At 43.2% G+C, this 72089-nt stretch overlaps 1 protein-coding gene across 1 annotated transcript; it reads left to right on the top strand.

The window, feature by feature from the left end:
• Nucleotides 1-18933: 18933 nt before the first annotated feature.
• LOC147884445 (uncharacterized) lies at nt 18934-48465 on the top strand. Its single transcript, XM_087398199.1, has 5 exons — nt 18934-19174; nt 19330-19548; nt 24684-24866; nt 25012-25280; nt 47662-48465. The coding sequence occupies exons 1-5, from the start codon at nt 18934-18936 to the stop codon at nt 48049-48051; spliced, it is 1302 nt and encodes a 433-aa protein (XP_087254325.1). The 3' UTR covers nt 48052-48465.
• Nucleotides 48466-72089: the final 23624 nt, after the last annotated feature.

Raw genomic sequence — 72089 nt, 5'->3', positions numbered from 1 at the left:
GCATCTTTAGTCACAACGAGTGGGTCATTGTTTGCTTGGGTGTAACCATTTTTGGTGAGGTTCAGGGAATTTTCCACAACAAGACAAAGCACCCATAGACGCGCACATAGACGCATTTCATGAACTAAATAAAAAACTTACGGGTGCGTCTATTTGCACGTCTATTTGCGCGTCTGGAGACCCGCATCTAATTGTGCGTCTATATATCAGACTTACGCGCGTATAGACGTGCACAAAGATGCATAAAGAGACACGCTTATAAATGCTTTTATAGACACACGTATAAATGCAAGTCGAACAGACAGACGTGAATATAAACGAGTTTTTAGACGCACTGATAGACACGCTTTTTTTTTTTTTTAAAAATACAGAATACTGTGTATGTTGTGTATGCTATATAGTTACAAGAATCCCACATCCACATTCTGTAATTCAATTCTTACAGCCAACCGCATTTTAATTACAATTCCAAATAAAATATTACAACCCCAAAATGCAATAAAATTGAAAGCTCAAAAAGTGCTTGTATATACATATAGCATGAAGCTAAGCCACGTCATGTGGCTTCAAGTACAAAAAATAAGGAAGCTAAGCCATGTCATGTGGCTTCAAGTACAAAAAATAAGAGGAGTCTATATACAAGAGGCACGAAGCCAAGCCAGTGGCTTTAAGTACAAAAAGGAATAGTAGCACTACTTCTATGACTAATCCTCGCTGCCTTCTGCGCCTCCTTCCTCGTCTTCCTCGTCGTCTTGTGCGTGGGCCTGTAAACAAGGGACAACATATATCAATGTATGAAAAATCAAATCTTTACTTATAATTTTGGCATTATTTAATTACTTTCAAATACCTCAGGGGCCTGTCCAGTAGCTCGGGTATACTGCTCCTCAGTAATCAACCCGTCATCATAGAAGTGCCTCCATGTATCTCCTCTGCGATGGTGGCGGTGGTAGGCTGTCTCCACTGGAGTAGGGTATCTGCCCACGATCTCAAGCTGCATGACCGCGATACACTTTGTGGAGGGATTAGTACAAAGAAACAACCAACCTCCTAATAAACTACATAAGCAATATAATTTGAGATCGATACTTACAAATTGGGCCTCCCATGATTCAACACCCCCTGCTCCAAAATGCGCGCTTCCATATTCCTCCATCTGGATCCTCCGTGCCTCCACGTGCTGCAGACTGGTGGGCTCCTCCCTCGCTAACTTCATTGCCTTCTTCCACTCACGCTTCTAAGCGGTGTGGGGCGGGCCCCTTGGAGGTTGACCTGCCTCAAGCCTAGCAAGCTCCGCTAGTTCCTGCCTCTTAAGCGAAGATCTTTTATTGCTAAGTATCGTAACAATCTTTGACTTCCCCCATTTATCTGTGAGCTGGCGATTGGGGGGGTTAGGATACCTAGAGCGAACAGTAGCGAGGGTCTCATCAGCCAACCTCTTTGGGTGGTCTTTATAGTGGATAAAGCAATCTCTGTAATTGTTAGCAATTACAGAGCGCATGAAGGCCATGATGTCCTTCCCCCGTGCATCCATCAAGATGCCTCCTGTCTGAGTGATGTCATAATAAATCGTACCATCACCCAGAGGCACGTCTAAATCATCTGAATCATCCTCCTCCTCACCGCCACATGGCCCAAAGCACTGTGCCATGCATCCGCCACCGCTCTCCCTGCTACTACGCCTCTACAGACGCATCTATGTGTGTTTGCAACAAGACAGACGCGCGGATAGACGCGCCTGTAGACGCGCTTTTAGACGCACCTTGAGACGCGCTTATAGACGCGCTCCGATAGGCGAGAATACTAAAAAGTCGAAAAGGACGTTGCGCCCGACAAAAGAACGTGACGCTCATACCCAGATCCTGCGTTTCCTGGATGCGAGAAAGTACAAAACTGGAAAGAGCAAGCAAAAACAACTTCAAAAGGACTTACTTGGATAAAGGTATGGAAGGATATTTCTTTTCCAAACTTGTTTCTTCTCCTTGTTCGTACTCCTTCTCTCCTTTAGGCTTGGAAGTAAGTGTAGGTACGGTCCCTTTCTCTTGAGTGAAAGCTTGGAACTGTGTATGGGAGGCTCTCTCTTAAGCTTCGAATCTATGGAACTGCTAATAAAGAAGGAAGGAAGCCGCTCGCGAAGTTTAAGTAATGAAAAGAAAAGCAAAGCGAGCGGCGCGCCGAAAAGCAGGTTTAAAAGCCGCGTCTATAGTCGCGTCTATTAGCGCATCTATAGGCGCGTCTAAATACACAGAGTAGACGCGCGTTTAGACACGCCGTTAGACGCGATATTAGACGTGACTATAGACACGGTGATAGATGCAACACAGAGTTTAAATTAAGCATTTGAAGAAGAGAAAATTTGGTGGGTTGTTTGTTTGTAGGATGTCTCCATCTTCAACAAGTAGCTCCAGTGAGGATGAATCCCTCCGTATCCACCATCGCGAAATGTGGTTGGAGCAAAAAATCAAATGTCTGTGTGATCAATGTCGAGGAAACATGTGTCGTGCACGCAGGATTACGCTCAATCATATCTCAAAGTATGGAGAATGGGATGTGACCGTAAACAGGGTAAGGGTTTGTAAGTTAAGGTTGATTGAGATACCTATGGGTGTTCATATGTTTGAGTTATGATCCCATTTTAATTTGATACAGGATGCAGTGCCACACCCGCACATGTTACCCTATGCCCGTCGTGAGGAGGCAAAGCGTCGGCGATATGAGGTGGGATCTTCAGGAGGGACCGTCACGAATGCATGGAGTGATGGTGATAGTAGCCCTCCGCCATTACCTCATGAAGCCGTGGAGGAGGAGGTGTTTGATGATATGGTGCGGGATTTATATGTCCATCAAGGGAGGGATAATAGCATGGAGCAGGATGATCTTTTTACCGCAGCATCATCGACTCCACTATTTGAGGGGTGCACATTCTCTGTTCTACGTGCCTCCCTTGAGTTACTAAACTTGCAAACCATCTATGGATGGAGCAATGCAAGTTTGAATGCATTACTCAAGTAAGCTTTAAAGTCGATTTTGCAAACATGGTGAATTATGTGCGTGGGTCAATTACTCGAATGCTTTTCCTCATTTATGGTCTTCACGTGTAGGCTATTGTGTAAAATGCTTCCAAGGGAGAATAAATTACCGACCTCAAGAGATATGGCAAGGCAACATGTGACCTCTCTTGGAGGATTAGATTACAAGCGCATCCATGCATGTGTCAACGATTGCGTTTTGTTTCGTGGACTACATAAGGATGCAAGAGAGTGTCCTACTTGTGGAGAGGCAAGATATAGAGCAGATCTCAAAACCTTGGACGTGCCTCGTAAGGTATTGCGACATTTTCCCATAATCCCTCGCATCCAACATATGTTCAAGTGCAAATCTATTGCAGAGCTCATGTCATGGCATTCCTCCCATCGATCAACCGCCGATGGCAAGTGGAGAACTCCCGCGGACTCTCCTGCGTGGAAGCATATTGAAGACACATGGCCAAGCTTCAAGGAAGAACCTAGGAGTTTGAGACTTGGATTGGGTATGGACGGTGTGAACCCATTTGGTCTCAAAAGCACGTCTTATAGTGTATGGCCAGTGGTATTGGTGAATTACAATCTTCCACCCGCTATGGCTATTAAGAAAGGACATGTCATGCTGTCCCTTCTAATTCCAGGGAAACATAAAGTCAAAAACCCTGATGTTTATTTGGAGCCTTTGATTGATGAGCTAGAGATACTTTGGAGAGGTATCGAGGTGCATGATGTGAGCAGGCCTCCCTCGTCACGAGACTTCAACTGCAAAGCAGTCTTGATGTGAACGATGCATGACTTCCCAGGCTATGGCAAGTGTTCAGGTAAGCATTGCATTTTTTAATTATGAATAGGCAAAGGACGTGGCACCCTAAACCCACCTTTCACTCTTAATTGCATCTATTGTTCAGGTCTCACTACATCGGGTTACCATGCATGTCCTGTTTGTGGTCCTTCGCTAGTTGCCTCACGGGCAGCAATAAGGTCATCTATGAGAATCACCATCGATTTCTCCCACCTGATCATCCTAGATATGTTGCCCCTTGGAATGAAGTCCTCCCACAATCACTCACCGTAGGAGATTGGATGAGAATTTGGGACGGTTCCACAACTCCTCCACCACTTGGCATGAGCCGGTAAGGGTTTATAACTATTGGCTGGAAGTAAAGATTGGCTATATTGGTTGAAAGTAAAGATTGCACGCTAACACTTTATTTTGTTTAGATACTCCATCTTTTATCGTTTACCATATTGGTCCCACCTCAAGATCAATCACCTGCTCGATCCCATGCATATCTTCAAGAATGTGGCATCTACCATTTGGGAGCATTTGAATGGGACACGAGATTCGGCAGGCATAAGGGAGGATCTACGTACCACAGGGAGGATGCATGAAGCTTGGCCTCAAGAGAGACCAAATGGGCGTGTTTTTTTACCTCGTGCACCGTGGATGTTATCAAAGCTAGAGATGGCGACGGTGAAGCGCGCTATTACTACAATTCGTACTCCCACTGGATGCATGAGGTGTTTGAAGGGAGCCTTTACAAAGAGCAAGAAAAGAGGTGTAGAGCAATTATATGGCTTGAAATCTCATGATTGGCACAAGATGCTCCAAGTAAGTATTTTATATGCATAATATCTTTTTCCTTTCAAATTTGTGAGTGAATAGCTATAAGCAACTAATCAACCACCTCCTCGCGGGTTCAGTTCATACTACCTACTAGCATTTCACGTAGTGCATCAAAGGACGTGAAAGATTGTATTTACAAGATGGGCGAGCTTGTGAGGTATGTGAGCTCAAAGGAAATAGATCCCACCACGCTTGAGAATGCTCGCAGTGGAGGCGGTTTGTTTAGTGGAGGAGACATTTCCACGTTCTATTCTCACAAGCCAACTACATCTCATAGTACATTTGGTGGATGAGATTGCTATATGCGGTACTATACATGCACGATGGTTGTTCTTCCTCGAGCGCTTCATGAAGACCTTGAAGGGCTTCGTGAGACAAAATGCAAGACCCGAAGGTAGCATGGCCGAGGGTTGGTTGGTACAAGAGTCACTTGTATATATTTTTGAGTTTCTTGTTGATGTGGATAGCTCTCTCCCACGACTATGGAGAGATGATGGAGACCTAAGGATGACCTCTATTGTGCCTCAAGGAAAAGGACGCAACAAAGTAATAGACACGGAGTTGCATAATAGTATCAACCTCTTTTGCGTGCTTAATAGTGATGTGACGAAAAGATGGGTGACAAGATACGAGGATGCAAAGGCAAGAAGACAAGAAGAAAGGGCCCTCTTTCGTACACACCACGGATCTCATGTGCCATACCCTCAGCATCTAAGAGCACTTCCAAAGGATATTCATGTGGATTGGCTACTTGATGAAATGGAGAAAGCAAAGAAAGATGAGGGGATGCATATCACAATGGAAGAATGGGAGTATGCTAGGGGATGCATGAGCAAGGTCGGTATATAGAATGTTATGCATAAGTTAGGAGCTTTTTATAATTTAGATTGCTTATTTAATTGATTTTTTCTTGGTGTAGTGCACTATGTTCAATGCTATATGGTGTGAGGGCAAGCATTTTCGAACACAACGGATTGATGATAAGAGAAACACACAAGATTGCGGCGTCATTGCTAGCTTTGAGGGAGCCAATGGAGCCATGGATGATTATTGTGGCATAATCCAAGATATCATTATGCTTGACTTTCGACGCTTCTTTGTGTATGTTTTGGATGTAAAGTGGTTTAAGGACGTGGTGGAAAGAGGCCCTAATGCAACAATCAAACGCCATGCAAGTGGCTTTGTAACTATTGACTCCACAAAGTTTTGGCAAAGTAGGAAGGACACACTAGTACTACCGCAACAATGTGAACAGGTACTGTGCACACACATAAAAATACTCGCTTTTAAATATTTGATGCAAGAAAAGTAACATGATTGTATTTGTGTTTGAATTAGGTTGTCTATCAACCAATGGTGGATAATAATAGATGGTGGCATGTCATACCTATTATGCCACGTTCCAAAGTGATGTATAGTACATTTACTAATATGGAGCGTATGGAGGATGATCATGGCCATGGACGTGATGATGACCGTGATACAAGAGAGGAGGATGATCATGAGATAGGAGATATAGATATTGAGGCCGGCATTACCCGTGAGGACGAGCCTACCATTGGAGATGCTGATTTCGATGAGCACATGAGTGGCACAAGTAGTAGTGGGTTGAATGTATTTGTAGATCTAAACACTTGTTTGGATTTTGAAGTAGATAGTTTGGCAAGGGTTGATCTCATTGAGGATGAGATTGAACCGTAGCCCCACAATTGATATTGGCAAAACTATTTTACATATTGTCTCATTCTCCTCATTTCACTTAATTCTTGTATATGTGGGCTTGCAAAAAATTATGTGCTTTGGTAATCATGGGCAATGTTTGGAAAGCAATGATGTACACCAAAATCTCACTTTCTGTATTCTCTGGAGCGCGTTTATTTATGCGTCTAAATGCGCGTCTGAGTCTCAGTGTAAACGCGCAAATACACGCGATGTTAGACGGGCCCGTATTTTCTCAGGTCAAACGCGCAAATAGACGCGGTGATTTACACGCAAAAAGAAGAGCGTTTAGCTGCGCATTTAGACGCGCCCGTAATTTCTCTACTAAAGCAACGCCTATAGACGCGCCCGCTATTTTGCGCGTCTACCAAGCGCGTCTATAGTTGCTTTGTGTTGTTGTGTTTGGTATATAGGTATCTTATATGACCCATAAGTTATGCATTGCTCAACGGAATTCAGCAAAATTTTTCTTCAAGTTGTAGTACACATTCCAAACTTAAACATGAGAGCAAAAAATTATGGAATAAGGATTTAGAATGAGACTATTAAATCATTACAAATGCTATGTTACAAAGTCAGAGTGAGATCATGTCAGGGTGAGGATGCCCAAATGGTCTACTGCTGATGCAACTAGAGTGAGCACCAGGTTATGGATCATGTGTGTTGCCACTAGAGGTGGGCAAATCATGAAGTTTCCCATGGACTACTACTAGGGTTGAGGTCATCAATTTGTGGGGGGGTGTGATGGATAAATTGATGTAATGGATCATACCAAGGCCTATGGTTGTGAGTGATCATGTGAGTGAGTGTGTGAATACGTGTGTGTGTAGGTGTGCCTGAGTTAGGTGTGACTGATGATGTGTCAGTCAGTAGGTGTGATTAAGTGAATATAGGAGTGTGGTGTGTGATTGAGAGATTTTAGGAGACATTGGTGGTCTTCCTGATTGAGATAATTGTGGATCTAGATTCCACCTACTCATGGGTGGTTGCTTATATGTACTCCATTCCATGAATGAATCAATTGCTCATTGCCTCCATACTTGTGCCATTGTCTCTACCTCTTGTCTACCTCCATCATGCTTCCATGCTTGCACCAACATGTGGTATCAGAGCCACCATGTCCCTACCAGCCTCCTTGAGCTCCCTAGAACCCTACTCTAGCCCTTAGAAGCCTAGATTCCAATAGATTTCTTCTTGTTCATCACCTCCAACTTCACCCATGTTTTTCCCAATTTGAGCCAAACCTTGGAGGGCAAAATTAGAAAGCTACAGTCAAGCATTACCTAAGTCCTTGCAGCTGGAGCTTCCCCATACTAGGAAAAAGTCTATGCCTCGACATTTTGCTCTAGGAAGCTGCATTGTCCAAAACTTCGCTGATTTTCTCCTCTATTCTTTCTTTTGCTATAGGGCCTCTTTCCAAAATTCCTCCTAGCTATGGCTAGGCAACAATGTGAGGAACCTTGAGTTCAAATCTAAGCTCAAATGCTTTAGTATTCAAGGTGCACGCATTTGATAAATTTTCGGCTAGATCTGTTGTTCTCTTTGTCGACTTGCGCATCTATTTTGCCTTTCTTTGCTACTAGATCTTGCCCACAAATAAGGCTTTCATTTGCCCTAGAAAGCCCTCTCAAAGCTGCCTCGAATGTTGTGCTAAAGTGATGCATAAACATTTGAGGACACACTTCATAACTTTTTTTTAATTTGTTGAAAACCAAAATGGATTGAAAATTTAGAATCCAAACTAGTGGGACTACTACATGGTGGTACTAAAACATTGATAGTTGTTGGTATTCATATCTAAATTCACCATAAAATGGAAGAAGTGCAATTTGTGCATGTGCAAAGATCTTTTCATAAATCCAACACTAATTACAATTTTGAATTGTTTCTTTTTCCATGCACTTGCTTGCTATATGGCTCATAAGCATGCCAAAGGTCATTGCATTTCATAATAGACAACATCAAACCCGATAGCGTGCCCTTTGGCCTATTTGTGTTTTGAATCATTTTAGGTCACATTGCACTTATTTGGGATATCCAATTCTACTGACATGTATCGCCCCAGGGAGAAAAACCAGTGGCTGAAAATTTCTTCACTCTCATAAATTTTGAATTTCACGCCTCTCACTCATCAAATCTTGGAATATTAAGTACCTGCGACCTATCCTTGCCCTGTAAATGCCCTGCAACCCGCACGCACCTTGACATGACCTTGTGCAAACTTTGGTTTGCCATTGTCTTCTTTAGGGTAAGTTGTCTTCTATTCTTTGCTTGCCTCACCAGCTAGGTTCTCTAGGTCTATCCTAGACTGATCATGGCCATGGCATCAATGGAAACATGCAGCTTGCCATGGCTTGTAAGAGAAGCAAACAAAGGCTGCAAGACAGAAAAGCCAGGTCAAGGCATAAGGAACAAAGTGCAGGTCAAGGAAAGCACTGGCATGGTATCGAAACGACAATGGAAGACACTTTTGCAACATCTATAAAGGGAGAAACTACGAGAAGAAAGAAGAATCCTTGTAAAGCAGTAGCAAGAAGCGGTTGCAAATGCACACATTCAATCATTGCCATCGCAGCGAAGAGCTGTGGTGTCACGATTGTGGGAGCATTCAAGGCAGCAACATTAGGCAATTCAAGTGATTACTAGTCTCGAGCATGTGCCCTAAAGTTTGTAGAGTAATAACCCTACCAACACCTTGGGAGATGCATGCCCGAGAGGCGATGCTCTCTAACATGAGAAATGGCCTACACAAAATGAAATGGATACACAACTTAGATCAACTAGCTGCAAAGAGAGTGGCATTAGCTATGTTGGTGTCTCCTAAAATAAAGGAGAAACAACTCGGGCGCACAATGTCAAAGATGTTATCAATCAGAAGGGCCAACGTGGCTCAAGTGATTGAACGTAGAGCAGAAGCAATGCATGATCATCTCGATCCGAGAAGTCTATGGGCTTCAACAAAATGCAAGAAAAGGAGAGACAGCATAAGTGCAGAAGTCATTGCTACAATGATGATGTTTTGGTATGAAATTACGAGAGTTTCTCCAAATAAAAGGGACATCTGTAAAAAGAGGACGAGAAACAAGGTGTTTGAGGAGCACATCATACACATGCTAGATACAATGCAAGTCAGTGGTGCCTAAACCAACCCGGTGGTTGTTTCTGATTGAGTCTTAGGATAGTTTACTTGTTTCATTTCTTAAACTAGGTTTGGACTAAATGTGATTGTCCTAAACCAGCCCGGTGGCTGGAACATCATGCAACCATAGGCTAGTTTAGCTCAATCACCAGTTATGTGATTGTCATGAACTAGCGTGGTTGAACAGACATTAGTTGTTGTCCAACCCGGTGGCATGGTTGAGCAAAAATTAATAGGAATATATTTCACAATAAAATAGAAATATATTGTTATTTTACTAAACCAACCCGATGGTTGGAACATCATGTAATCGCGGTGGCATGGTTGAACAGACATCAATTATTGACCAGCCCAGTGGTTGAAATTATTGTGTTTCTTAGTAATTAAATTCGTTAAATTTAATTTCCTGATATTCGGGTCATATACCATTATTTGTAGACCGGGATGGCTTGGACTTAATGTGACTGCCCTAAACTAGCTCGGTGCTAGTTCAAGACAAATGATTCACGACAAACAACAAGCAATTTACTGGCATAAATTGTGATTGAAATTGTGAAATTCAGAAATGAAAAAAAATTGTTATCTTTTAATTGTGAAATTCAGAAATGAAAAGCAATATACTTGTTATTGTCTAATATGTGAAGTTGAGACCATCAGGCTAAACTAGCTCAGTGGTTAAAATTGTGACAGTGTCCTAAACCATCCCAGTGGTTGAAATTGTGACTGTCCTAAATGTGTCCTAAACCAGCCCGGTGGTTGATTGTCCTAAACATGTCCTAAACTAGCCCGATGGTTGACTGTCCTAAATGTGTCCTAAACCAGCCCAGTAATTAGACTGTGTTTTGTCTTGTTTTAGTAGTGCAGAAAGGAGGCTTACTATTCTGTTGTTCCTGCATGTTGGGTCATCAATAGCAATAGCAAACGGAGTTGCATCTCAAGTTTATGGATCAAAATTGAGACATTTCAATTGGGCAAAGGAGCTTTGAGCATTGTAATCCTTGGTACGTTAAGAAACTCAAAGACAAAAATGTTTATTGTTACAAAACACACAATATAGACTTTGACCTAGCACAGCAAACTATGAATGATTTGAGATCTAGTCGTGTTGGAGCATAACTCTATGGGGATCAATGCCCATGCCTCCGCGATAGATGTGCACTCTGTAGGCCACCTGTGGATCCTCATCATGTGTTGCAAGGGAGGGCAAGTTTTGCAGCCTAAGGTCTATGTGGGAGCCAGTGGTTCAAAGGGAGAGTGTAAGTGGCACCACATTGAATGCATTTGGTGCTTAAATAGAGCTTGCTTAATAACAACACCGCATCCATCATGTTCACCCTTGCCATGGCTAGACCCAAAGAAATTCCACATCATGTCTAGACCCCAGTCAGGGATTTGAACCTTGAGACGAAGTAGATTCGACAGGTTGATTTAAATTGAGAGGCAGCACCATTTTAATTGGTACTGTTACTAAGCAAGCTCTGTTTAAGCACCAATTAGGATGTCCTCAAGAAAAACTCAATGATGTCCATGATGTTGTAACATGTCTTACAGCCAACCTCTCCACAGGCACGCATTCAACATACAGTAAACAAAGCCTTAAGAATATTATAATACGCAGAGTGTTCCATGAAGTGAAAGTGGATGAAGTGCAAAGGAGAAGCTGGCATGATTGCGAGAAAATTAAAGGAGTTCATGGTCTGCATAGCATATGGGGCTTTTCAAACAACCAACTGATTAAAACAAGAAAAGTTTTTTGTTTTCGCAGTGCATGCATCATAGGGGATCATGACGATTGTGAGAACATTGCAACTGTGAAGACATGGGAGCGAGTTCAAGTTTTCCCTCTACGTTCAGATGGAGCGACAACAATGGAGAGACAAACGACTCACCACACTTTGGGGAGAGTTTCGATGACCTCACGAACTGCCTAGAAAAGGGGAATGACTTTGCAATTGTCACTGCATCTGGAGAGAATGAGGAAGATGACCCATACTTTTTGTTGTAGTGCACAAAACCTAAGCACAATGTTGAGGAAGCATTTAAGGATAATTGGGGAAGAACCTATGAGAAGTGGGATATAGTAGTCAGAGCTTTTTGGTACAAAAAAACATCCAAGGGAGGCCTCAATTGCGAACTACTACGTAAGAGTCCACAAGCATTTGTGTACTCTCATCTAGTAAGAGCTATTAAGTTCCAAATGCAACCTGTGCCACAACGAAAGAAAGGAAAGAGTGTCTTCAAATTGGATTTAGACACGCATTAGCACATCTTGGGGTGGGACGAGGACGACTGAGATAGTAGAAAAAGTAGTCTCATTGCAAGGAAACAATATTCCACTTATCCTAGAAAATGAAAAATGTATTTAAGATTATACTTCTTTTAGTAAATCCCAAACTAACCACCGCACTTGTTTTTGTGAATCCCAAATGATAAATCCCATGCTTTTTAGTATATCCCAAGCAACCACCCTACTGGTTTTATTAAATTGTTTTTGTAAATCCCAAACGGTGAATCCCATGCTTGTTTTTAGTATATCCCAACAACCACCGCACTATCCCATAACAAATCCACACATCCACAAATCAATTCATCTTGTAATAATAGAAGCAAACCACCACGTGCTGGTGGTTGTTAGTATCCTAGTCCAACCAACCATTGCACTAGCGATCACTTATCTTGCACTACAAGGTCATTGTTTGCTTGGGTGTAGCCATTTTAGGTGGGGTTCAGGGACTTTTCTGTATAATATGGGTATCTTGCATGACCCATAACTTATGCATTGCTCAACAGAATTTGGAAAACTTTATCTTCAAGTTGTAGTACACATTCCAAATTGAACATGAGAGTAAAAAATTATGGAATAAGGATTTGGAATGAGACCATACACCTAAATGAGATCATTATGCATGGGTTAATGGGCCTCCAATGTTGTGTTAAAGTGATGCATACCCATTTGAGGGCACACTCCATAACTTTCTTTTGATTTGTTGAAAACCAAAATGGATTGAAAATTTGGAATCCAAACTATTGGGACTAGTGCATGGTGGTCTTAAAACATTGATAGTTGTTGGTATTGGTATCTAGATTCACCCTAAAATGGAAGAAGTTAGAAAAGTGCAATCTATGCATGTGCAAAGATATTTTAATAAATCCAACACTACTTACAATTTTGAATTGTTTCTTTTTCCATGCACTTGCTTGCTATATGGCTCATAAGCATGCCAAAGGTCATTGCATTTAATAATACACAGCATCAAACCCGATAGCATGCCTTTTGGCGCTGATTTGTGTTTTGAAGCATTTTAGTCCACATTGCACTTGTTTGGGATATCCAATTTTGCTGACATGTATCGTCAGAGAGGGAAAAACCAACGGCTAAAATTTTGCTACTCCCGCAAATTTTAAATTTTCACACCTCCTGCCCATCAAATCTTCAAATATTAAGTATCTGCAACTTACCCCCACCCTGCGAATGCCCTGCAAAATTGGCACGCACCTCGACGTGACCTTGCACAGACTTTGGTTTGCCATTGTCTTCTTTCGGGTAAGTTTTCTTCTATTCTTTGCTTGCCTCGACAACTAGCTTCTCTAGGTCTAATATTCTGGACTCATGGCATCAATGGCAATATGTAGTTCACCATGGCTTGCAAGAGAAGCAGACAGAGGCTACAAGATACGAAAGCCAAAAAGCCAGGTCAAGGCACAAGGAAAAGAGTGCGGGTCAAGGAAAGCACTGGCACGGTATCGAATCAACAATGCAAGACACTTTTGCAACATCTGTGAAGGGAGAAACAATGAGAACAAAGAAGACTGCTTGTAGAGCAGCATCAAGAAGTGGTTGCAGATGGACACATTCGATCATTGCCATTAGAGTGAAGAACACGAGCCATGGTGTCATGATTGGTGGGAGCATTCGCGGGGCAGCAACATCAAGCCATTCAGGTGATTACCAGTCTCGAGTCTTCACAAGCTTTAGCTTGCACCCTAAGGTTCATAGAGTAACAACCCTACCAACACCTTGGGAAATGCACGCCCAAGAGGCAATGCTCTCTAACCTAAGAAATGGCCTACATAAAGTGAAAGGGCTGCACAGCTTAGATCAACTAGCTGCAAAGAGGGAAACATTAGCTATGTTGGTGTGAAACGGCTTGTGCACAATGTCGAAGATGTCAATCAAAAGGACAAACGTGGGTCCAACGGTTGAACATAAAACAGAAGCAATGCACGATCATACCAATCTGAGAAGTCTGTGGGCTTCAATAGAAAGCAAGAAAAGGAGAGACAACCTAAGTGCAGAAGTCATTACTATAGTGACGATGTTTTGGCACGAAAATATGAGAGTTTCTCTAGATACAAAGGACATCTATAAGAAGCGAACAGGACATAAGGTGTTTGAGGAGCACATCATACACATGCTAGATACAACACAGGTCAGTGGTGCCTAAACCAACTCGGTGGTTGTTTGTGATTGAGATTTGGGATAGTTTAGTTGTTTCATTTATTAAACTAGGCTCAGACTAAATGTGATTGTCCTAAACCAGCCCAGTGGTTGGAACATCATGCAACCATAGGATGCAACCATAGGCTGGTTCAACTCAATCGCCAGTGACATGATTGTCTTGAACCAACATGGTTGAACAAACGTTAGTTGTTGTCCAACCCGGTGGCATGGTTGAGTAGAAATTAACAGCAATATATTTCGCAACATATTATTGTTAACCATGTGGCAACAAGGGCCAAAAGTGCAGTCGAGGACAACAACTATGAGAGCATTGTGTGTGTAGAGTAGCGGTAAAGCTCCGCTTGTAATATCAAGCGTGAAAGCTGGTATGATAAATTTTAAAGGATGAGGATAGCCAAAATCCTCTCTAGAAAAGATCCAATCAAGCTTTAAGTGCCTAAAGGCCCTTTAGTTAGACATGGCTTCTAAAGCCCTTAGTTAGTAGGGTAGGGAGAGGACTGCAAGCAAGGGGTGAGGGAGGGGAGGCAGGAAGAAAGAGAGAGAGAGAGAGAGTGAGGGGGGGCGGGGAGAAAGAGAGAGAGAGAGAGGGGGTGGGGTAGAAGAGAGAGAGAGAGAGAGAGAGAGAGAGAGAGAAGAGAATAGAGAGAGGGTAGAGAGAGAGAAGAGGAAGGGGGGGTGGAAAGAGAGAGAGAGAGAAGAGAAGAGAGAGGGGAGTAGAGAGAGAGAGAGAGAGAGAGAGAGAGAGAGAGAGAGAGAGAGAAGGGTGGAGAGGGGAGGGGGGGTGGAGATGGAAGGGGAAGGGGTTGGAGATGGGGGCGGTTGGCTGGAGAGGGGGGGGGTGGAGATGAGGTGGAGATGGAAGGGGGAGGTTGGTGGAGAGAGGGGGGGTGGGGGAAAGGGGGTTGGTGGAGATGGGGGGGCGGGGGGGGGTGAGGGGATGGTAGTGGAGGGGGGAAGGGTGGAGGCGGAGGGGGTGGTGGTGGAGGGGAGGGGGGAAAAAAACTTGACGAATGGAAAACTTTGATGGAAATCCAAAGGGAGGAAGAGATGGTTGCCTGAACGCTCTCCAAGTCTTTCTCGATGTAACGGGATTGTTGAGGATGAATGGATGGTGGGTGGATGGCAAGGTTATTGCTGTGAGATGGGCTCGAAGTAACTGATGTAAAAGAAGAAGAGTGAGGGGGTGGAGTGGGTTTTTATAGGAAATGGGTGTAAGTTTAGGGTTAAACTCTAAACTCTTCCCAAGCCGTAACTTTTTATGGTTAGCTCGGATCGCTCTTCTGTAAGAAGCTGAAATGATCGAAATTGCAAGCTCTACACATTCGTGTCCACTACCTAGCCTAATTGTTTACCAAGTGGCTTCTTTTTAAGAAATAAATAAAATTTCTTAAGGTAGTAACCGGGATTGATATGTTTGGCTAGAGTTGGAAAAAATTTCTCTCTCCTTTCCCTTGAGTGTTATGTTCATGAAAATTCATAGTAGTTTGTTTTTTACACATACCTGCATATGTTTACTCATTACTTGAGATGCTAGTCTCCCCGATAGTAGTGCCAAATGTTGGCTCTTTCCCATGGCTTCTGCAGGAAGAGCAGGGTATTCTCAGTATGCAGCGTTTCTCCAGGGTTTCGAGGCTTTTTATCACCTACAGATATATCAGGGTTGTCATTTGTAGTATACGTGTAACTTAGGACCTCGAGTCATATTCCGATGAGAGATGTAGGCTTAACTGTGGTAAGCAAACATAGTGCATCCATGTGTAAAAGGAACGTGCATCATCATGGTTGAGGTAATGAAGGCATTCGCCTTCATTGGGGGTTGCAGGGTTTAGGAGAAGTTTAAGGGTTAGAGGGAGGTTCCAGCTTTAGAAGGAGGTTCCAAGGTTGAGAAGGAGGTTTCAGAGTTTAGAAGAGGTTCCAGAGTTTAGAAGAGGTTCAAGGGTTAGAAGGAGGTTCCAAGGTTTAGAGAGAGGTTCCAAGGTTTAGAAAGAGGTTCCAAAGTTTAGAAGAGGTTCCAAGGTTAGAAGGAGGATCCAAGGTTTAGGGTAGAGTACATGGTGGAGAACTCGTCTCCCTCGTAGATCATGGAGGTTAAGGGTTGAGGAACTAAGGGTTTAGGGGGAGTATAGGAGTGGGAGTGGAAGAAGGTGTAAGAGCATGGGGGAAACGAGGAAGAGAAGGAGGGGGGAGGAGGAGGGAGGAGAAGGGAGGACGAGAAGGGAGGAGGAGGAAGGAGGAGAAGGAGGACAGGATGGGTTGCAAGGTTAGAGGAGAGGGGAGGAGGAGTTGCAAGGTTAGGACATGCTTTTGGACATAGAGTGCAAGGAAGCATGGACACTTAAGACAATTGCTTGGAATACCAAAGTAGAACTCAACACAATGCCTCAAGGAGTGTGGGCTTCATTCCATTATGGGGTATTATACAAGTTGAACTTGTATATAGAAGTTGTATGTCGGAGTTGCATGTAGAACTCGCATGTAGAACTTGTATGTAGGAGTTGCATGTAGGACTTGTATGTAGAACATGCATGTAGGAGTTGCAAGTAGGAGTTGCATGTAGAATATGCATGTAGGAATCGTATGTAGAACATGCAAGTTGGATTTCTAAGAAGGATTTTCCTAGCCTTATGCAAGTATAAGTGGAGCTTTGCCACTACTCTACACACACATTCTATACTACCTAAGTCCATGTGGGCACAGAGACAACAGGTATAGCAACAATAGCTTATAGCTTAGTAGAGTTCACGTACAACCCCTTCTTGCAAATCACATGCCCAAGTAATACTAGTTTCCCTACATTGTATGCATGCCATATTAGGTAGAGACTAGGAGAGCAGGTAAGGCTAGGCCTTAGTTGTGCGGAAAGATATTTCGATAAGGCCCTAGTTTTTTTGTAGATCTTGGGCATCTAGTTCTTTCTAGGGTGGATTAAATCAACTTTTGAAGGTAGAGGTGTGGATACAAAGTTGCCAATACTCCTAGTTGATGCACCAAATGCTATGGAAGAAGGTGGAGATCATGATTCATGAATCGTCATCTCTTGAGGAAACAAAAAATAGTTAAAATCATCATCATCGCCATCAGAGGATTATGCTACTATGTATCCCGATGATATAGGAGACATGGGTTATATAAAGCTAGAGATAGATTTATGGGACACTTAGATCAACGTTTACTTGGGTTTAGCCAATTTTTTGGGCCATTTTGGGGTTGCGACACGATGTGCTCTTGAGTGAATATTTGAATTTTGCATGGACCCACACTCTCGCCAAAAGTTTTCCCGATGTTATGATGCCACAATGGCGTAACAATGAGACGAAATCTATTTATTCTAAACACCACAGAGCTCGACACACAGAAGCTCTACACTACATCATGAATCTCTGTAGTGCTTCACACAACTTAGTCTCTGGCCTGAGCCACCTGACCACTTATCATCACGTAGCCTATTCTAGACTTATCGTGGCCATGGCATCAATGGCAACATGCAGCTCACCATGGCATGCAAGAGAAGCAAACAGAGGCCACAAGATAGGAAAGCTGAAAATCCACATCAAGGCACAAGGAACAGAGTGCGGCTTGAGGAAAGAGTTTGCACAGTATCAAAATAGCAACGGAAGACACTTTGTGACATCTGCAAAGGGAGAAACAACAAGAAGACAGAAGACTCCTTGTAGAGCAATAGAAAGAAGTGGTTGCAGATGCATGCATTCGATCATTGCCATCAGAGTGAAGAACACACACTGTGGTGTCACGAGTGGTGGGAGCATTCAAGGTAGCAACATCAAGCCATTCAAGTGATTACCAGTCTCGAGTCTTCACAAGCTGCCGCTGTAGCTTTGCCACCTATCACTGGGCACTGCACCCATGTAGATTCAAGGTTGTCTTGGATGGACCACCGCATTGGTTTTTAGCATAATAATGAGATGCAATCTATCATTTTGAACACCGCCATAGCGCAGTCTCTAGCTTGACCACCTATCATTGCGTAGCCTTTTGCCGCAGCTTTTCCCATGCAAATCATAGGTTGTCTTAGAGAGACCACCATGGTGGTTTTTGGCATAATAATAAGACACAATCTATCATTTTGAACATTGCCTCAGCATTGATGACCTATCATTGCCCAGAATTCAAGGTTGTTTTGGAGAGACCACCGCGCTGGCTCTTGGAGTTATAGCTCTATTACCTATTTTTACGTATTATAGGAGGAGGTCCATGATGAGGTCAGCGTGTTGGAAAATAGGAGATCTATGATAGTCTTCGCACTAGTTTTTGGAGTTATATATTTTTGTATCAAGGAAATTGTATTTTCTTGTGCAACCAAGCGAAATGCAATTGACGATATGGCACTTGAGGGGTCCCCTTTAGGAGCAAGGGCCATATCGACATGCCATAGGGCATGTACACAAACTGATCTGTTCTATCGTGTATTTGTAATCTCAATAAAAATATGGGTTTTCAAAGGATCTAATCAAAGACGAAAGAGAAACCTAAGGAAGAAGCTAAAAATGGAGTTGCAGCAGGTTCCTTGTCTGACTCGAAAACTGTGTAAAGGAGTCACAAGTAAAGGATTGGGTCGGAGATTTTGTGTGAGGGAGTCGCAACTAAAGGCTCTTATGCAGAAGGCTCCTACGTAGGATGGTCTCAACAGTGCAAAATTGCCTCCAATGGGTCCAAACCTGCAATCGATTCATAACAGCAAATGGTTGAATGCGAGAGGACCAACTCTTGTTATCACTGAGAACATTCAGCATGCATACCTTGTGGCAATGAATGATCGCAATAGGTTCTCTTTTCACACACAAATCTCATCTAGAGTCATTACCTCTACGATTTGGACGGATTTCTCGAGCGTCGATTTGGAGAAGATTCGGCATGCAAGGCGTTCGTGGGCTATAAAATGGTGTTTTGCTAGATCGGGACTGTGTTATGCATTGTGGTTTGTTGTGCTGCTTTTGGTGGAGGTATGGCTGAACGTGAACTTGGTCGAGGTATCACTGGGCATGAAGTGACGGACGAAAGCCATGTTGGTGCTGACTCGATGGGCAGAGGGGAGAACTCGCCACAGTCTCAATGGACACTCGAGAAAACACATTCCATAGGGGTTGATCATTTCATCTCCTCTATTTCAATTCGCTTCGATTCGTTTTACTTTTCTCGTTTACAATCGACTCACAAGTCTCTGCTTGCACCTTTTTGCAGAGATGGTGAAGCATGCTTTTGGGAAAACACTATGTTGCTTTAACTTATGAAGGGATATTAAAAGAGGCATGGCTATGTTCCCAAACAATACAGGAGAGCTTCTCATTATCTGGGTGAAACAACTGGCAGTGTGCACTATGTGATCATTGTGCATGTGTAGACGGAGCTGTACGACCTTGTTCAGTGCCTTGCCCTGACGACAAGGAGGAATGTCGAGTTTCCGCATCTGCTTTTAGTTCTCCACTGCTACTATCCTCCGGTGTTAAACCTCTGAAGCAGTCAAAGCTACTGAAGGGCTCACCAATCAATAAACTAGAAGACACGAAGTGTTCTCTCTGTAAGGCATTCCAAGCAGCAGCACGTGAAGCGTATGCAAAAGGTGGGATTGATTTGTTTCTTTCGACTTTATTTGTTGTTAACGTGAGAAGGTTCACTAAATATTTCGATGGCTTGACCCCGCACTCTGCTGTCAAACGATTAGTTCTCAGGTGTTACCGTGTTCTGATCGCCAAGGTCAGCTTCACTTTCTCTTGTTCCTTTGCATGCATGATGCTAGTCAGGTCCACTCCTTCATGTTCCTTTGCATACTCTTTCATTAGCTTGCATGCCATCTACCTTTTTTGCTTATGCTCCTTCTAGATTGCACTTACGTGTCTGCGGGCTCTTACGACTAGAGTGCTTCCAGGAAAATCGTCATCTTTGGGGCTTTTGTATGGGTGCTTGGTGAGCTGTTCTTGCGATTGTTTGTGCAAGAGATGGCGATTTTGGTTTTCAAGGTTTGCTCGAACTGTTTGGCAATCTGAATATAATATATATAATTATTATAACCACTCATATTGTGGGCAAGGAGGCGGTGCGCTTCCTTCCCCCAAAAGCTATAATCTGATGGAGTGGGCCCTTCCCTGGACGTCAAGATTGAAAAAGCTGAGAATATAAACGTCGATAATAAGTCTCACGACTAGATAAGATACTAGCATATTACCTAAACGTCAATAGTCGTAATCGTAGTCAAACGTCGGTAAAATCACCATGACTCATCTATTGATGATAGTAGATGGTGATTGCTAGCTGCATCTAGCTCGTTATCCAAGTACCGGTCCATGGTCTCTCCATATTGCTTGTAAATCCCACATCTCACTGACGATCCCCATCTTAACTTGCACCCATAAATAGAAAAGGAGCAAAGCACATGGATACTAAAATGTATATTTAACAGAGGGATTGCAATTGAATGGATACTAAGAATCTAACACACGACAAAAAGGAAAGACAAATACTTCTATATACCTACAAAGAGAATTATTTAAGAATATACATACAATTGAAGTCTATTATCTAACGTTACAACATCAAGGCTCCCAAATGATCAACCTCTCAGCTCGACTTAGATCCATAACATAAGCTTTTGGCAGACCACAACGGTATTGGAAAACATGGGTTATTTAATTCAGAAATCACCAAGTGCCACATAGGGGTGACCATCTCAATGCAAAGTGAACATAATTGTGACAAAGGATAGTCTCGGTTGGTCGTGAACCACGGAGTGACCATCTCAATGCAAAGTGAACATAATTGGGACGAAGGATAGTCTCGGTTGGTCATGAAGCACAAACATAATCGAGACGAAGGATAGTCTAGAGTCGAAGCAGCTGCTAATGTGTCAGCAAAACAAAGCACCATGCACTCTCATATGGCCCCGGAGAGTGTGTCCAGATGGGGATTGCTTGTGACCGGTATCACTACAAAATTTCTCTAGCGTCTCCTTGCTCTTCAATCATTAAACATTACTAATACTTCCTTGTGCCAAAGACACCTTGGACCTAGACCCCCGCATTCGGGAGTCCCCACATGCATCTAGATTCAGATTGCCTTGCTTTTGTAATTCCCTATTATGGTTTAAATCATCGGACCAAGTCACGATTGGCATCCAAAATTGGCAAATCTATTGGAATGGGATCACCAGATCACAACTCTTTGAATGGATTTCAGACTTTTGCAAGAGTGGAAATTCCAAAGGTGCCTTATTAGATCAAAACATGATACGTAGGACTTGTGAGATTGATGATTAATGCTCCACAGATGAATTCACCACCATCACAATCTGATAAAGTTGATAGTGATTGTTGGACTTCGGATCAGATTTCATGATATCATGTAGAACAAAATTCAGACCAAGATCAGATGTCACCTCCTACTGAATCGAATCGCAAGTGGGTTTATACTGAGCGCTACTGAAGATGCTATATTGCTTCTTGTAGATAGGCTACTCATATGTCGATCTCTCTCTTGGGCTATAATGGGACTGGTGGCCTCATCTATCAGGGCCGCTTGGGTTTCGTATCAAGCCAAGGTCTTCATGTTCTCATACTATGAATTCATTGAAACAATCTACAAACATGGCGCCTCAACATCTAGCAAGGGCTCCTTTGCCTACATTGTTTTCCTGCTTGATTTGTGTCTCTAAGTCATGCTGGACATTCACTAAGTAACAGTAATTGGATCTGCAAGACGTTCGTCAAGGCGCATCAAGTCGGCTCAAAACTCTTAATTCCAACATGAGTGTATTGTCGTTTTACAGTGCTAGATCTAGAAGTGGATGAGCTCGAGTTCTGTGACGACGATGAAATCCTTTTTGGTGATGTTTTTATGCTTCACAAAGCCCAAAGAGCCCTTGATATTCGTGATCTGCACCATGGACTGCACACTGCCAGCACTGAAGTCGAGCTTTTGGATACCCTTCTCCAACACCTAGAATTTCTTGGATCCTCCATCGTAGGAATTTCTTGAATTGTGGCTCGTCTTCAAACCTCTTATAGTAGAGCTCCTTGTCTTGGAAAATGACGTAGTGGTTATAGCACACTGGATGACGTTCTTTGTCATAGCAGTGCATGTAAGCGAAAAAATCAAACTCGGTGGCAACTTCTTCGTCCACAAGACTATCTGCAGGAACTTGAACAAAATCATGCATGTCCTCTCATCACCCTTAGAGTGAAGTACCAACCCAAAACTGTACACATTTGTCTTGTTCTATTATGGCTGCTTCCCATAGCCATTCCGATGTCAGATAGCCTGGGGCGCCCCTCATCATTGTCATCACAACACTATATAGTTTTATTGTGAAAAGCACGTATATGCTTTTAGTGCTTTAGTGAAAAACTCGGCAAACCAAATCAACACGTATATGCTTTTAGTAATTTAGTGAAAAACTTAGCAAACTAGATCAAGGGCCTAATATTAAACTAAATCAAGGGCCTATATTCACTACACGTGGCTTAAGGAGGTGTGAGGAAACCCAAACATAGGTTTTTTATGCTTTGCCCAATTCCAAAGGTTGCTAAGGCTACCCCTGGGGAGGCCCAAAAAGAAAAATAAAAAAGTTAATGATGGAATGCTAGTGTACTAGTTTGATTATAAAGATATCTCATCTGTTATATTCCTTAAGGTTACTAATCCCGTACATGAGAGAAGGGAGGTTCGTGGAGGTCTGGTGGAGGCTGCATTCTGGAGGTTTGGAGGGAGTGGAGGCATTCTGGAGGTTTGGAGGGAGTGGAGGCATTCTGGAGGTTTGGAGGCAATGGAGGCATTCTGGACGATAGGTTCGGGGAGAGGAGCAGCTAGGATGAGGGAAGGAGAGGTTTGGGGAGTGGAGGGAGAGGCAACCATGTGGCGGGAGGGATGCATTCTAGAGCTTCGGGGGTGGAGGAGGGAGGTTCAAGGAGCGAAGAGAGTTTGTGCTTTAGCATGGCTTTGGAGTGTTTCATGCGAACCCGAAACAAGGTCACTAGGATGATCCAATTTTTAGCTGCAATTTTGCTAGTGTCGATGTGATTGAAGTAATTAGCTCCTAGTGCATGACCCATTAGACCAATAGCCTTCTTATTCTTGTTCTCCCAAGCAGATATTTGATTCGATTCATGACCATTGCCTTTGGGTTTCTTCTCGGTACTTGCAACCACGCTCCATAATCCTTTCTGCATGAAGAGCAATTGGTAGCTAACTGCCAAGATGAAAATTTTTTGCCATTGAATTTCACAACGGTGCTCTCAAACATGTTCTCCTTCTTGATAGACTCCATTTCCACCGTGCCTGATTACTTGACAAGAACGTGCAACCCAACTAGGTTTGTGGCAGGATACAAAGACTCAAACGACTAACTAACTACCCTATCAAGCTAGACACATACATCCTTGAGGGCTTGGACAAAGAGACGGAGGCTAGCATCTTCCCAAGATTATGTAGAATGATCGACCTCCCCACAGTTCACCGCCTTTGAATCTCGAAGGATCTTCCATGAACACCAAGGGTCGCCATGCACCGAGAAGCACTTGATTCATGCCAAGTGTCTTCTACAACGTCCATGCATTGGCCGTTGCTCACCTCACGCATGGACCAATCACAGGCTGTCGTCCACCACATAGAGAAGCCACCTAAGATCAATCAAGCACCCCATGAGGGAGTGCATAAACCTTCGAAATGCCAACAATGGCGTCTCATGTTCATGATTCAAGTGATGGGTAGGTGTGGAGGAGAAGTTGGTGTGTTAAGGGAGCATGTTGCATGTGAGTAGAAATTTAATGGTGGATCTTGAACGCTTTGTTGTTTCTTCGTAAGGAAATGACCCTAGCTTGACACATGTTTTAGATCCCATGGGACCATGACATACTATGGGAATTGTATTTGGCTCAAGAAATGGTTCCATGGAAAAATCAACAACCTCTCTTGTCTCTAAATGTTCTACCAATGCACAATCAAATCAACATTGTAAAGGCTTGATCGCCTAATGCAAAATGGACGTTCTTAAAGCAAAGGAATGCATTGCATTGGTATGGATCTAAATGCTCTACCAATGCACAATCAAATCAACATTGTAAAGGCTTGATTGCCTTATCGTGACAACTCGAGGTAATAATCGGCTAGAGGTAATAATAAATAGGTGAGCAAAGGTGAGGGATTGAGGGGAGCAGTCGTCGTGCTACATGGACAGGGTAGGGTAGGGAAAGGTGGAGCAAAGGTGAGGGGGGCCAGCCTAGAAGGAGAGGGGATGGTAAGGTAGAGTGACAAAAGGGGACAAAGAGCAGCCACATGAGGAGGTGAGGGGTTGAGGGAGCTGGCATGAAGAGGGGGGTTGAGGGAGTAGCCAAATGAGGAGGTGAGGGGTTGAGGAAGCTAGCACGAAGAGAGGGGGTGAGGGAGTAGCCACGAGAAGAGAACAACGAGAGGGGATGAGGGAGTAGTCGCATGAGGAGGAGGAGAGAGAGAGATTTTATAAGATATTTATTTATATTTTAAGATTTAGTGTTTTGTGAAAGTATGTGGGAGGGTGTTGGTTCATATGTATATGCTTTTCACAAATTTTCATAAACTTCCTCAAAGTTCAAAATTTAAAAATGAAACCTTAAATTTTACTAGGTTCATATGTAAATGCTTTTCACAAATTTTGATAAACTTCCTCAAAATTTAAAATTTATAAATGAAACCTTAAATTTTGCGTTTAAATTTTACTAAACGCAATAGATGATTACCCGGTCAAGGTTACTCGTTTTGTGAAAACAAAAGGGATCGCTGCATGGCCTCATTCTCTAAGCTTTGCTTCCACAGGAATGCTTTGTAGGCTTGTTCATGGCGTGAGATTGCTGAAGCAAGCACGTCCAGGGCCGATCCGTGCTTATCTGACGCACAAGGACCCGGAGGAGCAAGGTATTCCCCTCCTTTCGCTATATCTGTCGACTCAAACGGGAAATTCGCCAGCTGGACAATACTTGGGTGGTTTTGTGCTCTACACATGCTACATGGTATTACACATATGCGGAGGTTGCTTGATACAAATTGTATGAAATGTCAGGGACTGAGACAAATAAGACTGCGCATCAGGCCCATGAAGCTCAACCGGATCAATCGAAATGGCATACTCTTCCTCGTGGGCCTCTTTGGAAAGGGAGGAGAGGTAGCAAAGAGGCTTTGCTAGTGGTGCGGGAGTTGAAACGAGCTAAGGGCAATTTCATGAAAATTGACGAACTTGTGGACACAAAGGTGGCTCGTTTACTGAAGATCGATCTTCTTGCAGCCCTGAATGAACTACAGCGACTGGACGAGGTGGACTTAGCTCTGACGGTCAGTTCGTGTAAATAATTTACATGGGTATACTGCTATTCGAAGCCTTATTTGAATTTCTTCTATTAGAACTCAGGTCATGCACACTACGCCATTCAAAGTTAACCTTACATTTTGGTTTGGATCTATTCCCTTCTCCTGTGAGTGCACATGGATGCACGTTGAATGCATGCTCCCTTGCGACAACACCAATTCTTATGCTTGTTGGAATAATAGTGTCACGTCCCCATTTATGAGCACCCATATGAGGAGCACATGGGGGAGTATGACTTACTGTATAAGGTGGGGCAGAGAGGGTAGCATTAGGGCTGCCATGTGGGCACCAGATTGGCTGCGACAGGAGCCTCAAGGGGCACCCTGGTCAGCATCAAAGGCTGGCAAAGACCCTGGACAGACGGATCTGCAAAGGCCCTGTTGCTGCGTCAGCAAAAGGACAGTGTGCAGTCAGCTTGCATGATCTGCTGGCGTCAGCCAGTGGAAGACTGTAGGAACATCCCTTGATCAGGTCCGGTGGCATACTAGTCAGCCAGTCTGTCACAAAGTCAGCATAAGCCTAATCTAGTCGGTTATTTTGGAGGCATCCAGCCTTTATATGTATATACATGGGGGGCTCTTGCTATCACCTTGGAGGAGTGAAGAGCAGTGTGAGTTTTAGTGATCACTACACTGAAGGAGTTCTTGCAGCTAGGTGCAGGCCTATACCCCTGTCGGAGAGCATAGGCGTGGTTTGAAGGGAGCTTGTCTCCAATAAACATCAGAACATAACTTTTGGCGTTGTTGGCAAAGGGAAGGGCAAGCCTAACAGTGGCAAGTCCAAGAAGGATGACTCTTCCAAGAAGAAGCAGAAGAAGTGCTGCTTGTCTTATGACACGCCAGGCCATTTTGCGAAGGATTGCAGAAAGAAGGCGGCGGATCAGATAAACAAGGAGTCTGACTCAGATTCAGAGGGTAACACAAAAGCCCAAGCTAATGTGGTAATTGAAGAACTGTTCTTGGTGACATCTCCGTGTGTTGCTGAGGTCAGATATGCCCACCTAGAAGCCATAGTGAAGATGTTTGACGTTGAGATGTGGGCCGATGGGAGTCAGAAACCTTTGTGAAGGTGGATAGCATCGAGTGCTTGGAGTCTTCCAGGTGTGTGGCTGTTGATACTGACACGAGGGTGGATTCCATGGAGTGTCCTATGTTGGAGTTAGTATGTGATCATCCTCATGAGGTGATCCACTTAGTTAGGGTAGGAGGTGTGGTTAGATCTGGCATAGACATGGTATGCTATTGACATGGCGTCATTGCATGTAGTAGTCTACGTAGGAAGGGGAGATAGCAAGCTGCCTTCATTCATGCTCTCCATTCGGGTCGATGAGAGTCGGGATCTACGAATTCTAGGAAGGTCATTTGACCTCTGATGCCTCCACATACTTACGAGGCTGCTGGAACTGTGTCGCCATTTTTGAGTGTGTGTTGATGATTGAGGTTGAGCCTTTGTGGCTAGTTATTGTGTCTTTGTAAGAGCAACAAGCCTAGTCGGGATGAGCTCATTTTGATTGAATAGTGAAGTGTTTTGGTCTTGATAAAGCACAAAAATCTATAGTTCATTCGTAAGTATTATTATTGAATTCATAATTTTATGTGTAAGAGCTCTCAAGCTATCACCCTAGGGTTTCATGTTCAGATTGATGCCGTAATTCAGAAGGGATAGTACAAGATTACACAGGTTTTTGGTATGTGTCTCGATGAGGTGCATGGTTTGCTTTCAGAGCAAGCACACAGGTAATATGACGATTAGGTATGTACTTGATGTTCTTAATTTGAACCTTTATAGCATGTTGTGGAGAGAATGTGCTCTTCATATGTCTCAAGTCATGTGAGATTGGAAGGATTGGGCCTTCTTCGAAGGCAGATAGAGATTGCTGGAAGGTGATGGACAAGGTGTACTGAAGCCAGAAGAGTGCCTGCTTGAGAGCTCAGTGAGAGTTCGTGGTCCAGGCTATCTGGAGATATTCTTGGGATTTGATTTCTTGGACCTTGCCAAAGGAAGGATGGGTTCAGACAAACCCTCAGAGCATGTTGCCTCGAAGACTCCAGGTTGTTTACTCATTATGAGGGGGAAGATCGTGGCGTTTGGATTGCTCGAGTTCGAAGGCAAGAACGTGACTTAAGGTGGTGGTGCCAAGAGGTGCTACTAGAGATGGACCTGTGTACCAAGATGGTGTTCAGAAGCAAAAGTGGACCTGGTGGAGCAAGAGCCACTGGATGAAAAGCCAGGAAAAGATTTCGACATCGAAATGCTCTAGAGAACTACGACCAGGGAGTTACTGGAGCATCGTCATCTACGTGTTGGCATTGGGCCTAGATGTGTCGTTGAGAGGGGGTGTTGGAAAGGTCCTCTCCCCATCTGCAAGCCCCCATATGAGGAGAGCATGGGGGAGGTGGACCTAGGTTCTGAGGGAAGGCCACATGGGCAGCACTATGGCTGCCATGGGGAAAAAATCAGTTAAAGAAAAGGGAGGTACCTGGAGTCATAATGGCTGTGACAGATGGAGCTGAAAGCCTTTGATACAATGCTGAAAGCCCAACTCATCAAACTAGGAGATCATCTAGGCAGTCATGGTCCTTAATGAGAGAGTACAGGAGTTGGGATACGACCAATTGATCATTTGGGTAGTCATGGCACTTTATGAGAGAGTCTCAGATAGGGTTTGGACTAGTGTAGGGTGGACAAAGGAGATCGGAGCACCATTGGGGTCAAACAAGGTTGTCCTTTATCAGTGATCACCGACCTTGTTCGGCCTCTATATAGATGAGCGTGAGACGTTTATTGGAACCCTAGGAGGGATTGGTTGTTTTCTAGCTAGATCCCTGCTTTAGATACTTCTATACACAGATGATGTGGTCCTACTATCTTCTTGAACATAGTAACTCTAGCAACACCTAGATGCACTACATACTTTTTGTGAGACGCATGACTTGAAGGTCAACCTTGGTAAAACCAAGGTCATGCGCTTAGAGGATTTTACCTTGGAGGTCAACACATCTTGAGCAGCCATGGCTTGAAGGTCAACACATCTCGAGCAGCCATGCGCTTAGAGGATTTTACCTTGGATGGGTTACCAATGGAGGTAGTTGCATCCCACACATACCTTGGGGGTGCTGTTCTTTGGCCTGGTCTTTGCGAGGCTTGATTGAGTAAGGGGTACGTGGCACTGGACAGACTTGAGCAACAATGCTTTTACTCTCACTTCTAGGACCCTCAGACCAAGTCTCTCCTCTTCGACTCTCTGGTTCAACCCGCAAGTGTGTACGACAGCCCTTGTTGGGGGCCTGATCTATCAAAGACGGAGTGGGCTCGAGTTGAGAGGCTATAGGTCACACTTTCATGGATGATCCGTAGTATGCCTTCTGCTCCACATCAGATAGGTCTGGCTGAGTTCGGGGCATCCCCACTATAGCTCGATGCAGCATTCCAGGTCGTCACATATCTCTTCCATATTTGACATTATGGATCTTGCACCACGGACGACGTAGGCTTCCTTGGTTGGCTTGATGCTCCTCCATGACACTGGCAGCAAAGAGGAACTAGAGGTGTTGGTATACACGTATGCAGATGGTTTGAGAGCCTTGGGCTCAATATAGATAGGATACCCCCTTTCCAGTATAGCATTGAAGCCCCTTGTATCCTGCTCATATACCACAAGGAAGACCAAGTCATCTGAGAGGATCTCCTACTTGGTTGGCACCCCCAAGAGCAACCTATGAAGCTCAGCTTCTACAGAGGCCATTGCTTACGAATTTCAGAGGAGGGCTTCATTGACCCACCAAGATATACGTGGATCCACCTACCCCATTCCATGAGAATTTCGATTGGGTAGTTCAAGGTCACACACACACACAGAGCATGTTTCGATCCACCTCCCCCATTCCATGAGAATTTTGATTGGGTAGTTCCAGGCCACACACACACACACAGCATGTTTCCTACAACCTTTGAGCTCAGTCAAAGTTGCAAGCTTTGACTTGGTCTTTAACTTCGGACAATGCATCCACATGTGTCCCTTTTGTCCACAAATGAAGCGACAACCCTCCTTCAGAAACTCAAGGGTTTGCTATGCTTTGTTGGTTCACGTTGCACTCTAAAGCATTGTAGGTAAGCATCAAACAACAAGTTTGCTATACTTAGAGTGGTGAAATCATCATGTTGAAGGAATTCCTCTTTAAACACTTGTTCAAATTCAGCCCAAGATTTAGGTTTTTCTTTTAACTCACACGCAAGTTAAAGCCTTTCCCTTCAACATCCCTTGAGCCATCTGAAGCTTGAGTGAATAAAAAACTAGATGAAATGAGAAGTGTACCTTCCATCGGTTCAACCATGTATGTAGGTACTCAAGTATGAGCTCCTTCTTCTCACCTGCAAAAGCCTCAGGTGTGAAAGATGGTGCTATGGGTACACACTCCCTCCGGCTACTGCTGCCAAGCCCCATAACTGTGGCTTGCAACACCACAGTCATTTGGGATTGTGTCTTCAGGCATGTCTCTTGGGCCATGAACATGTCCTTCAACTCCTTCAGCTGTGTTTTGAAATGTCTTTAGCTCAGCGTGTTGCTCTTTGGTGACAAGGTTGTCTTCACCAAAATCCATATCGTCTCCTCATGTTGAAGCATGCTGGCTGTAATGGCTGCAGCTTCTTCATGATACATGTGACTCCCTTCAGACATTAGGTAGGAAACATGAAGAAGAGTGTTAGACGCAAGAAGAGAGAGAAGAAGGAGAGCAGCAATGAGGTGAGTAGAGAGGAGAGTTTAGAGGCCGGAATTGTGCAGAAACAGCTGCTTAAGAGAGAGAGAGAAGAGAGCGAGAGAGAGAAAGACAGAGAGAAGTTAGGCAAACTGAAGCAGGTTTGACTTGCCATTTACTGTGGGCTGATTCGCAGTAATTGTGAGAGCGTTATGAGCCTATGGACTTGTAAATAGGAGGGAGTAGGGTCCAGTCCTCAAAAGCTAGATGCATTATTCTAGGAAAGCAAAGGGAAAGAAGTCCCCCCATTTTGAAAAGATTTTCCAAAAGGCAAACTTCGAAGCCTTTTTAGGACGTTCAGCCTTTCACAGGGCCTTCCAAAGGAGCAAAAAACAATCACGATCAGCAGCAGACCACAAACAAGTGCTCCTACTGAACCTGTTGACAGTTTTGCTCCTCCATAACCTCCAACCAGCAGTCCAGTAAGTAGCGCTTAGCCAACTGCAGCACCTGTGATGGATTACCTGCTGCACACTATCACAACCGTGGTCAAAAAGCTCTGCTCAGGTGATCTGTGATCAAATCACCTACCGTCCCATAGTCCAATCGCAATACCCAGAGAAACCTTCTAACATGCAGAGGACTTTGGCCATAGTTAAACAATCTTAGACTAACTGTAATTAAGATCTAGTCCCTTTCCATGATTTTCTGCATACGGAAGATAGCATTGAGGGATAGAGATCTGACACAAGACACATAAATTGGTACGCAATGCAACGTGCAATTACTAATATGAATGCAAATGATCAGCCCACATTATGCTGGGCTATGTCTGACTCATGCTGCAATGCTGCTGACTAGATGCTGATGTAGACTGCAATGAATGTCGGTCAAGCACTGGACTGAGGGAGGCCTGCTACATCCGAGCTGATACCTGCCCTATGCTGCTCCTGACTATGAGATGATGAACTGATGCTGAAATGCTGACTTCTGATACTGCTGCGTGGACTGGACGCTGAGCATGAGGGATAGAAATGCTGGTAGGTATGTTGCACTGAACCCTGAAACTGAGTGGCAGGCTTGGCTGCTGGAACTGAGGGCCATACTGCAAGTACTGAAGGCTGGAATGCCTGGGGGGGGAACATGCTCTTAAATAGAGCCCTGCAAATAGCCGGCTGGTTCAGCCAGTTGATCAACCAAGTCAACCGACCTAGTCCAGCCAACCAGCTGACCGGGCTGACTGGTTGACCAGCCAAACTGGTCAGCCTAATCAGGCCAACCTGGTCCGACCAGGTAACCAGGCCAACCTGGTCCAGCCAGGTAACTGTCTTTAAACCTCTGTGCGAGGCGTATGTGTGTGCACCATAAGAGATAGAGAGGGAGTAGGGTTTAGAGAGAGAATGTAGAAGACACCAGATTGGGTCCCTGTACGCACTGAGGACCCCCCTCTCCAACTAAGAAGATATTTGCTTTATATCTTGGGGAACTGCAAAAGAATACAACTGACACTCTTTCAGAGAGCTCAAGAGACAACTCGGAGGATGACCCTTCGATATGGAGAGCTGACCCACAAATGCCTGAGCAGCAACCCAAATCTCGACCAAGACCACGCTGCCCACACAGAAGATGTGGACCACTGTGCAAGGCTATTGACGGGGCAGCAGAACTGCATGAGTGTGAGAGATGAAAGGAAAGCGGAAAGCTGAGATTAATGGAAGCTTAAAGAGAGCTAAGGAGTGAACTGAGAGCTGAGTGATAAGAGCTGTGAGTGAGCTGAGAAAACTGTAAAAAGAACTACAAACCTCAACTCCGGGCTGAGCTATGGTGCTGCGTAAACTCCTTCCTGGATCACCCTTAGGGACTGCTGAATGTTTGCTGTCTTGCAGGGGACTTTGGAATGCTGAGGGCTGCAACGGGCTGGAGGAAATGGAGGCTTTTTGATGGGGGCTGGATGAGAAATGATGGCAGCAGCCCCCCCTTTATATAGGGGGCTGTAGGGCTGGTAGGGGGTGAGCCAACCGGCCTTAAACATGTCATGACAAGAGAAATCACTAATCTGTGATTAGTAGACATTAAAACATTATAATACGCCAATGGTGTAACATGTATTTGTATTTATGATGGACACCGACCGATTTGTTATGGCGGTGGATCATCTGAGTAGATAGGACTAATTGAGCTGGAGCCACTGCTTCAGACGGCATCGAATTTGGACATGTGATACTTATTCTATTAATAAAAATGTGCACACACGTGTCTAGGTCCTAGGGGCAATAGGAAGGGAAGGGTGCATTAAGGTGCATTGAATGGTAGATGCATGGGTCATAGGCTAAGGGTAGGTGTAAATGGGAAGATGGAACTTGAGTGATCTCAAGGGACATTAATGAAAGGGTATCACCATTTCATTGTGAATCTCATGTTGCATTCTCTCTACCACATTGCATTCATCCATCATCTCTCTCCCACCTTGCATGTAGGTCGAAAAAGAAACAAGTACTCTCACGAGGGCGCTCTTTCCCATTGTAGGGCCAATCGGCATTCAAATTCTGCATGCATTGCACACATTTGCAGTCTCGAAAAGTGTGGTTCTTCACATTTGGTATCAGAGCGGTGACGATCCACGAGCGGTACGAGAAGAGGGCGACAGTTGCGGACGACGGAAGTCGCAAGAGAAGTTGCGGAAGAGGATCACGACCGACCGATCTCTGAGGTTCTAAGACAAGGGATTTTTCTGAAATTTCTGGTCTTCAACGGTGAACGGGGTGTCCTCACGAGGTGAAAATGCCCGCCGCCCGCCGCCCCCCTCCCCCCCCCCCCCTAATGTGAATGTACCCTTAAAATCCTTAAACCGTGAGGAGAAGGGATCCCCCGTTCTCCCCAACTGAAAGTCGGATCGGAATAAGATTTTAAGGGGGTGATCAGCCCATCAAGTACCCCCTATAACGGTATCTAGAGCTCCAATCCGCTCAAAACAAGTAGCCCAAACGGAGCGTACCAGTTTACAGCAGAAATACAAGAAGAAAAGCTTGAAAGAGAAGGGAAAGGAGGTCATTTTAAGTGTCTTCTCGACACAAACGAAGCGGGAGTCGGATAAGTACCACCAACTCTACAACACTTGACTTTTGCTGTAAAATAAACCTCTTTTTTTTGAAATTACAGCAAGACATTTTCTCTCTTGTATTACTAACAGGAAAGAATGGAAGGGGAAGGGACATATAACAATGAACTTATTCCTTTTCCTCCATTATCCCAAGGAGAGAGAGAAAGAACACATTCACCCCCTCTTGAAGAGGATGGATTAGGTGAGAGTTATACACATCTTGAGTATGAGAACCCACAAATAGATTTACAGCAGTCTCTCCTTCAAGAACCTTTTGATAGGGAGTTCTCCTTTCGTAATGAAAGAAGAAATGAGACCAGCCAAGAACAAGGTGATGAGTTCACGCCTTCAACTCCAGGCCCAGTACACATGGATTATAATCCAAGTGCAAGAGGAAGAGAGGAGACTCCTGTTGATAAGCTGATTTTCCAGCTTAGCAATATGATTGAGCAGTCCATTATGACAAGATTAGGGACTAAGAGGACTTTAAACTTCGGGGATGAAGAGTTGAGTATCCCTTCTAAGAGGTCCAAATTCCAACCACGAGAGAGAATTGAGTTCCCCAAATATGATGGGGCAAGGGAGGCTGACAAAATCCTCAATTGGATTCGTCATTTTGAGCTATACTTTGCCCATCAAGACAAGACCGAGCAAGAGAAGCTTGCTCTTGCCACATTGCATGTGCAGAAGGATGCTCTAATGAGGTGGTCCTTGTCACAAACAGAAAAATAGCCTATTCATGAATGGGCTAAGTTCGTGGAGCAACTGAAAGCCACTTTCATGCCACCGAGGCATGAAGAGAACCCAACCTTTCGTTGGGAGAGGTTTAGGCAGTTCGATAATGAGAGTAATGCAGATTTTACAGCCAGATTTTGAAAGCTCTCTCTAGAGTCACCTGAAAAGAGTGAGGAAGATAGGAGAAAGAAGTATTTAGCAGCCTTAAGCCCAAAAGTAAGGTACAAGGTTGAAATGTTTAATTCGACCACGCTTAAGGTACAAGGTTGAAATGTTTAACCCGACCATGCTTAAGGACCTCATTAAGGTGGCTGAAATAGCCAAGAGGAAATTGAATCCGCGTAAACTCTTCAACAAAGGAAATGAGAAAGCTATTGTACAAAATGTTAACAGCCAATCACGTCCTGGATGGATACCATTTCCTTCCATGACTGACGATGAGAAGAAAAAGCTAATTAAGGAGGGAAAATGTTTCGGATGTAAGAAACATAAGCCAGGGCATCCATGGCATAAATGTCCTACTCTATTAGCCAAAATCGTCAAAACCAATTTTGTAAAAGGGAAAGGCAAAGCATCCAAGCAGGAGGGTGAGGCTTCTACCTCCTCATCCCAAGACTCTACGATGAACATAGAACCAAGAGTAAATGCTATCCATTCAGCCAACACTGGTGTATGGATGTGTGAACTGAATAGAGAGCCCTACTCTTCCTATGAAAGCTCTAGGAAAGAGCCAACATTTGGCGCCATTGTCGGGGAGACTAGTGTCTCAAGTAACGAGTAAACATACATAGGTATGTGTAAAAAAACAAACTACTTCGAACTTTCATAAACATAAGAGTCAAGGGCAAGGAGACTATTTTTTTTTTTTCATTTCTAGCTAAACATATCAACCCCAAGCATCAACCTTGGGTTACTACCTTAAGAAATTTTCTTTGTTTCTTAAAAAGAAGCCACTTGATAAACAATCAGGCTAGGTAGTGGACATGAATTCGTAGAGCTTGCAATTTTGATCATTTCACCTTTTTGCAGAAGAGCAAACTGAGCTATCCATAAAAAGTTACGGCTCGGGAAGAGTTTAGGGTTTAACCCTAAACATAAACCCTAAACCTAAACCCATTTCCTATAAAAACCCACTTCACCCTCTCATTCTTCATCTTTGTACTACCAGGAGAAGATTATTTGCAGATTATGAAGAGGAGATGCAAATGCAGAAGTAAAAGAGAAGCGTACGCAAGAGAAAGTGACAAGAGAAGATCTAGAAGAGGACTTCTGCCCATTCAAGCAGGAGGGAGTGTCATGATAAGAGAAATCACTAATCTGTGATTAGTAGACATTAAAACATTATTATTATGTTATACGCCAATGGTGTAACATGTATTTGTATTTATGATGGACACCGACTGATTCGTTATGGCGGTGGATCATCTGAGTAGATAGGACTAATCGAGCTGGAGCCACTGCTTCAGACGGCATCGAATTAGGACATGTGATACTTATTCTATTAATAAAAATGTGCACACACGTGTCTAGGTCCTAGGGGCAATAGGAAGGGAAGGGTGCATTAAGGTGCATTGAATGGTAGATGCATGGGTCATAGGCTAAGGGTAGGTGTAAATGGGAAGATGGAAATTGAGTGATCTCAAGGAACATTAATGAAAGGGTATCACCATTTCATTGTGAATCTCACGTTGCATTCTCTCTACCACATTGCATTCATCCGTCATCTCTCTCCCACCTTGCATGTAGGTCGAAAAAGAAACAAGTACTCTCACGAGGGCGCTCTTCCCCATTGGAGGGCCAATCGGCATTCAAATTCTGCATGCATTGCACACATTTGCATTCTCGAAAAGTGTGGATTTTCACAAAACAGGCTAACCAGCTAGTCGGCTGGTTGGCTGGCTGGGTGGGGCTCACTTCCCTAGCCCTAGCTGCCTAGGGAGGGGCACAAGGCAGCCTTTCCCCCAGCCCATTCTCCCTTGATGGGAGGTCATTGTCTCAGCCCTGAGGGGGCCCTTCTGGGCTCCTATCCTAGGCCGGGACCTAAAGCTACCTAGAACCCTAAGTAACCTACTGTTCTCCAGGGGGTACTAGTAAACAAGGACTGACTTTCTGACTTGACCTAAGGCTGAGAGGCTGACCTACGTAGCTCATGCCTGACTGTCCCTGGACAAGGGGCTCACAATGGGGTCACGGCATACGACGAAATATCCTATCATAAGAACTATTTGCACTTTGTCGATGAAGCGAGTTGTCACCTTGCACCCAAGTGCAGGGGTGTATGTGACATTCCCTCCTTAACTTGGTGGTAGGTGCATGGCTTCGAAGTAGTCCGCCAATATCTGCGGGAACTCCTGGAAGAAACTTTCGTCTAGCCACACCGCTTCATGGGTTCCTCAATCTCAAAACTTCGTGTAGAATTCGCGGATCCGGTGTCTTGACCCATGCTTCCATTTGTGGAGAAGAATCTACTCCTGCTCAATGACTTCTGCCTCGTCGATCACCTCGGGCTGCTACTCATCGGAGACATCGCTAAGTGCTGGCCCAATATATGGCTTCAACCATGTGAAAGACATTATGCTAGCCCAATATATGGCTTCAACCATTGTCCAACTACAGCTTCATAGAGACATCACTGATCTTCTTAATGATGGGGAATGGTCTGAAACTTCTGAAGGATAACTTGGGGCATCGCTTGCCCACTTGTTTTAGTATAATCCTCAGATAAACCCAATCACCCTCTTTATAGTTGACATCTCGTCTGGACTTATTGGCTTGGCGCGTGCATGTTGCTTTTGCTTTAGCGAGACGGTCTAACTGGCTCCGTGATCTCGGCCATGAATTTGGTAGTTTTGTTGGCCTCTAGGGATGGTGATACCATCCTGGTGAGGAGTAAAGAGAACCTCCTGCCGAAAGCAGCTTCATATGGGGTACACCCAATACTTGAAGAGTAGCTATCGTTTAACATGGCATGTAACAGAAGGTACTACTCCCACTTGGACTGCGAATCATGACAATACGATTTTAGTACATTAAAAGCCAATTTATTGTATACCTCTGATTGCCCGTCGGTTTGCGGATGAAATGCATTGGACATTTGGAGCTTGGTGCAATAGTTTTTGAAATAGAGCCCTCCATAAATGTGAGGTGAATTTGGAATTTGTGTCCGTGGTAATGGTCCGTGGCAATCCTCCAAGCAGGTACCAATACCTGATAAATAAGTGATCTACATCTTCTGCACTCGTTGTCTGCTTGCACGGAATAAACATACAAAATTTACTGAATCGATCAACAATGGCTCGACATTGAGTATTTCGCATATTGTAGATGCGGGAAGGGGTCCCACAAAATCCATCGTGATGTCTTGGAAAGGACCTTTGGGGATTCGTAAGGGTTGAAGCAATCTTGCTGTCTTCTGATGGGACATGTTTACCTTTTCACAGATTTGGCATCGCTAAACATATCTGTTAGAAATCAACCAATAGAAGGTATTCACAGCAAAAGACTGATAGATTAGCCTAGGAGCTCACATAGTGTGTGTGGGGAGTGGAATCACAAACTTCTTTACTTCATGTGCATCATGTAGATGTGCAGACTCATCAATAGACAATGAACCAACCAGATATAGAAACCACCAAAACAATATATTCCCGTTTAAAGCTATGGACAAAATACAAGAGAGAGAGATCCAAAGTCCCACCAGAGCGTGGTCCTTTGATCTTACCACAAGGTACTTCTACTATTTGCCGGATATCTCTAGACTTGAGCCCGCGTGCTCCACCTCGAGTGTAGTAGACTCTCCATCCAGAAGATCTCTCCACCTTGCTGCCTGCAAACCAGCCTAGGTGGGCTGCCAATGATGTACTAAGTCTGCAGTCCTTCTGCCCTAGTTGACTTCTAGGTTGAGGTCCAACTGTGGCTACTAGTGTTGCTGCTTTCGGCTAGCTGCCTCAAGCTGCAATGAAGATGCACTGAACTCAGCTAGAACAATCTGATGTGCAACCGATGGCTTGTTGTGGGTCAGCTGTGATAATAAGAGAACTTGGAGTTGGTCTACCTAAGCCCAATCTGCCTTTGATAAATCCGGACATCAATAGAGGGTGCTGTACATACCCTTTGGGCAGACCAAGGAATAAAAAAGAAGAGGCTTGGGTTCGGGGATTCTGGAATTGGGAGTGAAAGCACTGCCGCTCTAGTTGAGCAAGTGCGGCATATCCCCTCTCATAGACCCAAAGTCATTTTTTATGCCGTCCCCTACCAGCCTACACCAGACTTCCCATAGCTACCTTGTCGCACCTCCTATTCACTCTTCACCACTGGTGATATCAAACATGCAACTGCCAAGCTACATAATGGCCAAGCCAAAGATTATGAGGGCTATGCAGTGAGTACATTGCACATGGGATTAAAACCCAAGCCTTGATCTTGGAAGAGCTATTCAACAAAGTTGTTTGCATTAGTTCTCCTCACACTTGGACGCTTAACACCATTATCGTGGTTCATAAGGCAGGGGATCCCATGAGCTCGGAGAACTACAAGATCATCATGATTGGTGTCCAAGATCTATGCATTAGCATTTGGCATTCATGTCAGCCGGTTTGCGGAGTGTGAGGGATTTTGAGCTATGGGACAATACTTACAACACTTCAGTCCTAAGTTGACTGTGGTTGACTTTGGGCCTTAAAATGGCCATCTCTTGTATTTTCTCATTATCCATTTGGTTGACTTTGGGTCTTATAATTTGGCCATCTATTGTACTTTCTCGATATCCATTTGCAAGTACACTTCAGTTCCTTCAAAGTGTTGTCTCTTGCATTCCAGCCTTCTTCCATTTCTCCTTGTATCCAACACACCCAATTTCATCTCCCACATGCATTGAGGATCTTAGTTGGACAATTTCGGGTATCTTGACAAAGGCTACGGTTGAGATTGGTTGGGCAGAGGGCATCCTACGTGAGAGATGTGAGAGACGGATCTGCAGTTTACGTTATATGCAGGAGATCGAGATAGAGGAGCACTTTGCATTCAGAGGCCCTGTGTACTATGAGATGAATGGATGGCATCATTGTCTTTTCAGCAATGGTTTTGGCCCACTCGGAGAGTTTCTGCCACACCCTGGGCCCTGGTTAACTACGGGTAGCTGTATTCCTCCTAGAGGCTTAGAGACATAGAGATCAACTCATATGAGCACAGAGGAGAGCATAGCAGGGACCGTCAGAGTCCAATCAGAGGACAATCATGTACTTTTTCTCTGGCGACTTGAGCCAAGATGCACGACTCGACAGAGTCGACCCTGGGTGGACACTCACGTGAGGACCGCATGCATCTCCTATCTACTCTTTGGCGTGGGGAGATAGATCCCGGTAGTGGTAGTAGCACTTCTTAGACGATGAATTTCCTCTCGAAGGCTATAGAGGAGGGAGGAACTCAGATAGTTTGTGCATGCTGATTAGTAGTTGGGATATACATCATGGATTTTCTTCCTTGACAACGTTAGCCCTCATTAAATCCAAAGCCATTGTAAGATGAGTTCATCTTGCCTATCCTCACCCGATCGATGGAGTTGGTCCCACTGACAACATATATAGGTTTAGTCATCCAAATAGGTAGTTGGTTTGTTGACTGACAGCCAGGGGCCTTCCATTGATGCCCTTTACATTTGGTCAAGATGCAAGAATTCCAGTTGTCCCTACTATGCACTCTACAAACCCAATGGTTGACAGCAGAAAAGAGGACCAAGCTAGAATACTATCAAGATCAAATAAATCCTTTATGTTGGTCATCTTTCATGACACCAGATGCCCCTGCTCAGCCATACATTAGTACTCCCATACCTCTTCTGTATCGCAAGAATACTGCCAGATTCCGCACACGGTCACATACCTTGGCAATAGAGACAAGAGCTTGGCTAAATCTGCCGCGACATGTCAGAGTTTGCAGGTTTTGTGATTCGCAGACAGTAGAGACAGAGGCACATATAGCCCTACACTGCCCCCGATATGCACACATCAGAGACAACTATCAGCAGATACTGGCAGACACCACTCAGATCTCGTCAGTTCTCTCCACTGCCTCTCCGGCAGCGTTGGGATCTTTTGTCACTCGTCTTTTTTTGTATCGTCAAGAACTTGAAAATTTCTTGATCCCTCCACAGCGGAGGAGATTTTTGTATTGAGGATTAGGTCCCATGGGTCATTTTTTGGCCCCCCGAGGACGATAATAAAATTCTACTCCTACTTCTCTCTTTCTCTCTCTCTCTCTCTCCCCTTAATGGGGTCACCGGCCTTTGTGACACATCTACATAATTTCACGGTCCCTCCCTCGGACCACGTTTATTCCTCAGACACTTAAGATGCCATCGCTAAGTTTTCCCCATGACTTGTTGTACATCACATCCCTCAACTAGGAAGATGCCCCTTAATCCATGGTTTGATGATGAGTGCCGAAGATGAGATCTCACCTTATACTGGAGCGGGCCTTGGGCCATCTCACGATACTAGTGGTGCAACGAATATCACGTCGGTTGACGTGGCGTAAGAGATGGGCTTTTATTTCACTTAGGATGGATGAGGTGATTAGATCATATGGAGGAGGGAATCCCACTATTGCATGAGGGCTTCTCTCTGAGGGTAAGCCATCCATTCCCATCATTGATCTGGGCATTTGGCACATGTATGTGACCTTGCTTTATGACTTCTAGATTGAGGCAACATCTGATATGTCTTCTCTAACCAGGCCCACCACATCCATCTTATTCACCGCACAGAATATGCGAGTTGCACTGCACCGGCTCCACAACCAGAAGCTCAGGACCATGTGGGGCTATAGACCGAGTACTTTACACATGGACAAGAGGTTTTGGCTCCGATCCTAGCACATATGTTCAATCATGTGGTATCTCATGGCTTCGCACTTACTTGGAGTACCACCACCTTTGTGCCGATACACAAAGCAGGGGATCCCATGGACACGGGGACTTGCAGCACAATTGTGATTGGCCACACACTGGCTAAGATCTATGGATAGGTACTAGAGATAGAGAGATCAGCTCCTACAGAGGCACATGGGCAATGGGCTTTGGGATAGGCTAGTTTTTTGGAGGCAGCATTCCGATCTTGACCACATCTTCACCCTACGGGCCGGCATCGAGGAGGCAAGATCGAGATCCCAAGAAGTCTACGCTTGCACAAGCACGCACTCCAGGAGATGCAGAGGGAGAGTACACACCCCCCAAATCATGTTTAGAAGACATGATTTGGGGGGTCAGAGGGAGAGTACACACCCCTGGAGGCTTGTCAGGTTGGATTGAGAGCACAATTGGAGTGAAGCAAGGATGCCCCCTCTCATCGACACTGTTTGAGCTTTATATTGAGGCGATCACGACTTTGATTGACTGCCTCGGAGGGGAGGGATCCTTGCTTGCTAATTTGATGATATAGATACTATTGTATGTAGATGACATATTTCTCATCTCCTCTTCAACGGTAGGCCTACAGAGACACCGAGAGGCCCTAGAGGTGTTTTGTAGGGGGAGAGACTTGATAGTCAACCTTGGCAAGACCGATGCTATGATCTTCCATACTTCATGGGCAGTACTTCATTGAAACAGCTTCAGTTACCGAGGATAGCTGGTTGAGATTATGTAGTTATTCACCTATCTAGGGCAAGTCTTCGTAGGGCCAGTTTTCATGATGACTCCTGCAGCCAGGGCATGGCTCACACGAGGGTAGGGGGCTCTGGTTGGGCTAGAGCGATAGTGCTTTCAGGCACACTTCTAGGATCCTTCAACGAAGAAATGACTATTTGATACATTGGTGAGACCGATAGCCATGTTTGCAGCACCCTTCTAGAGAGGTTTGTTGGAAACATGGTGAAGGGGGAGAGAGAGAGAGAGAGAGAGAGAGAGAGAGAGAGAGAGAGAGAGTTAGGGTGTGAGGAAATAATGCTCCAATGAAGACATAATGAAAGGCTCTCATTCATTCATCAAGTGTAACAAGACAAGTGAAGTACAAGCCTTATATAGGCTACTCACTCACACACTAGCACCTAGTGCATATAGGATAAGTCCCATGATGACACGTGGCACTCACACATGACTCACACACTAGCACCTAGTGCATATGGGATAAGTCCCATGATGACGCGTGGCACTTACACATGACTCACACACATAGACTCGTACTAGATCACCTAGTACTACACACCAACACATCACATCACCACACTCTTTGGCTATGATATCTCTAACACCCCCCTTCAGAGCAAAGAGTGTGAGACCCAACACGCAAAGAGTAGACCGATCCCCCCTCCATCGCATTACTGCAAAGAGCAAGTCCAACTATCCAACACCTCCTATGTGATAGTGGCTTCTCAGTCAGCTTGTGATCGGCAAGGGCAAACCATCACTGTCATGATCTGTGACGTATTCCTTTCTCTATACCTTAGACTTATGGATGGTTTGATGAATGGACACTTGTGGAAGGGTATGCCCTTTCGACAGGACACTTCCTATGAGGCACAACCCTTCACAAAAGTCACATTCTATTGAAGAGACACTACCATTGTAATGTACCCTCTCATTAAGGGTACACACCTCTTCATGCACATATACTTTGGAGTACACACCTTTTCATGTGTGACTCTTGACTCTCTATATAAGAGAGGCCCAACTGTATGGATGACACACTACAGACACTCAAGCAATACAAATATTCCTTGTTCTCTGCTATTTTAGTCTCTTTCTTGTTCCTTAGCACATTTCTAAATATAGAATATAGTAAATCTAGGATTTCTTACAGTGGTATCAGAGCAAATTTCACTCTTGCTTGTAGGAAATGCCCCCCACCTTCTAGCACCTATCTGATACATCTACTTCTGCTAGAAGGATATCCATGCATGTTGTGCATGGAAGAGATGGAGAGAATGAGCGTAAAATTTTTTAGCGCCACTCCCACCTAAGTCATTAGTGGCCTCTCCATCTTCCTCACATCATGAGTTGATGTGAATGGACACGACAAAAATTGTCTTTTATTGTGCTTGGGCTGTCCCAAAACCAAGGGACGAACCTTTTTCAGCATCGAACACACCTGTTGATGAAGAGTTTTTGACTCGTGACCCAAGGGACACACCCCATTGTGAAAAAGGCACATTTTTTCGTGTAGGGACACTCCTCTTTAAAACAGGGTTACGCCCCTTCATGAGAAGGTACACCTATTCCAAGGGTCATACCCCTTAGAATAGGCACACCCTTTGGCACCAAGCACCATTCCTACAAAAGGGTACCTAGAGGGCCTAAAAAGGGCTACCAGCCCTACACCCAAGGCCTAACACTAGACTACCCAAGGGTTCTCTAAACCCACGTTTTAATTTTTGGCAACCACCAACCAGCAAGGAAAAAAGGGCGAAATCAAATCGCGTTTTCACGTCAGCCTTCTCCGTTCCAAAACGGTTGTACAGATTTTGCCATTTCCTCTTGCACTCAGGCCGTGGATGTTGACTGCATCGTTTGGAGAAGTTGCAGCGCCAGTTTCTCTCCTGCTCATCCCGCCATACCTGCCTGCAATCAGCACGTTTTGCTGCCTATCTCCCACGACCAAACCAGCCTGGTTTCTCGCTGGGTTTTCTCACGGTACCTTTTCCCAGGAACAGCCGCTGTTGCTGCTTATCCGATCACTCATCCGATCACTCATAGACAGCCCAGCCCTGCTCTTCGACAGTACACAGCACACAGCGCAGATTTCAACGCTGGAAAAGAGCACCAGATTCCACGCAGTCTTTTGCCAACGTCCTATCTGCCTCGAAAGTCTCGCCAGGCACTTGTTTCTTGTTCACATATCCACGTGGACTTGCAAACACAGCAAAATGGACCTCTGGACAGATATTTTCAGGCCCTTCTATGCAACTAATTGGCAGATCTGATCTATGCCAGGTGGATTCTTTCCATTCTTTACTTTAAGGATTCCCTTTCACATCGATATTTTCTGCTTATTATCAAAATACAGCAAATGAAAGCCCTCTCCTTAAATCATGGAAATCCCTGGTAATGCCTTAGCCCCTTCAAGGACACGTCAAGCATCACCTGTCACTCAATATCGTGTTCAAATTGCACAACCAGCCTACTTCGGAGCTTTTGCATCGTGGGTCTTTTGTGTCACGTGCCTTTCCAGTGATTTGGACCACATCCTATATCTTTCGCGTGAGGCACCTCAATTACACTACTTCCTCAGCACAGTCTAGGTTGTGTTTCACGAGACACGTTGAACCTGACGAGCCCCCAGAGGAGATACATGCAGCTACAGCAGAGGTTCATGATGACGAGGATCCATTTGACCACAGTTGGGCTTTCTAGGCCCCTATGCTATGTGTGTTCTCTTGATGACGAGGATCCATTTGACCACAGTTGGGCTTTCTAGGCCCCTATGCTATGTGTGTTTATGTTGGGTCACATAAAGGTTCTCAGCCTTGAGTTGCCCCTCTAAACTGAGTGTATTGGGAGTCAATAAGAGGTACTCTGCCCTGAGTTGTCCCTCAAAAATGAATGTATTGTCTTTTACTTTAATTGATGGTTTGATGGTATTGACCACCTAGTTCAGAGTAAGGGAGGATGACGAGTGATTGTAAGGAATCCTAGATTTACTATATTTAGAAATGTGCTAAGGAACAGGAAAGAGACTGAAATAGCAGAGAACAAGGAATATTTGTATTGCTTGATTGTCTGAAGTGTGTCATCCATACAGTTGGGCCTCTCTCATATAGAGAGTGAAGAGTCACACATTAAAAGGTGTGTACTCCAAAGTAGGAGTAGGTTGCAGAGTCCACGGATCTAAGAAAGGATAAGGAGTTGTTGTCGGAAGAGGAGGATATCCAAAAGGAGTGCCTTCAGAGTGTAAATACTGTCTTGGGGAAGGTAAAACCTGTTCCGGAGGATATCTGGGAGCTGAACGAGGTGGACAGTACCCAGGAGATGCTGAAGCTAAGGGGTAAAAGTCTCTCCAAAGATGGATAAAAAAATCGTGTGGAATATCGGGTTCTGGGTATCTGCATCGTCTTCAACTAGAAGATTGGCATGATGCTTCTCTTGTTCCTGTGCTTTCTTCTTGAAGCAATGGGCTTCAATGTGTCCTTTCCTTTTGCAAAACCTGCAAATAATGTTCTTGTTGGTCTTCCATTTGCTTGTGGAAGCAAATGCATGATCAATAGGAGAGGCAAGAGCGGCTTCCTTATTGCGACGATCTTTCTCAATGAGGAGGGCCACCATATCATCAAACGTGGTAGTGGCAAGACGAAGGATCTCAAGAGTGTGCTCAAAGCGAGAAATGCCATGCATACTCTTCATAAGGACGGCCATCTTACCTTCATCATCAGGAACACTCTTCAAACTTGAGAGTTGTTCAACAAGAGATTGAAACCGGGCTAGTTGATCACTCAACTCATCACTCTCTTCCATTTTTAGATCATAAAATTTGAGCTTCAAGAAGACTTTAGAGTTGGTGATTTTATTACCAAAGAAGTGCTTAAGGTGATTCCAAATCTCCTTAGCAGTTGACTTGAAGTCCACATGATGAATGAGAGAGTTGGCCAAGCAAAGACCAATAAGAGCAATGGCCCTGGCATTCTGCTGCTTCCATAATTTGCGTTGTTGCTGATTAGCTGTCTCAACATGCTCTTCCTCAACAACATCCCAAACTCCTTCATGCATCAGCAATAGCTGGATTTGCCACGTGGGAAAGCCTCCCCCCTTGAACTTCTCCACGAGTAGGGAACTTGAAGAGAAGGAAGTCATGATGAAAGAGGGCTTCCAGAAGGCGTGCAGTAAGCTGAGGAGACCAGCAAGTATGGCGGCTGGCAGAAGGCTCCAAAACACGAGCACAAGTCGGCTGAGGAAATGGTCTTAGAGATTGTTGGAGCAGCTGGTCAAAGGCTGGAACCACTCCAAAAACTCCACAGGCAGGTCCGAAAGCAAAGTCGGCTGAAGTAATGCAGCTGTAGAAGCCTGTAGCAGAAATTCGATGGCTTGGTCTGCTTTGAAATGCACACAGCAGCACTTGGAGAGGCTGGAAAAGCTCTGAATTCAAGACTGCGACCTCCACGCAGCACTTAGAGGCTGGAAAAGATCAGAAATGTGCAGGGCTGATGGGGCTGCAGGAAGAAAGCTGTTGTCTATGATGCTCAAGCTGCTAAGAGAAGGTCGGCTGTGGGGCTGGAGTTGCTTAGAGGTGCCGACCAGGATGGAAAGATGGCAGCAGCAGCAGGAAATGACCCGACCAGCACGTAGAGAGGCTGTCAGGAGCACCTGGGAATGAAGGTTGCTGGCTACTATGCAAAAAACAAGAGGCGAAACAGAGGCAAATGAAGGGCTCTGATGCAGAAACCCTAGGCGGGATGAGCCAGCAGAAAAGAGAAGGCAGTAGAGGCGAAAATAGGGCAGCTGAGCAGATTTAGGGTTAGGGTTAGGTCTAGGATGACGTGGCAGCTATGGCTATGGCAGGGCTAAGTGGCTCTGATACCATGTTGGAAACATGAAGGGAGAGAGGGAGAGAGAGTTAGGGTGTAAGGAAATAATTCTCCAATGAAGACATAATGAAAGGCTCTCATTCATTCATCAAGACCACGCCCCTCACCACAGCGAGAGACGACCTAGTAGACACAAATACGAGATATTTTCGCAGCACACAGGAGAGCCACCATGGTACCTGGTTCCTAGTTTTGAGTACTAGATTGAGTACTAGCTTTTGAGTTTTGAGTTTTCGTCACATAGTACTCAGTAAGGGCCTTAGCGAGCCCTTTGCTTCAACCCACAGTGGCTTGTATGAGTTACCTTGGATTATAATTTTGTCTCATAGGCCCGGGAGGCCTTCTGTAGATGGCAACACATCTCTCTCTCTCTCTCTCTCTCTCTCTCTCTCTCAACAGTGCAATGTACTTATTTTCTTGTTTTAGACACCAGCCTTGGGGTATGGGTGCCGATCTTTACCACCCCTTAGCTTTCATTATATCGGGTTTTTTAATCAAGTCTGATAGACCCTTCGGTCTTTGATAGATGTTAATAAACCTTCTCTCTCTCTCTCTCTCTCTCTCTCTCTCTCTCGCTCTTTTCTTTTTACCCTCTTTTGCTTTGTTATCTTCCTTTTTGTTGTTTGCGTTGGGATTTTAGCGCATAGTAAGCAATAAGTTTACCCAAGAGATTCTGGAGTCTTTTGAAACCCAGATGATAGCTTATACTTACATAAGCGTAGGTTTGCTTACCAAGTTATTTATAAAACTAATTTAGTCGTTGACAAATTCCCTTCTTCCCTTGTCTGTTTTTCCTAAGCAGTTATTTTTAAAAATTGGATGTATTCTAGTCTTCTGAAAAAATAAATAAATACATAAATCAATAAAATAATTTAAAAAACCAAGGAAAGTGATAAATATATGTATATGTTAAAACATAGCTCACTTGACCAAACGTAAACGCAAAGCTGTGCATGACTGGTGATATTTTACTTTTCTTTCCATTACAGTTTGTGTACGCACATGCATGGGCAGTTAGGCATGTGTGTTTTGGATATATTCAGTCTTCTGAATAAATAAATAAATTTAAAAAGCAAAGAAAGTAAAAAATGCAAGTAGATGTTAAACAAATCACTTGGACCATGCATAATGCCAAGCTGTGCATGACTGGTGATATTTTATTGTCCTCTCTATTACAGTTTGTGTATGCGTGTGCAAGGGCAGGATGGCATATGTGTTGGGGTGCATGTCTCTGCAGGTGCAAGGGTACAAGCACATACTTGTGTGATTACTTGCCTTTTGAATTCTTTACACGCGTTGCTGCAGATCTTTTGTGTCGTCCGACAGGAGTTGTGGTACAAGCCAGAAGTATATTTGTATAGAGACATGCTAAATTGTTTGGGCAGAAATAAGAGAGCAGCTCAATGTCGCATTGTTTTTTATGACCTAAAGAGAGAAGGGATACAGCCCAATGGATCTTTGTGTGCAGAGCTTGTGGCTGTGTACTTACAACATGAAATGGTCTCTGAGGCTCTTGAAGTGTTTGATGAAGTCAAAACAGCTGGTTGTTGCGATAGGCTTATGTACAGAATCCTTATGAAAGGTCTTCAGGAACTTAAGCTGTCCGATCTGTGGTTAAAATTCAAGAGAGAGTACATAGAAACGTTTGGAGAAGAGGAGGATGGTGACTTCAGCGATGGTGGTTTTTCAACTTAGGTAAGGATGCTAAAATTGTCATTGAGCTGAAGAGTTGATAAATCCCAAGGCCCACTTTTGCAGAGAAGGAAGACATGCATGCTTAGAATATATGACTGATTTTCATAGGCATTGATATTCTGAAAGTCAATCTACATCAGTCTTTGAAAGGTCTTCAACGATATGTGTTCCTTGGCATGTGGTTAAACATGCAAAGGAATCATTTGGATACTTGAGAGTTAGAAGGATGAACCAAGGGGTATACGATTATTCTATTAGCACTTTTGTAAGCTCTTATAGATTTCCAACAGTAAATCTTGTGAGATCATGTGCTATCTCACTGGGGCTCATCACATTATGTTACCCACATCAGTCCACGCAACTCTCAGCTTCTGTGCATGGTTTTGTCAAGTTTGAATTTATACTTTGGAACCAGTCTATTTGCTTAACATAAAGATTTGGGATATACTAAAACATGTGACATGCTTTGATTTCTTTTTTTAATGTGGAGTCCAAGGGAAATTTCTACACATATCATGTCAGAAGAAATATTTCGTCTATTTCATCTATTTCGTCGTTTTTCGACACGTTTTTCAGACAATATTTGGATAGGTTTCGAATTGATGCTTTATATATGTGTGTGTGTGAGAGAGAGGAGAGGACCTGCAGCCCTTGCTCCAGCCCTCCCATCAGCCCTTGCTCCAGCCCTCTTCAGACCAGCCCGTCTGCCTCAGCTATCTGCTGCGCCTTATCAGCGTCCAAAAAACGGTGTTTTGGGGCATTAATTACCTGCGGTACAGCCCGCCATAGCTCCCTACAGCTCCGTACAGGTGTATGGACCTGTATCGCCTTGTCTGCCTTCTTCAGGCTGTGCTCCTGGGTCACTGTTTGTACCGGGTTTACTTACGGGCTGCCTCTAACCGTTGGCTCTGAGGATTCTCTCTTCCTCCTTTCTCCCCTTTTTGGTTCGTGGGTATTGTCCACTCTTTCCATCGCCAGAACCTCTCTTATTTCTCTGATTTCTAGTTCATCTTGGATCCTTTTCTGGTTTTTTCTCTTTTCCTTCTCCAAAACTTATATTCTCTTCTCTCTAAATCCTTAAATCTCTCTCTCCTCTTCTTCTCCTTGCAAATACACTATTTTCCTCTTCTTTGTGGGCTGTTCTTTCTCTCCTATCACTTTACAAGTACTCTCTTTTTGGATTCCATCCTCTTCAGAAGACATGGCTGAATACTCTTGTGAAAAAACTTTTCAAAAGGATCGATCAGCTCAATGCAGAAAGCAAAAGCAAGTTGAGGGTCAGCATGGCCCTGTGCATGATTCTGTTGAAGCACAACTGGTCTATGATGTCATGCACGAAGGATTTGCAGACACACGGGAAGAGTGAAAAGACTCTATTACATCGGTTGGTCTCATGGTTGAAGTGGATGAAATTGTGGATCCAGTTAGAGAATATGTCAAAAATGCAGTTATTTTATTTTTTCCAGGTTGGATGTCACCTGCTGCAGAGGTAGGCAACTAGTTGACCCGCACACTGGTTGACAAATGGTGCACGTTTTGCCATGGTCTCCCACAAGGGATTATGAGGCTCTGACTCGACATCGATGTTCGAAGTTGTAGACTTCCCTGGCTTCACTCTTGTCTGAAATTGCAGCAGCAACTTTAGGCAAAGTGGTTTGCCCACCGCGGCCTAACGGCAACTCTAATCGATTTTGCATTCTCGAGGATACTGATAATTCCACATCGGAGTCCTATTCAGTCATGGTGAACAATGTTGACATGGGAAGTGCATTTTATAAATTGAAATGGGGGTTATTTGCAAAGGCTTGTTTTGATGTAAAAAATTACTACGGCTATGATATCTTTTATGTTGGGAAGCACTCTTTCTCACTTTAAATGACAATGAAGGCAGATGGATTATTCTTCAATGCATCATTCAAGGCGAGGTGTTTGAGTTTGCTTATGTATATGCACCTTAATCTTCTCGGAATAGAAGTGTAATTTGGGATGCCATGCAACGATATTCATGGAGATATTATGTCTTTATATGTAAGGATTTCAATAATGCTCCACAACAGGATGACAATACATCAGGAAATACTCATATGTTAACCTCTGAAAGGCATGCATGGTCTCAATTATTGATTCATCTTAATTTGGTTGATCTTTGGGAGGAATTGCAGCCTTCAACATAGTGCCCTTTTTTTATACCGGGCCCGTCTGGATCGTTGGTATAGTGTAGCTCCGTAACAAAATGATGATTTTACATGCAAAATGTGGGTTGACTATGCCTTTGTGCATTCAGATCATGCACTGTTATGGTTGAGGCTATCTTTTCATGATATGCCAGATATTAGACTGCCTCAAAGGCGACATCTGATTGTGAATAATAGTTATTTGTAGCATGTTGTTTTCAAGGCACTGGTTACTGAAGCCTATCAATCTTTGTCTTCTGAGAGCCACTTTGATATTGATAATGCATGGGATTCTTTTGTTTCGAAAATGCAAGTTGTAATTAGAGGTTATGGCAAGTCTTACATGAAGACTCTGAGGGAAACTGTTGCTCAGGCTAAATTGACTTGCCAAGACCTCACTGAACTCAGTCACCTCGTCCTTTGTTCTTGCATGAGCAAACAACACTATGTCAAGCTAAACATTGTCTCCAAATCAATGATCACATGAAACTTGCTAAATGGGAGATCAGAGCAAGACAAAGAGCTTTCACAGATAAAAATTGTTCTTTCAAATAATTTTTCAAAAGCTTGCATCAGAAGAGATTACAAATAAACATTTGCAGGGTGCTTAGGCTGATGGTTCATGGGACTACATCACGGTCACAGCTTGCTTCTGTCTGTGCACATCATTTTTCTCAGTAGTTTGGTTATGCAGATCCTCCCTCACAACAGGTTTGGTCTGCAAGAAACTTACTTTGGTTATGGAGATTCTCTCTCACAACAGGTTTTGTCTGCAAGAAACTTACTTTTACAGCATGTTTCTCTTATTATCTTCACTACTCAAGCTTTGGAATTGGAGGAACCTTGAATTGTCAGATATAATCAAATCCTGTGGTAGATGGAAATCTCCAGGATGGGATGGTCTTACAGTTGAGTTTTTAAAAGAATATTGGCCTCTCCTGAATCATACTTTGTTGCATATGATCAATTTTGCTTGGCAAAATCAGAAAATGCCAGACACATGGAAGAGAGGTCTTGTTAAACTTCTTCCAAAAAAGCAAATTTGTGAATTTTTGGCTGATTTCAGACCTATCACGCTTATGCCAGTTATTTACAAATTTACTACCAAAATGCTTGTTAATTGGATATAAGGCTATTTGCATGATGGCTTGCATTTTGCACAATATGGTTTTGTTCCTCATAGGCACATCACAGACAACACTGCTAATGCCTATGTTGGAATCGAATATGCCAAATATATGCAGCAGGATGTTTTGCTATTGCAAGTTGATATTGCCAAAGCTTTTGATACTGTTTAATGGGACTTTATTTCACAAACCATGCAGGCCTTGGGATTTGGCACAAAAATGCAGTAAGTTATCAATTGGCTATATCAAGATAATAAAGTTGCTTGTATACTTTCAGGCGATATTTCTACAACATGGACTCTTGGTTGTTCTGTTTCGCAAGGCTGTCCCCTTAGTGCTTTACTATTTTCCATAGCCACTCATCCAATGCTTCAATAAATGGACCACCTTTTGGACACTGGCATGTTGCATGGATTGGAAATTCTTGGTAGCCATAGCATGATCGCTTAAGTATATGCAGATGATTCTTTCTTTACCCGAAAAATACTCAGAGCAATCTCTCCTTGATTACGTAGGTTCTTTCCACATATGGCTTAGCTACTGGTTTTTATGTGAATTTTCAAAAATCCAAGTTATTGCCGTTGCATGCTAAAGACTGGCATAGTCTTTTCAACAACTGATTGGATGCTCACAAAGCCGAGGAAAAAACTTGAATATTGGAAGCTTGCAACTTGGCCATTACATGTTCGCTTGCGAATAACGCAATCCATTTTGATAGCATACATACAATTCTATCGGCCCCTCATCATGTTTACGAAGGCAGATTTGGTTTCCTTTATGTCTGCTATCTTGGAGATTTTTTGGCATTCAAAAAATGGCAAGAAAAGTCTCAGATTACTCTCTATGCATCGTCTCCGTTCTCCAAAGATGCATGGGGGTTTGAACATACTCAATATTCAAATGCATATAATTGCTCACAGGGGGAAAATGATGTTGCAGTTCATGCAAGGGGATCAGCCTTGGGCTTTCATGATCCGCTCTCTTTTGTTGCATATTGATACTTCTGCTTTTGGGCATTGGCAACCCACACAGTGGGATTTTCTATTTGGCTCTTTAAGGCAAGATCAGAGGTTGCTCTTTTGTGTCTTGTTTGTTTTATCCCACTTGGAATGGAATGGCAGGGATTCTTTGTTGGGAAATTCCTTGAGGGCTGAGAATATTTATTCCTTCGGTTATACAAGAACCGAGGCGTTCTTATTTTATATCTTTTAAAGGTATTGCTATTGTGGCGGATGTACTTCAGGATGATGACACTCTTTTATTATTTTCTGTGGCTGCTAGCAAGTATGGTTTGGAAGCTCATTATCGTCCTTTATGGCACAAAATTTCAGAAATGCTTCAACCTTTCTTGTCGGTACCTCGTTTGGAACTGCAAGATAGGCTTGAGGATTGGATTCTCCATTCTTCCTCTGCTTCAGCCCGTCCTTTGAAGCCATCACATATCACAGTGCCTTCTTTGTATAAAATGTTGTTACCTTCGCCTTCGGGTTTCTGATAGAGCCAATTCTGTTTGGGATATGGATCATCCATCAAAGTGGTGGAGAAAGCGGTTGCATCTCCTTTGGCACTATAAAGTTCCTCTTCGGCAGTAGCTTTTCCTCTGGCGAGTTCTACTTGGCATTTTTCCATTTGGGTAGTTACTTGCACATAGACATATTGCCCCAGCTGTTTGCCACAGATGCCTACATTCTGTTGACTTTGTGTTTCACATTTTCTGGCACCTGTCCACATACTTGTGATTTCCTCGCTCTCATTCGTTAGGAGCTTTGAGCGAGATTTCCTACTGTTACTTTTGGCAGGTTCTTCTGGCTATTTGGTTTTCATCTCGCTAGACAGGGTTTTGATCTATTTTTTGTTTGGGTGCGCTATTGGGCACTTTGGACTCTATGGATGGATAGAAATCATAGAGTCTTTGGTGATCCTACCTTTCCATTTTTCATTTTTTTCAAACGGTCTTTGCGGCAATCGTTTTATGATTGCTTTTAGACTCATCTGATTGATCATGATGTATATATGGCTTATACTGAGATTTTCGGTTGAGTAGTAGTTAACTTCACTTTTGGAGTACCTATGAATGTAATTATTTCACTGCAATAAAATATTTCTTCTCACGAAAAAAGTGTATGTGTGTGTGTGTGTGTGTATATATATATATATATATATATATTAAAAGTCGATCATCTTCTTGGATAATCAGAGAAGACAAGAGACACCATCTAGAGCACCACCATGCTCTTGTACACGTCCATGCATGTATGCGATAACACCAAGTGGTTGTTCACAGCCACCCTAATCATCCCTACAAGGTTTACCATTTTCTAATGCTAACAAACCCAACACCTAGAAGCAAGGGCACACTGATAGCTAAAAGAAAGAAGACATTCGTTGCACCATGGAGCCAATCCTTTATAGCGGCTTTGCGATCTCCTAGGTTCGAAATCGAAAGGCGGTTCACTAAATTTGACTAGTGTAGTGTCTGAAGTTGCTTAAGTCAGGAGTTCGAGTTAGAACGGGCTTGCTTCCCTAGCTTTTGTGCATGTCTAAGTCTGAGCTGAGTAGGCCAGATAGGGAGAGCATTGATTCTCTTAGTCAGTGTTATGCCTCAAGATGAGGCTAGAGAGACTGAGAGCCACCTACGAGCATAGTTGTAGCTCCAGATGTTTATAATAGGATGTGACCTATTTTCTAATATAAGTATTGGGTTTGGTAACTCGGGGTGTAATTTGATTTTCTGCAATGCATGTGTTTCGCGCATGCTCATGCACCCATCTCCAAATGGTTCCAACCATGTAGCACAAACCCCATGATGGTTATTCAACATTTGACTTTTGTACCCAAGTATTGCACATTAAGTGCTTACATGAGTGCAAGAGAGAGCATATTCTGCATCGGTACTATTCCAATCAAACAATGTGCACTCACCAAGCACCAAGCTCTGGGTTCACCGGTTAGCTGAGGAGCCTAGGGTAAAAATTCGTCAACATTTGAGGATCCTGTTGGAGATAGACATGCTAAAAGAACAAGTGGGGAGTTGAGTGGATTGAGCATTGAGTGCACACGCACTGAGAACAACAATGCATGTTGATAGGCGACAAGCTACGATCATTGCTTGGACCAGTGTCTGGACAAGGAGTGTTCCCAGGTAACCTGTAGGATTCTTTAATCTTTTGACTGATGTCTGACACACGCAGGCGGAAGGAGTTGGCAAAATTCATCTATGGAAGGTGGAATGGAGTTGGAACTAGGAATAGATGGTTGACGGCAATGAGTAGAAGTAGCAGAGGCTAGCAAGCCACCACAAAGAGCTTGAGGATGGAGTAGGCTTGGCCACGGCGCAAGATGAGGGGACATCTGAGTATTACTTCGATAGCAAGAGCGAGCTCTGTTCTTGAGCTTCGTCTGAGACATCCCGAGGGGCTGGTCATGGGAGAGTCCTTGAGGCGGTGGCATTAAGATTTCTAGCATTCGTCCATAGAAAGCCATGATTTTGAGTCATCCAATGAGTTTATCCATGAGCATGGCCATCGACTTGTGGAGCATGCATCACGTCCCTGGGCCAAGGCTAGGTGAGCCTTGGAGCCAGAACTAAGACAAAGAAGACCTATAGGTGCAAGAGGTGGAGCAAGAATTAAGCCACGGATAGAATGTGTCAATCGGGCCAGTACGCTGACAAGACTAGCACTGGTTGGTGGAAGTCAAGTCCGTGGTGAAAGATATATTGGAACCTGAGCAACCACATATTGGAATTCAAGCAACAACATGTGATTGCTCGGTGTAGTAGTGCTCAAGTACCAAGTCGAACACACGACTTTCATGTCCACATTGGCAGTTGCCGACATGGAACAAGTGGGCATCGACATGGAACAAGTGGGCACCCAACTCCAGTGGGTCATTGGGTTGCTACAACGCAACAACCAAGTCCTACTTAGGCTTGAATAGGTAGACCACGAACAAAGATTCCTACAACTATTGGTCCTAAGGCTGGAGTGAGGCAACCAACACCAAGACCTCTTGACCTAGTGGATCCTGACCCGGCTAATGTGATACTAGTATGACCAAAGAGCCCTGTCAAGCCAACACATGTTAAAATGAAGGTTGTGCAACCTATTAAAGTTCAGTTTTAGGATTTCAAGGGTGCAGATGATGAATATCCTTATAGCCATTTGCAAAATTTCCTACGAGTTTGTCATATTAATGGTGCCATGACCAAGGAGAAGTATATCAATTAATGGTGCCATGACGAAGGAGGAGTATATCAATTACTTCCCTTGTACTTTAGCAAAGACAATCCATCGATAATTCAACCAATTTCCAATAATTACTTCACAAACTGTTAGCAGATGCTCGAGGCTTTTCTTTGAGGTTTAGACGTAAGATTAATGAGGAAGATGTTTGCACCCAGCTCAACAACCTGAAGTAGAAAAAGAATAAATCTATCCAAGACTTTGTCTTACAAATGTGGTCCCTCATCAATCAGCCAAGCACAACACTAAATGATAAGTTACTCCGTGCTAGGTTGATTATGGGTCGACTTGCGATTCCCAAAAATTGTCAATTCGACAAAGGCCTATGAAGAATTGTTGTACCAACCACTAGCCCTAGAGAAGAATGGGCTTGCCAAAACCAAACCCAAGAAGAAGGATAAGGAGAGTGATTAGGAAGATGCCTCGTCTAAGAAATATAAGGAGGCATTGAAGAAATTGGGTATTCCATGTAAACCAAGGTCCAAACGAGAAGTGATAGAACAAGTGTTCTCGGCAAGGATACACTGAGAATGAGTGACAAACCAAGTATTCTAACACTCGTACGAAGTTTGGGCATGATGATTCTTAGTACAACAGAAACTGCAGTACATATGTCCACCAGGCAACTCATGATACCAAGCCCAAAGATGGATGCCCACTAAGGCTCGAGCAATGATAGGCAAAGGCAAGAATGACAAAGTGAAAAACCAAGGACTACCATAGATTCGATGCTATTTCTGTGGAGAACGTGGTCATATTAGGACAAATGCAATTATCAGGTCCCAAGGTCCAGTGGAGGTACTGAGAAGTACTGAGAAGTCCAATGGAGGTAATGAGAAGGGTCCACCACAAACCAAATACATTGGAAGAAGCATAAACAATTGGTAGGCAAGCTTGCGAAGGAGCTAAAATGGAAGGCACCCACAATGCATTTGCCACTAGATCCACACTTTGTCCTATAATCTACTAAGCCAAGTAAAGTTTTATCAAGCAAGTGCGAGACTGATCCCGATACCACTGATTCCCAAGTTTGGAGATGACCCAAGCTCGGGAAACTTGAAGATCAGTCTCATGATGGCTAAATTATTCAAGCTTACCCCATAATACCGAGAGTCCTTCCTGTAGCAACTTCAAGCCGATGAGGAACCACCCTAGGTCATAGATTCTCTTGTTACCATTCCGGCCATTGACACATCAATAGTGGATTAGGAAGTTCCAATCATCATTGTCAAAATAAAAGTCACAATGTACCTGGAGTGATTGTGGATGGTGGCTCATGAGTCAATATTATCTCGAAAGATGTGGCCAAGTTATTGAAGATTTAAGAATTTGAAACCTTCTCCCCTCTGAGTCTGTATGGTAGATGGAGCCCAAAGGTATGCTCCAAGATGTGGTCATCATCATCAAAGGAATACATTACACAGTAAGTTTGATTATGATTTCTTTAGAGATGAATGCCTATCCAATTCATTGGGTAGACCCCAGTTAAAAAGTGCCAAGGCCTTGCATGATTGGGGATCTAAGATTACAATAGTCAAAATAGGAGATACTCAGGTGAAAATCCCCACCAATCCAAGAAAGGTATTGAGCAATTGTTGCTGACTCAAGGATTTGGAGGTCAAAGATTAGTTCCCACAAGATATTGAGTCTTGTGGAAGAGATCAACATATTACATGTAGCTATTGACCTTAAGCAGAATATGAAGAATGAAAAGATGGCCAAGCAACATAATTTCTATTCGGGTCACTTCACGGAAGACGTGACTAGTGAATGAGAGCTAATTGAGCCCAAGATCATCATACCCCGGCTTGGTTCTCAACACTTGGTTACCAAACCAACCCAGGAACTGAACTTAGGCATGATTGAGGAGCCTCATACAGTCATTGTAATTGCCCGTTTATTGGTGAGCAAGTCCAACAATCACAAGTCTTTTCCTATAGTATAGATATCTATTTGCATGGAAATACATTGATTTGCAAGGAGTACCACTCGATACTTGCCAGCATCATTCTATTGGTACCAAATGCCAAGCTAGTTCACCAACAAAGATACAGGATGAACCCCAAGTATGCCAAGAAAGTAAAAGATGAGCTTGATCAAATCATCTAAGCAAGATTAATTTACACCATCTATCAGAGTGATTGGCTATTCCCAATTGTGGTGGTGCCCAAGAAGAATGAAATGCTATGAGTTTGCATGGATTATAGGAAGCTTAATGCTGAGAAGATGTCAGATCCTTTTCCAATTCCTTTCATTGATGGTATTTTTGACTAAGTTGTAGGACACGAGATGTACTTCTTCATGGATGGCTATAGTGGGTATAGTCAAGTTTCTTTGGCACTCGAGGGTTAAAACAAGACTGCATTTATCCACAGAATGGGATGCATATGCGTGGAAAGTCATGCCATTTGGTCTCTGTAATGCACCATCAGCTTCTCAGAGGTTCATGGTTGAGACTTTGTGGGATTGTTTGCCAAAGTTTATTGCTATCTACTTGGATGATTTCTATGTATACTCATGGTTGGATTTGTCTTGAAAAGGTTTTTAGCAGGTGCAGGTAGTCATCATGAATCTCCTTGAACCCGACCAAGTGTGTTTTCAGCGTGAAGGTTGGTGTGTTTCCCGGTCATGTGATTTCCAAAGAAGCCACTAGGACCGAGCTAAGTAACGTTTGAGCAATTGAATGAATGCTAGAGTCGAATAATCTGACACAACTTCGGTCCTTTGTTGGATTTATCTGCTTTTATAAAAGATTTGTGAAGGATTCTGCCAAGATTATAGCCTTGCTATACGAGATGACTAAGAGGGATGCTAGGGTTCCAAAGGACCAAGGAGTTGTTTGCAGCATTTTATGCATCAGAGAAATGAGCAACTGAGACATCAATTCTCCAACAACCTAGGTGGGATCTTATTTTCTATGTCCATGTTGATGCATTTGGCTATGCAATTGGCATTATTTTAGCACAACTAGATGGTAGACTGGACTATTTGGTCTATTATGCTAGTTGGTTGATGATGCCACCCAAATATAATTACAAAATTATCGAGCGTGAAGGTCTTTAGTGTTTAAAAATTTAGGCTCTATTTTGATTGGTAACTCATTCATCTTCTATGTGGATCACCCAGCTTTACTATATTTAATCAATAAAATAGTTATTCAGGGATGTTTGGTGAGATGGATGCTATTGCTGTAGGAGTTCAATGTCAAGTTCATTGACAAGACACATAAGTCTCATGTAGGGGTATAATGTTTGTTTCTATGGTGTGCCTTAGAAGGAAGCCAAGGGGTACTAATCAAGCTCCCAGATGCCGAATTGTTTGCTATGGATTTCTTAGAGATAAAGTATGATGAAATGCTTCTGATATTTGTCACAAGGCACATTTCTCAAGCAATGTTTTCAAGAGACAAGCGCATAGGCAATTGGCATCGAAAGCTTGGAAATATAGTTTGATTGGTGGATAGCTGTATCGCTAAGGTGTAGATGGAGTGTTGCACCATGAAATCTTGCCACTTGAATGAGCAATGGTATTGATCAAGGCTCACACTATGCCTATTGGAGGTTGCTTCATTGGTGAGCTCACAGCTTGCAAAGTTCTATAGGCAGGCTTGTGGTGGACTACTTTGTCCTGGGATGCACATGCTGGGTGTGTTGAATGTGATATTTGTAAGAGAATATGGATATTGCTTCTACAAGACCATATGCCATTGCAACTAAGTTGGCCATTGGAAGCATTCCAGAGATGGGACTTGGATTACATTGGTCCATTCAAGAATTTGGCACATTCTACACAAATAAGCATATGAGTGTAGACATATATTATGCTACAAAGCGGCGAAAGGCCAAGGCACTATGAGACAAATCAGCTCAGAGCACAACTAAGTTTCTCTTTGAAAACATCATTTGCAGGTATGGCTGCTCAATTGAGTTTCTTAGGGACCAGGGGACACACTATCTCAATGAGGTCTTCTAGTCTTTGAATGTTCGAGTTCATTGTTGTGATACACCAAGTTTCCACGATTTATTATCTAAGGGGCAATGGAAAAGTTGAGTGCATAGATAGAATTCTCAAGTCAATCCTCACCAAGATAATGAGCACACATCGGAGTATGTGGGGTAAAGGCCACTATGCCTTAACCCCGATTATGTACAATACTCAAACACATATATATATGGATGACATAGGACTTTAGGGTGTTCTGCACCCACCAAAAACTTGTGTGGATCTCCCTCTCTCTCAACCTCTTTCGTTCCGCTTCTTCCGTTGAGAGCACTTTCAACTACTATCAGATCCCGGGTGGTCTATCTGATGCTTGTGGGTGTTCTAGCTGAGTGTGGGGGGTCATTATGTATCCATACAGATGTGTGGGTGGTATTTGCAGCTTCTCGGGAGGACAGAGCAAGCTTGTGGGTCCTTGTTTTAGCAGCCCACGTGGTATTTGAACCTTGTGGAAGCCTCTTGGTGGTTTTGGAAGTTTCTTGAGTGGTTTTTTGCAAGCTTGCAGGTGGTTTTGGAGCAAAAAGATGTTTTTTGATGATTTCCCTGCTCCTTTCAACCTTAACTGAGAGTTTGGAATAACGTGTAGAGTGTGTTAGAACTCAAGTTTGATGCAACCATTCATAGATGTGTCAGTTTTGATGAACTCAAGAGGTCTTAAAATTTTTGTGTTGCACATCATTTGCACTTTGGTGGAGTTTACAAACAAAATGGTTTGCAAAAACGTTTTTCAATCCGTGTGTTGGATTCGGTGATTAGGACCACGGTTTCCAAAACCGTCTGTTCTATTGCATTCTGGAGCCCCAAAACCCCCTACCTGTTAGCTCTTGCATGATTCACTGGAGATTTGGAGAAGTTCCTTCTCTCTAAGAGGTGGAATCGTCTGTTTCTCTGTAAAAAAATCCATGCAAAGGTTCAAACCTTTGATTTTTTGATTACAGGCCAATTACAAGGGTTGACTCCCCATTTCCCATTCATTAGCAGTTGGGATTTTGGAGTTCTAGTAGAAGAGAGATATTTGTAGATTGTCTTGTTGAGTCTGATTATGTAGCAACAACCATGTTTTGAGGCATGTCAAGTTCTATATTCAATAGCGGTCATTGCCATGGGGCCGTGATTTTTGGGACATACCTTTTGCAAATCACTTTGGTTGTAGTTTGAAACAGTGTAACATCTAATTCAAGAACTGTAACCTCAAGAAGAGAACTCTAGGGGAATATTTGAAAGATTCTCTCTTTTTCATGTGAATTCTATGTTTATTTGAAAAAGATGGCCTTTTTGCACGACGGTTTTTGAAAAAATACATAAAAACCATGCTTTTTTGAAATTTTGATAACAAAGTGTTTTTGGAAAATGGGCACAAACACCTAAACTTGGAATACCAAAATTGCAAAAAATACATTAATTTTTTAAAACCAATACAATAAGGGCATATGCATCCAATGCACATAAAAGGACCATGGCATAACACATTTCAAAATCCTAGAAAGGTACAAATCACATTGTTGTAGAAACATACATGCCACAAAGAACAATACTCATCCTTTGATCCTATACCTTCAAATGCACTAGAGCCTAAGCTTTGTGCGGTAGAAGTTGAAGATCCTTCCTCTTCTAGGCTGTCCAGTAGAACATTCTCTGAGTTAGCCTGGGGAAGTTTAACTATCACCCTCTTTTTTACATGGCATGTCTTGACTTCGATTTGTTCACTGCATCCGATTAATGTCTTTGGAATTTTTTAGGATATTATGTATTGTGTTTCCTTTGGCAAATGCCCGGCTTGTGTTAATTGAAATGCATATACCAAAATATCTACCTCATCCAATTGTAGAGTATCAATTCTTGGACAATTCTTTGTCGATCTCTTCCCTTTTTGGCCACGCTTCCTTGTTACCACCATCTCTAGGTTATATTGACCCATGAAAGCATCCATGGACTTGGTGAAAAACCAATGCACCTCTATTGACTTGGTCTTTGAACCTTCCTTTTCGACTTTCACAACTTTAGCAATCCAAAAAGGAAATCCATTAGGATCATCTGTTGCTAACACAGCAACCATCATACCCACCACTGCCAAGTCCTCGATGCTACCACTCCACATTTCTTGAACCCTTTCTCTGGCTTTTTTGGACTTTCTTGCTCCAAGGCACATTTCTCTCCTTCCCAAGATAGTTCTTCTTTGAAGGTGCATGTAAATGCACACTTGAAGAAGCATTCATACGTGCATTTACAAAATCTTGTTCAATGCATTGTGGCCAACTAAAACCTGGCACATCTTGGGGGTCATTTAGTTGGTGATTGATAAGTATTTGAATTTTGGGATGTAAAGAATAGATTCCACCATGTCCACACCACATTTTCAAAATACATTGCAGCATGCTCGATTGTTTCTCTAATCTCATTGACTGAACTTATAGGGTTTACATCTCTCCCCTCCTTCATGGCTCGTTGCACCTCCCTTACTGATTGTAAAGGTTGTAAGGGTGCCACATAGAACTCATGCTGTGGAACACACTTTAAGAACTTCAATCCTTTGATTGGAATCCAAGTTGGTGATGTGAAATAGAATTTCCCCCACAACAACATCATGCCTTCTTGATCTTTCTTCATTCGAAATTGGTGTTGAAAGCCTAACTCGTTGAGCTTCTCAATACATTGATCAATTTGCTCCTTGTCACCAAACACAAAGCGTCTGAAATCTGTTGTTTTTTCTATGTTTGCAATTATTGGTTTTGGCACATATGCATCCTGTAAAACGCGAATCATTAGACCCAATTTGACTTTCAGAAATATGCCTTTCTCCACAAGCATGCAAAGGTATGCCAACACAACTTGATTGTTGTTCTCTCTCGATGTGTTATCAAGTTGGACATACAACACTTTTGGAAGAGGTTGTGTAAGATTCCTCAATGAATCATTAAGAACAAAAACTGTGAGATTAGGATCATTTCTTACATTTGGTGTCGTCTAATAAACCTTGGAGATTAATTCACCATGGTAGATCATGCATCCAACCACGTGATATATGATGAAGTTATCCTCTTTCAAATCCTTGGGCACTCGTTTGAAGTGTGGAAGTTTGGTCTTCTTTTGATCCATCCCATCAATGATGATGGTTATGTACTTATCAGGATGTTGGTAGCTCTTCTTGCGATGCTTTGCTAACTTCTTCATTTCTAGAGCTTGCATTTCTCGATGCATTTGCAACTCTGCAATTGCTTCTTCTGCAAATATAGAAAATGATTAGATGTTGCAAGCAAATGATTTTTGTCAAAAAGAAGAAAATTTCACAGTATCACTACACACACCTCTCTCTTGTCCTTAACTTCTATTATGCAAGGCCTTCAAGTTCGCGCATGTGGCACACACACCAAAGCGACAAAGCTTTGATATCTTCACGTTGTTGAATTCATTCTTCCAAATCCTACAAAAATGTTGGTATGTCACGTACTCATCACTTGCAGTAACCATGGAATCCTTGTAAATGGAATGGATCTCACACTTGGAGAAATTATCCGGTAAGTTACAACTGGTCACTATTTGGAAGAGCCTCGGCATGTTTTTGCACAAAGTCTTGCAACCACAAGCATACTATATTGCCACGTGGTCTAGGCACTCTCGTTTGTCCTGTTGTACAAATGCGGGGGTCTTTATAGAGGCGGGCCTATAATCTTTTTAGCCTTTCATTGCCAAGACAATGTGCAAATCTATATCTTTGCGACAAACAATCCTTGAACCAGATGAGTAGTTACAGACCATGCTAAATAAAATTTTTGATCACCTTTATCATTTGAACATAATTTTTCCGTAACACTCTTAATTTTGCAACCCCAAAAGTGACTAGGAACATTCTGCTACAACAAAGACTATTGTAGGTATCTTTCAGATGTGCGGTGTCTAGCATTATGCAAGCTCTCCCTCTTGTGTAGCTAGACTTTTTTAGGTCCACATTCATTGGTCTTCCCTTTAGTCTCTCCTGAATAGACAAGATTGAATTCCGCTTCCCCTTTTGCGATAGTTGAGACAGTCGTTGAGAACCATCTGGATTAGATGTCCCTTGTAAGAAATCATTTCTAGCTTCAAAAACAAAATAAAGAGAGCCATTAAATGAAATTAGACATGGACAACATACTTGATAGCACTTGTTGACCTCTCATGCTTGCGGTGACATCTATTATTTCATTCTCTTCCATGGGAATATCTGTGAAGATAGTGGGAGACAGGGAAGGAGTCTCACTTTAGGCTCTCTCACAATCACAATGGGGGAATACACACAAAGGTGGAGGCTGAAAACAGTTTTCCTCTTCTTAGTTGTGAAAGCCAAAAGAACTCAAATACAAAGAAAATAGAAGAACCCTATATGTGGGTCTCAAACCAAACTCAACTAACTAAGGTGGCATACTAACTGAGCCACAAGCTAGAGTAGATAAGGATAGCTGTCATCCAGCTATTATTCGTGGGCGGTATACCAACCGCATCTCCAGCTAACAAGTCGGTGACATAAATACACAACGGTCACCTTGGCATATCGCGAGTGGAGCTCGATATCTCAACACTCCCCCTCGAGCTCAATCCCAATTCCTGCACACCAAGCAGGTCTCTGAACTTGTGCAGCTTCTCTGCGCCCAATGCTTTCGTGAATATGTCAGCTACCTGATCCTCTGTGCTGACATAAACTAGATCAATAAGACCTAGTAAAACCTTCTCCCGCACATAGTGATAATGCACCTCAATGTGCTTTGTTCTAGCATGAAAGACTAGGTTCTTTGCCAAGTGTATGCTGCTCATGTTGTCACAATAAATGACAACTGGTCCATCTGTAGACTGATGCATATCATAGAGTAGCTTATGCAACCAAGCTACCTCACATGCAGCCATTGCTGCACCCCTGTACTCAGCCTCTGTGCTCGACAAGGCAACTGTAGGCTGTTTCTTGCTGCTCCAAGTGACTGCAGCACTCCCAAAAGAGAACACATATCCACTGGTAGATCGTCTATCAGAAATACTACCAGCCCAATCAGCATTAGTGTATCCATGCAACTGTCTCTGAACCCCAGCCTCATAAAATAGTCCATATTGAAATGTTGACTTCACATACCTGAGTATGCGTCTAGCCGCATGCAAATGCGGTTTCCTTGGAGCCTGCATAAACTGACTTACCAACCCAACAGCATAGCTCAAATCTGGCCTGGTAATAGTCATGTAAATCAAACTTCCTACTATGCGTCTGTACATAGTAGGGTCTTCCAGAAGCTCACCTGCATCTGCGCTCAGCTTCACATTCTGCTCCAAGGGAACTGAAATAGGCTTACAGCCTGTCATCCCATATTTGGACAGCATGTCCAATCCATACTGCCTCTGCAAGAGCTGTATCCCACTTGGTGATCTAATAACCTCAATGCCCAAGAAATAACGCAGCTCTCCCAAATCCTTCATCTCAAACTTCTTCTTCAATAGCATTTTCACATGAAGGATATCTTCATCACTATCACCTGTGATGATCAAATCATCAACATAAATGACAAGCAGCATAATCCCTTTCTCTGTTTTTCTCACATAGAGTGAGAAATGTGCCTTGGAAATCTGAAAGCCAATAGTGACAAGATACTGTCCTATCTTGTCAGACCATGCTCTAGGTGCTTGCTTCAAGCCATACAAGGCTTTCTTCAACCTGCAAACAAACTCAGGATGAATAGCATGAACATAACCTGCTGGCTGCTCCATAAAGACCTCTTCTTGCAAATCAGCATGCAAGAAGAGGTCTTTATGTGATGATCAAATCATCAACATAAATGACAAGCAGCATAATCCCTTTCTCTGTTTTTCTCACATAGAGTGAGAAATGTGCCTTGGAAATCTGAAAGCCAATAGTGACAAGATACTGTCCTGTCTTGTCAGACCATGCTCTAGGTGCTTGCTTCAAGCCATACAAGGCTTTCTTCAACCTGCAAACAAACTCAGGATGAATAGCATGAACATAACCTGCTGGCTGCTCCATAAAGACCTCTTCTTGCAAATCAGCATGCAAGAAGGCATTCTTTACATCCATCTGATGTAAAGACCATCCCTTTGATGCAGCCATAGCAATGACTGCTCTTACGGTTGCCATTCTTGCAACCGGGCTGAAAGTTTCTTCATAATCAATGCCATATGTCTGTGCATACCCCTTGACAACTAATCTTGCCTTGTATCTATTCACAGAACCATCTGCATTGTGCTGGATCTTATAAACCCACTTACAGCCAATTGCATTCTTGCCTTTAGGCAAAGGCACCAATTCCCATGTAGCATTACCATCCAAGGCATCCATTTCTTCATCCATGGCTTTCTCCCATTTTTCATTTCCCATGGCTTGCTCAAAAGAAGTGGGTTCTGGTTCCTATATCACTTTGACCATATAGGCATAGTGAATGGTTGTAAATCCATCATATTTCAGCCTATCCACAGGATACCTAACCCTGGTAGATCTGCGCAAAATAGGCTCACTTCCAGGTGCTCTCAAAACATCCCTGGTCTTCCTTACTCCAAGTGTAATAACAGAAGGAATACCCAACTCATCATCAATGCTCTGCTCTGAGCCACTGGATTCACCATCCACATAAGAGTGACCTGCATTCACATCAAACATGGGCTGATCTACCTTCTCTTTTCCTTTTCGTGATACCTGCATACCACTCTCTGCATTGCTTTGAGGAGATTCTCTTGATCTCAATCTGCCTGTCCATGGCGAAGTATGTGAACCACTGCTAGAGGACACTCCAGGTCCACTGATGTTTTGTGATTGCTGCTGTGAATTCTGTGCAGCATTACCATTTTGTGCATCTACATCAATCATCACATTCACTGGTTTATACCAGCTACTCATCTCATCAAAAACAACATCTCTGCTCACTGTGAACTTACGTGTAGAAGGGTTATAGCATCTATACCCTTTCTGCTGCAGAGAATAACCAATAAAGACGCACTTCTCAGCTTTTGGATCCAACTTGGACCTCAACTCATCTGGCACATGGACATAGGCAATGCAGCCAAAAATTTTCAAATGAGAAATATCTGGTTTCCTACCAGTATACATCTCCTCTGGCGTCATGCCATGTATTGCTGCAGTGGGAGTCTTGTTCATTATATAAACTGCTGTAGCAACTGCTTCAACCCAATAATAATTTGGTAGATCTTTTTCATTTAGCATAGCCCGAGATACCTCTCCAATATGCCTGTTTTTCCTTTCTGCAATTCCATTTTGCTATGGGGTATGACTGCATGAATATTGCTGCTTTATACCATGCTCCTGCAAGAACCTTGCAAACTCATTTGAGAGGTACTCTCCCCCTCCATCTGACCTTAGGCATTTTATTTGCAGGCCTGTTTCTTTTTCAACCATAGCTTTGAAAGCTTTGAAGTGCCCAAACACCTCACTTTTCTTTTTCATAAAATACACCCAAAGTTTTCTGCTAAAGTCATCAATAAATGTGACAAAATAGTGACAGCCACCAATAGATGCAGCTTTAGTAGTCCACACATCAGAGTGGATTAATTCCAATGGCTTTTTACTCTCTTGAACATGCCTAGGAAAAGGTTTCCTTGCCTGTTTCCCAAATTGACAGGCTTCACAAACCTTGTGCATTTCTGCAACCTTGAATTTAGGCAATCCTGCAACAATATTTTGGGCTTGCATTGATTTAAGTCGCTGTATATTAACATGACCAATGCGTTTGTGCCAGATATCAATATCTACAACTACACCGGTCCCATGTGCAAACATTGCTGCACTCAATTCAGGCATGTCCGCATCCAACGTAAACATCCTGCCCTTCTTCTTTCCTTTTGCTATCAAGCGACCATTATTTTTCATATCCTCAACAAAGCATCCATGAGGATTAAATCTGACCTGCAAGCCCTGCTCAACCATCTGACCAACAGAAACCAGGTTCTTGGTGATGTTCGGGACATGAAATACATCAGACAAGTATTTCTTTTTCCCATCCTGCATAGACAATGGAATTTTGCCAATCTGCACAATAGGATGTGCAGTATCATCACCAGTCTCCACAAATCCTGGTTTTTCCATTTTCCTTGCATCCTACATCCATTCAGCATGACTTGTCATGTGGTTTGACGCACCTGAGTCAACATACCACACATCATTGCTTTCTTCTACACTTGTCACAGAATTTGTCATATGCTGCACCATAAACAAATGCTCATTTCTGTCATCACCCTGTCTACTAGAGGATGCATAATTGCCTTGCTGCAATTTTCCATTCATAATGTCATTCTGCTTTTTGTAGCAGTCTTTAGCCATATGCACCATTTTGCCATAGTAGTAGCATTCAACATTGCTGTTTGCATTTTGGCCTCTCTGCCATCCACCACGACCTCTTTGGCTCCCCCTGCCTCTAGAGTTACCACGTCCTCCTGCATAGGACTGGTTCTCTTGTATTTGCTGCATATTCTGATTTCTACCATGGCCTGCAGATCGGCCTCCTCTACCTCTGCCTCTACCTCTGCCAGCATTTGAGTAGAAGACAGCTTCTTTTGAAGTTCCTGCTGAAGAAGATGCACCACCATTTCTCTGCTCTTCAGAAATTAGAAGAGCAATCAACTCCTCAAAATCAGGAAATTTTTCACGGACGGCAATGGATGTCCGGAACTGTGCATAATCCTTTCCTAGACCATTCAAGGTCACAGAAACTAAATCGTCATCATCCACTGGCGACCCAATGGAAGCAAGTGCATCCGCAATTTTCTTCACCTTCATGTGGTAGTCGTTGATGCTCATATTTTCTCTCTGCACATTGTGCAGCTCCTGCTTGAGCTGCATTTTCCTGGCCTGCGTATTTGTGCTGTACATTTTAGCCAACGTATCCCATGCCACCTTTGGCGTACTTGCATCCTGGATATGCACAATCATGGAGTCTGAAATACTGATAGACAGCTAGTACATAACTTTCCTGGCTCTCTCATGCCATCCTTTGAATGCCTACATTTCCTGTTGATTGGGAACATTAGGAAGAACAGGTTCTTCTTCATTTCCTGTAATGAACTCCCAATAGCCTTTTCCCATCAAGAAATTCGTCATTCTAAACTTCCATGCCTGGAAGTTATTCTTGTCAAGCTTTTCAGTGACAATCTGTGAAAGAGAATTAGATGCCATTACAAAACACTGCAAAATATTATGTCACTGCAAAAAACACAGCTTTTGCCTCACACGGGCAGATCTGCAAAACTGACGAAAGTGGTATTTCACCACACAGTCACTTCCTAGTGGCGATTTTGCATCAACAGGCAACAAGCATGAATCTGCAACTCCCAATGTCAATGCGCACAGGCATAGGATGCAATTTTTGCGGCAACTTTTCACCGACCTGCAGAACAGTGGTCGCACAGCAAAAACAGGGCCTTTTTCTGAGTGCGTGCAGAGAACTTCCGCCTCCAAAACGGGCCCCGAAATGACCTCGAAGCATATAATGCCCTCTCGCCACATCGCGAAGGGCGTCTCAATCTGAGACAGTGCACTCTTGCACTTCCGGCTGTGCTACCTGCAGAGATTTGCTCCCAAACTCGAAAAAGGAAAGCAACACTTGTCCTCTTACCAGGACACTGCGAACTTGGTTTGCTTTCTTGAGCTCCTTACCACGAACAAGGCTCTGATACTATGTGAAGATAGTGGGAGAGAGGGAAGGAGTCTCACTTAAGGCTTTCTCACAATCACAATGGGGGAATACACACAAAGGTGGAGGCTGAAAACAGTTTTCTTCTTCTTAGTTGTGAAAGCCAAAAGAACTCAAATACAAAGAAAATAGAAGAACCCTACATGTGGGTCTCAAACCAAACTCAACTAACTAAGGTGGAATACTAACTGAGCCACAAGCTAGAGTAGATAAGGATAGCTATCATCCAGCTATTATTCGTGGGCGGTGTACCAACCGCATCTCCAGCTAACAAGTCGGTGACATAAATACACAACGGTCACCCTGGCATATCGCGAGTGGAGCTCGATATCTCAACAATATCAGGTCCATGGATTTGAGTACCTAGGCTTCTATTTCTACCATCATGCTTAGGTGAAGGAGTAGGAGACACATCCAAGGTCACAAAAGAGGTTCCACCACTAGTACAAGATACATCCAATGTAGCAAAGGAAGTGCCCTTGGAGCTATGAGAAGAAGAGATTGTGTTAGACGTAGTGTCGAACGAACCTCCCATGCAGAAGTTTGGCAAGCTTGAAAGGGGATGCCCGAAAAGTACCATGCAACAATGAAAGGTGGAAATTATATGCCTGACCATTAAAGTTAGGGCTAGGTTTAGGGTTTTGAGCATAGAGAAATTTCTAAAAATAGAAAATTTTCTCTATAAACATGAGATTCCAACATTTGTCTCTCATTATTTTCAGATACGCCCAAGAGTTGAAAGAAATCACTAGGTATGTGGAATTTTCTTATGGTTAAGTGTTTTTTATTTTGGTCATGAAGTCAAATTTTAAGGTGTGCATCAATATAATTTATTGTATTTTGAAAATGTGGGTGGTGTGCTTGAATATGATTTAAACTACTTTATGCTTGCTTTTTTGAAAACACATTGGTTTGATTATTAGTCTATCCTATTTACTAAAAATAGCAAGAAACATTTCTAAAAATAAATTTCTCTATATTCTACCCTCTAAGCTTTCAATCCCTTCTTGTTTAACCCTCTAACCTCTCCATCTCTCCCTCTACCATCTACCCCTCTAAGCTCTCCATCTTTCCCCCTACCCTCAACAAAGTTGATACTACAAGAATGGGTTCGTTTCTATCACAATGAGTTCATTACCAAACTCAAAGAGGATCATTCTTTGATCGGGATTTCCGCAACAATTAAAGATCCATCAAGGCCAAGTGACAGCTTCAGGTCATGGGATGGCATCATGTCTGTCCTTGATTTTACATTAATCTCTTTACAGATAATGTTTCAATAGACTTTGTTTGAAATGTGAAAGTGAGATGAATTATACATGCGTTTTCAATGCATGTATAAAATATACATGAGAATGTAGGAAGAAATGATCTGGCAATTGAACATGCTGGCGGATTGGGATGCTGTTCGGGAGAAGTATCCAGAGAGTAGCAGGATGGAGAGATTGGCTCCATATTTCAATGTATTCAAAAGCATGGTATGCCAAATTTGGTATACATATGTTAATGGAAATTTTCTTTCGAATTCTAGATTTGCAATGTTCAAAATATTGAACTGTTATTTTGACAACCACCTTCAGAAACGAAGCAAGAAGGGATCTGAGAGTAGTATGATGCCTGCAAGCTTTAAGCAATCAATTGACCTGTTAGATTTGATAGGGGGAAAACCATCCACCAAAATCAACGGAGATTGCAATGAATTGTCAAAGATAGTTCCAAAGATGTTTATTGTAGACATACCATACAGATTTAATGTTCCTAGATCCAAATTTGATGAGGTCCCTTACAAAGCGAAAGAACTAATGAGTCTTCTTGACCAGTTCATGCCAATTACGACAGCAACACATTGGTGTGTCATAAATTTTCATTCAGACTTGCAGTTCAAGGCAGTGATGAGTGTCATCAATGACAAATGTGTTGGATGTGACCACCTTTATTGGTGAGTGCAGCAATGAAATGCAAATATTTTTTTGGGTCAATTATTATTGTTATAATTGTGTTTTTTTTAAATAGATTTAAGAATTATTTTTGTTGCATGTCGTAGGATGAAACCTAATGTGAGACAAATGAAAGAACATCGATTCACGTCTGCTGTAGAAAACATTTCTGTTGGGTATTGGTTTGTCGATGGAAAACAAAGTATTGGTCACATCAATTTTCCTTCATCTGCTCCATTTACTCCTGATCATTTCATTATTCTAGCTGTGATGAAGAAGCTCATGCATGTGACCATGGACAAGAATGGGGAGGTAGTAAATCCTTATCAAAAACCAAAACTCATAATTAATCAGCTCATAGATATGTTTTCAAACGAGCATGAGTGGATACTCATTCTATTTGCTGGTTTAGGCACAATCACAGCATGTGCCTTAAAAAAGGGCCGAAATGTAATTGCAATTGAAAGTGATCCTATTCAATGTGATTACATAAAGAAGAGAGTGATTGATATTCATCACTTGCCTGATGAGCATCAAGAGCTTGGTTTGAAAGGTGGGAAGTTTGATGTAGATTCGATGGTAGCCTCATCATGGGAACCCCAACCTCCTGAGATATTGAAACCTGGTTTACGGAGAGGCAGGCGAGCTAGCTACTGATACATGGGAGAAGGAGGCTGTGAAAGAGAATGTGATTGAGAAACCCATACAGGAAACCCAGACTGGGGAGGTGATGAAGAGGAGGTAGATGACACATATGGGAGAATTGAGTAGACTCTAGTTATGGAATTGTATTGACAATTTTTTGAATTTGAATGCTTTCAATAGATAAGTGTTCTTAAGATATTTTAGAATCCATATGCTTTGAATGTTTTGAACATTTAGTTTTTCC

Source organism: Dipteris shenzhenensis, chromosome 27 (assembly GCF_047967505.1).
Source record: "Dipteris shenzhenensis isolate YYH24624 ecotype China chromosome 27, Dip_SZ_1.0, whole genome shotgun sequence".
NCBI classification, from domain to species: Eukaryota; Viridiplantae; Streptophyta; class Polypodiopsida; order Gleicheniales; family Dipteridaceae; genus Dipteris; species Dipteris shenzhenensis.
This window is presented reverse-complemented; position numbering and strand designations above follow the sequence as displayed.

Coding starts and splice junctions, on each gene's coding strand:
- LOC147884445 (XM_087398199.1), top strand. CDS start 18,934: ATGGCTGAACGTGAACTTGGTCGAGGTATCACTGGGCATGAAGTGACG. Junction 19,175..19,329: donor TGCACCTTTTTGCAGAGATG/GTGAAGCATGCT, acceptor GTGCATGTGTAG/ACGGAGCTGTACGACCTTGT. Junction 25,281..47,661: donor AGGTGGACTTAGCTCTGACG/GTCAGTTCGTGT, acceptor GCGTTGCTGCAG/ATCTTTTGTGTCGTCCGACA.